Source organism: Diadema antillarum, unplaced genomic scaffold (genome assembly GCF_040938485.1).
Source record: "Diadema antillarum isolate AM-2024a unplaced genomic scaffold, OU_Dant_1.0 scf00000071, whole genome shotgun sequence".
Lineage (NCBI taxonomy): Eukaryota > Metazoa > Echinodermata > Echinoidea > Diadematoida > Diadematidae > Diadema > Diadema antillarum.
The window spans coordinates 8127200-8191681 of NW_027270960.1; the positions used below are offsets into that span (position 1 = coordinate 8127200).

The following is a 64482-nucleotide window of genomic DNA, read 5'->3' on the forward strand; positions in this document are numbered from 1 at the left end:
CCACGTGAACCTAGCCAGGGCGTTTGAGAAGACGGACAATGCGAGAAAAGAGCTGCTGCAGGACAACGACACCCGCAGCGAGTACCTACTCATTAACTGGATGAACAGGGTAATAGTACCGGGTATACAAAATATCGCTTTGAGGTGCAAGGTTATAAAACTATCACTGTCGAGAAATCACCGATGGCAAATAGTTTTAATTGTGACCCGTAACGAAGAAGTCGATATTTGTTTTATATACCACATCCCACTTAATTGAGATATCTATGCTAAATTAAGACAAAGAAATGAAGTTGTCGTCCCACTGGTCAGAGAAATAACAGAAAGTATGATTTCACAATGCGCAACAAATCTTACGCGCATATTGAAAAACCGCTATAGCTGACTGCCGGGCAGTATAGCGAAAACTATAACTGCACTTTTAGATTCTTTACCCAATCACAATCGGAGATTCATCAAATGAGACATATTTGATATACAAACAGTGAATCTCCATGAGTGCCGTCGTGGTGCATTTTACAAGATTTCGCACGAATCTAAGCGGCTCATGATAGTCGTTTGGCAGAGCTATGTCATGTGAATCTCAGTTTCTCATTAGTTGCTGGATGTGGCCAAATCTATTTCATTCCAGTACTGTACTGTGTGTGATGCATAAAATCTATTCACCTCGAAAAGATTCGTGATACAAATATCTAATAATATTGGTATAATAATATAAGTATGCTATACTATAGCTATTGTGTATATGTCATGCAACAGGTGAATGTACGGAGGCTACAGGATCGTGAGTACAGGTATGCAGTCCTTCTGGCTCATCTCTACCCTAAGGTCAACTTCTACGGATTTAGCTCAGACCAGATGCACTACGCAGAGAGAGTCTTTCGAAAGGAGACTGGTGTGAGCAGGTATATTATTCTCTTCGAAATTTCGTATCTCTCTATAGTATGCAGTGTTGCATAAAATTGAAACAGAATTTGACATCCATCCCCATAAGCAAATAATGTATGAAATGAAATGAAATGAAATGAAATATACCACACAACAGCACCGTTAAAAAAAAAATAAATCACAAAATAGTCAAAAGTAAAAGAAAATTATTGTTGGTAAAAAAAAAAAAAAAAAAAAGAGCCAGGGATAGCAACCAGGTTAGTCGAGGCTAGTCCTTTCACAATACAATCATGATACAGGGGAAACTCGGTATAACGAACACTGCTATAACGAGATATCGGTTATAACGAGGAAATTTTCTCGGTCCCAAATTTCCTTCCACACAAGTCTATGTAAAATGCTACTCTTATAGCGAGATCGGCTATAACGAAATAACTGCTATAACGAGAGAAATTTTTTGACTTCCAAACAAAGGAAAACATAGTAAATCAAACCTGCTATAGCGAGGTAAAGCAAAATGCCTTCGGTAAAGCTTTACTTCGCCTGTGCTATCATCTTCCGAGATTGTAAGGCTTGATGCGCCAAAAACTGTCTTGTACACACATAATCATTTTCTTCAGTGCACTCCAGCTAGCACTGCATGTTGTACGTGTGAAGTGTGTGTGTGCACGCACACTGATACATGCAGAAAATGTGGTGGGACGGCCATATGTATACATGACATCATCATGACGTTTAGCAGGTGTGAGGCAATCTGATGCTGTGATTGGTCTTCTACTTAGGGAATTCCCCGTTTTCACACACACGCAGTCGTAATGTACAGAATGTGTCACATACACACACAGCATTATGCAGACCATATTCAAGCTTTCCACACAACACACACCCATACGATAACCACATACCAATCCACAAACGATCTTGATACAATCGCAAGCTATATAAATTTACAAATTCAAACATCTACAATTAATAAGAAACATGTACATTCTTGATATTGAATTTCCTTGGCCAAAACATCTTCTTACTCATAAAGGTGAGTAATTCCCTCACATTCAATATCAAGTTATCAGTATTGATTGAAATATGATGGGTAGTCCCACATGTGCAAATTAATGTATTTATTTTATACCTTCTTTTATGCCTACTGATATAACGAGATATCGGCTATAACGAGGAAAATGACTCGGTCCCAACCATCTCGTTATATCGAGTTTCCACTGTATAATTACTTACAGTTTTGAAGCGTTGCAATATTTACAGAAGTAATGTTTCAACATAAATATTTACAAGTTTTGATGGGAAATCATTAAATCGTCATTCGCTAAAAATATTTTCGTGACGATTTGCGAAAGGTTTAGGTGAGTTTGTATATCAGCAAGTTCCACTAATGAATATTCACCCCTATTTATTAGCAATCATTCGCATAAATTTTGTGAAATCTTGAAAAAAAGATGTGTCGGGAACACCTTTCTCAAAGGAATCGTTCACCGATTATGATGACTGGCAATGTAACGTTATGGGATCATCCTATATTTGCACACGTACTAACCAAATGAAGGTGTCGAAAGCACGTTACAAACTGCCACCTCGGCACTGATAGTGGTCTCTCAAAGTCAGCCTGATTGACCTGTGACGTAACGTACTTTTTGCCGTTACATGAATCGCGTCACGACACTTTCGTGGGGGATGTCAACCACATACTTCTCAGCCATGATATCGATTTTGTTTCGCTACTCAATTCTTACCAGTGAGAATGATATTTTTTTCGTAATTAGTTTTTATTTAAACGATTACAGGGCCTTCCTCACTACTCTCATAGACTATAAAGTGAAAAAAAGTGAAGGGCTAGCATGTTAAACCAGGTGGAGACTTAAAGATTAAAATCATGACGCAGGGAGCATAATAATATCTGGAATGACACTAAAACTCAGAGGGAAATAGAGCAACGTTTGGTGACGGTGAACTTGGTGATTATATTAGTTACGTTTACACGGTGATCAGTAACCTAGAGGATAAACTAACTTCGACGATAAGGTCTATGGGGCGCCAGTGTCGCACGGTCGATTTCGTTACGAAATCAGTCATTTTGTCGACGAATAATTATTTACTCGTATTCGTAACGAAATCGACCATGCGACACTTGGCGCCCCATATAGCTTATCCTTGAGGTTAAGGATCACCATCTGAACGTAGCTATTAATAATTTGCATTTATATAACGCATCCCCCACAGTCATGTATTATACAATCTCTGTGCGCTTTACAAAACTTCCGTCCTATACATCAGAAAAAGGATAAGCTTTTTTTAAGACTTCACAAAGTGCTTCCAGACTCATTACAATGAATCTTCTTCTTCGTCATAGTCTGTATATCTTTCTATGGCTCGTTCTCCATTCACCACACGCTAAAAATTCACTTTATCTATCCCCACACAGACAACAGGCGAACACGTGGTTGTCCACGGGCTGGTTTACCATGCTAGCCGCCATCGACATTTGTGACGACATCATCGTCTACGGGATGGCATATGACGACTACTGCTCCGATATTAGGTTTGGACATGTTTGATTTGACCTGACTTGGTTTGATATAACTATGATATATTTCGAAGTACATGTATAGAAAAAAAGGCAGTTTGATCGGCGGAAAAAATTTCACTTACTCGTACCAGAGTCCAGCAGATTTTGATGACGACAGTGTTAACGTCAAAGTTGATGATGACGAGTCCTCCAATGATGATTTTAGTAATCATAATAACAATATAATTATATGCAGTGAGTAATACGTAAAGGCTTAACAAGCATTGGCAGCATTAACGTTAAGAAATTATCACGTGTTGTTAATAAATGACGACATAGGTCTTACGCATCGAACGGCGTCTTGATAACTGCATGATTCTTATTGGTTTGAATGACATGACATCACTATCTTTGTTATCGCTTCAGTTTACGATTCTTGCACCATACTCATAAATGTATATCTGGTAGGGTCTATCATACTTGTATATAGCAGGTATACTTGTAAAGCATTTTATCGTTTGTCTTCGGTTCTCCGATGGAACAGTGGCTACCACTACGCATGACATTTTCGCTACCACAAACGTACAAACTTCTACGGGATTTGTAGATGCGATGAACCATTAGGGCATATACCTGCTGTCAGGACAGAAAGTGAATCACACAGTCCATAAATTTTCCCACAATGTGGTTGTGAAAACATATTTAGTAATATTAAAACTCATCAGTATACGTTACGTACCACTATACTCAAAGAGTAAACTTGTTGAATTTAAATCTAGTTTCCGCGAAGATTGATGCAAACGGCTGCTATGATGTGTAACAGTGTTATAATTATAAGGTCCTATTTTAAGAAAAATTGTCGTAGATTACGTGATCGTGCGATTGCAGAGTATCTACATGGTTATCAGGAAGGAATTAAGAGTTTGTAAATCTTTTTAGCGATAATAATAAAATCTGGAGACAAAGGAGGCCTAAAGAGATTCAATAACCTTCCCGAAATAGCACGTTCAACTTTTGAGGTTATGCAGCGTACTGTGTATTCGTTGACAACAAAGGTCTCTGTCTGTGTGTCATGTTATGTGGGTTTAGTAGAAAAAAATACATTTGTACTTTAAGAACACATGCTGTCAACTTCAGCATCGCAACCAGCACAAAGCAGCTGTTGCACCTGGAGAGCATCCAACACCGCTTCCTGATTCGCATTTCACAGTGTGTTCACCTAAGTGAAGAGTTTGATCGCAAAACGACTTAACTTCATGCTTGTTTCTTTGAGATATTTGAGATTAAAGCTACTAAAAAGCAAAGACAATAATCAGAAACTGTAGGACTTTTTTTATCGTAACTTTAAGACTATTCTTTATTATGTCACAAGTTAGGTATCGGGTGGAAAGGTTTCAGTTTGCTCTGCCTAATGGACTTACTTTAAAGGGGATGGCTAGTAACTGATCAGTTGGAATCAGTGGGAATGCTGGGGATGATTGTTCCAATTCTTGTGGGATTCATTTAAGAGTACATTACATATCTATTGTTGTGTGAAAATTATTTGCTTCAGAACGGTCTCATATTCAAGTAATGTGCAGTTTAATGCCCCGTCACTGTACAGGCATGCTAGCCTGGAACCATCAAACTACACATTACTTGAATATGAGACCATTTTGAAGCAAATAATTTTCACACAATAGATATATAATGTACTCTTAAATAAATCCCACAAGGATTGGAACAATCATCCCCCAGCATTCCCACTGATCAGTTACTAGCCATCCCCTTTAAAATGATCAAAAGTGACACTTAATCCGTTTTACTACCAAACTCTGAATATATTGTCAGTCATTTGATTTTAAGGTCTGCATAGAATACTAAAACTTAATATTCCATTATTACTGCGTTGAAATAATTTCCTCGATTGACATGGTATTTTGGCATATGCTGTCACGAAAATGTTAAAAGAGCGTATAAAGTAATATGAGAATATGTTTTCCCATATTACGTGATCCGTATGCTTATGAATCGCTGAATTGTACAATATATTTTGACCAGCCCGTATAGTCCATGGGCCAGGCCAGATATTGGTACCATCTGAGGTGGCACAACCTTTTTGGTGGCATTTTGTTTGTCGGGCATAGATATGCTTATCAAGCTATGATAGCATTTCCAAATGAGTAGCTTAGTCATAGTAAATGAATTTTTAACCAATTTGGTCTCGTTGTTATATCCCTATTAGTCCATGGGCCAGGCCAGATATTGGTACCATCTGAGGTGGCAAAACCTTTTTGGTGTCATTTTGTTTATCGGGCATAGATATACTTATCAAGCTATGATAGCATTTCCAAATGAGTAGCTTAGTCATAGTAAATGAATTTTTAACCAATTTGGTCTCGTTATTATATCCCTATACTTCTGAATCGAAACTAACCGCCATACAAAGAAGAGCACTGTCTTCTGTATGTTCCATAGAGCTGTAAAATGCAGCTCTATGGTATGTTCACAGGTGTTCTGTTGTAAACGCGGTGCGCTTAGTCTTTATTCAAGGCAGCGAAGGGAATATCCAAAGGTTACGATGTCCACAGCGCTTAGTCTTTATTCTAGACGGCGAAGGGAATATCCAAAGCGTATGATACAGTGTATATCCTTTTATCTAAAAGCAACAACAACAACAAAAACAATTCTTAGTGAATTTTACCGTATTTTTCAATCATTTATCATTTTCCGGTGAAAACGCTACGGTGAAAACGCTGATACCACGCCAATGTCGCTTTATTTCCCTCCAACAATATAAGATAATGCAAAAACAATATACCGGTACACTACGATACATTATAATGAATGATATTGTAAATGAACAGAGTGATTTTTGTTTAAAACTGATGTATTTGTTGATAGGGTAGTATAAAACAGTATAGATAATCCCTTTTATGAGGAACTTTAGATATGATAACGGTACATTGGTCTAGATAAAGAACTAAGCGCACCGCGTGACAGCTGTGGACATCATAACCCTTTGGATATTCCCTTCGCTGCCTTGAATAAAGACTAAGCGCACCGCGTTTACAACAGAACACCTGTGGACATACAGAAGGCAGTGCTCTTCTTTGTATAGCGGTTTAGTTTCGATTCAGAAGTATAGGGATATAAATACGAGACCAAATTGGTTAAAAATTCATTTATTATGACTAAGCTACTCGTTTGGAAATGCTATCATAGCTTGATAAGCATATCTATGCCCGACAAACAAAATGACACCAAAAAGGTTGTGCCACCTCAGATGGTACCAACAACCTATTTTTCGGGTCTTGGCCCATGGACTATATACTTCTGAATCGAAACTAACCGCCATACAAAGAAGAGCACTGTCTTCTGTATGTTCCATAGAGCTGTAAAATGCAGCTCTATGGTATGTTCACAGGTGTTCTGTTGTAAACGCGGTGCGCTTAGTCTTTATTCAAGGCAGCGAAGGTAATATCCAAAGGTTATGATGTCCCCAGCGCTTAGTCTTTATTCTAGACGGCGAAGGGAATATCCAAAGCGTATGATACAGTGTATATCCTTTTATCTAAAAACAACAACAACAACAAAAGCAATTCCTCGTGAATTTTACCGTATCTTTCAATTATTTATCATTTTCCGGCGAAAACGCTACGGTGAAAACGCTGATACTACGCCAATGTCGCTTTATTTCCCTCCAATAATGAAAGATAATGCAAAAACAATGTACCGGTACACTACAATACATTATAATAAATAACATTGTAAATGAACAGAGTGATTTTTGTTTACTGATGTATTTGTTGAGAGGGTGGTATAAAAACAGTATAGATAATCCCTTTTATGAGGAACTTTAGATATGATAACGGTACATAGGTCTAGATAAAGAACTATGCGCACCGCGTGACAGCTGTGGACATCATAACCCTTTGGATATTCCCTTCGCTGCCTTGAATAAAGACTAAGCGCACCGCGTTTACAACAGAACACCTGTGGACATACAGAAGGCAGTGCTCTTCTTTGTATAGCGGTTTAGTTTCGATTCAGAAGTATAGGGATATAAATACGAGACCAAATTGGTTAAAAATTCATTTATTATGACTAAGCTACTCATTTGGAAATGCTATCATAGCTTGATAAGCATATCTATGCCCGACAAACAAAATGACACCAAAAAGGTTGTGCCACCTCAGATGGTACCAACAACCTATTTTTCGGGTCTTGGCCCATGGACTATATACTTCTGAATCGAAACTAACCACCATACAAAGAAGAGCACTGTCTTCTGTATGTTCCATAGAGCTGTAAAATGCAGCTCTATGGTATGTTCACAGGTGTTCTGTTGTAAACGCGGTGCGCTTAGTCTTTATTCAAGGCAGCGAAGGGAATATCCAAAGGTTATGATGTCCACAGCGCTTAGTCTTTATTCTAGACGGCGAAGGGAATATCCAAAGCGTATGATACAGTGTATATCCTTTTATCTAAAAACAACAACAACAACAAAAGCAATTCCTCGTGAATTTTACCGTATCTTTCAATTATTTATCATTTTCCGGCGAAAACGCTACGGTGAAAACGCTGATACCACGCCAATGTCGCTTTATTTCCCTCCAATAATGAAAGATAATGCAAAAACAATGTACCGGTACACTACAATACATTATAATAAATAACATTGTAAATGAACAGAGTGATTTTTGTTTACTGATGTATTTGTTGAGAGGGTGGTATAAAAACAGTATAGATAATCCCTTTTATGAGGAACTTTAGATATGATAACGGTACATAGGTCTAGATAAAGAACTATGCGCACCGCGTGACAGCTGTGGACATCATAACCCTTTGGATATTCCCTTCGCTGCCTTGAATAAAGACTAAGCGCACCGCGTTTACAACAGAACACCTGTGGACATACAGAAGGCAGTGCTCTTCTTTGTATAGCGGTTTAGTTTCGATTCAGAAGTATAGGGATATAAATACGAGACCAAATTGGTTAAAAATTCATTTATTATGACTAAGCTACTCATTTGGAAATGCTATCATAGCTTGATAAGCATATCTATGCCCGACAAACAAAATGACACCAAAAAGGTTGTGCCACCTCAGATGGTACCAACAACCTATTTTTCGGGTCTTGGCCCATGGACTATATACTTCTGAATCGAAACTAACCACCATACAAAGAAGAGCACTGTCTTCTGTATGTTCCATAGAGCTGTAAAATGCAGCTCTATGGTATGTTCACAGGTGTTCTGTTGTAAACGCGGTGCGCTTAGTCTTTATTCAAGGCAGCGAAGGGAATATCCAAAGGTTATGATGTCCACAGCGCTTAGTCTTTATTCTAGACGGCGAAGGGAATATCCAAAGCGTATGATACAGTGTATATCCTTTTATCTAAAAACAACAACAACAAGGAAAAGTAGAAATTACGCGGTGCGTAACATATGTCCCCGCCGGAAGTAGCATTTTGTAACAAAATGTGCAATATAGGTAAAAAATCAAGGTCAAAGGTCAAAGAAGTCAAAGGTCAAAATTCTGTGTAGAAGTTTTGAAGCCCTCACCTAGAGCCATCACATAAAGCAAATGGAATCGAAATTGGGTTAGAAATGGCGAAGGAGTAGCATTTTGTAGCCAATGTACAATATAGGTCAAAAATCAAGGTCAAAGGTCAAAGAAGACAAAGGTCAAAATTCTGTGTAGAAGTTTTGAAGCCCTCACCTAGTGCTATCACATAAAGCAAACGGAATCGAAATCGGGTTAGAAATGGCGCAGGAGTAGCATTCTGTAGCAAAATGCACAATATAGGTCAAAAATCAAGGTCAAAGGTCAAAGAAGTCAAAGGTCAAAATTCTGTGTAGAAGTTTTGAAGCCCTCAACTAGTGCCATCATATAAAGCAAACGGAATCGAAATCGGGTTAAAAATGGCGAAGGAGTAGCATTTCGTAGCAATTAAATGTACAATATAGGTCAAAAATCAAGGTCAAAGGTCAAAGAAGTCAAAGGTCAAAATTCTGTGTAGAAGTTTTGAAGCCCTCACCTAGTGCCATCACATAAAGCAAACGGAATCGAAATCGGGTTAGAAATGGCGAAGGAGTAGCATTTTGTAGCAAAATGTACAATATAGGTCAAAAAATCAAGGTCAAAGGTCAAAGAAGTCAAAGGTCAAAATTCTGTGTAGAAGTTTTGAAGCCCTCACCTAGTGCCATCACATAAAGCAAACGGAATCGAAATCGGGTTAGAAATGGCGAAGGAGTAGCATTTTGTAGCAAAATGTACAATATAGGTCAAAGGTCAAGGTCAAAGGTCACGACTGAAATTCTGTGTAGAAGTTTCAAAGCTCCCATGTAGTGCTATCATATAAAGCAAACAGAATCAAAATTGGCTCATAAATGACAGAGAAGTAGCAAATTGAAGATTTTGATCACACACGGACGCACACACGGACACACGGACACACGGACGGACGGACGGACACACGGACGGACGGACACACGGACACACACACGTACGGAGCCCGTTTCATAGTCCCCTGCTCGAACTCGTTCGGCGGGGACAACAACAAAAGCAATTCCTCGTGAATTTTACCGTATCTTTCAATTATTTATCATTTTCCGGCGAAAACGCTACGGTGAAAACGCTGATACCACGCCAATGTCGCTTTATTTCCCTCCAATAATGAAAGATAATGCAAAAACAATGTACCGGTACACTACAATACATTATAATAAATAACATTGTAAATGAACAGAGTGATTTTTGTTTACTGATGTATTTGTTGAGAGGGTGGTATAAAAACAGTATAGATAATCCCTTTTATGAGGAACTTTAGATATGATAACGGTACATAGGTCTAGATAAAGAACTATGCGCACCGCGTGACAGCTGTGGACATCATAACCCTTTGGATATTCCCTTCGCTGCCTTGAATAAAGACTAAGCGCACCGCGTTTACAACAGAACACCTGTGGACATACAGAAGGCAGTGCTCTTCTTTGTATAGCGGTTTAGTTTCGATTCAGAAGTATAGGGATATAAATACGAGACCAAATTGGTTAAAAATTCATTTATTATGACTAAGCTACTCATTTGGAAATGCTATCATAGCTTGATAAGCATATCTATGCCCGACAAACAAAATGACACCAAAAAGGTTGTGCCACCTCAGATGGTACCAACAACCCATTTTTCGGGTCTTGGCCCATGGACTAGTACCAATAATCACTCATATTTGTTGTTTCTATAGCAACGAGACGCGCAGCGTACCCTACCACTACTACGAGCCGCACGGGATGAAGGAGTGCGCGTACTACAACGTGAGTGAGACACGCCTGGACGGGGGCCACCTGTTCATCACGGAGAAAGCTATCTTCAAGCGATGGACGCTCAACCACTCCATCAGTTTCAAGTAACGTTTGCCACAATCCAAAGTGCATCCACGTTGATATGTCATTTGCTTTCCTGGAAGCTCAAAATGGTTTCTCTTATATTTTGTTTTGTCTTTGTTTTCGGCAGTGTTCGTAATGACTAATGACTTATCAGTCGGATATCAATCATCTCGAGCGAAGGGAGAGACAAATTATATCTGGGGTTCTCACACGTTTGTCCAACAGAGAGATAATCGTGTCACATTCATATATGCAAATTAGATGCTGTGGTGATGTGATGGCCTCTCCCGTTCATTATCATTTTTTTTTAATGCACCAAATCTGCTTCTCTTTTTTTTCATTATGATCGCTCTCATTGTTTCGCAGAGTCATGGTAACGCTCGAGAATTCCGTAACTTTCTTTTTTGGATCAGATTTAAATGAAATTCACCTTTACGTGTTTTTACATTACTTCTGTCACTACAGTTGGCTTGTACTAGTATATTGAGTCTACAAGTCTACAAGAGACTTCTTTTCTGAACATAATTGTTACAATGAAGATGCTTATACGTCTTGAAGGGTTTTCGCCTTAAAAGGATCTACCTTTTCTTCCTTTTGGAGGGTTGTGATTGTGATTGTGATTGCGATTGCGATTGCGTGTGTGTGTGTGTGAGCGCGCTGGTCGATAATTGGTCTTAAGTACTACAATCACGTGACTAATGAAGCTATATAGTGCAGATCTATCGCAATCGTTACATTGCGAGCAGTGACGTCATGTCAGGTAACGTATATTCAAGAATTTCACTGCCTGCCGACGGAACTAGAGGGGTGGTTAATGTATATTTATGTAGACCAGCTAATATGGTAAGTTTTACAGTAAAGGGTGTAACTTTGATGTGGCAAGGGTCAAAAATTAAAGTTGTGTTTCCATTTTTATCTTTGCTTTTATTTTATATAGGAATGTCTATATTTTCAATATTTTGTCATTCCAGAGCTTAATTCTTAGGCTAAATATGAAAAATGAAGTTACTATTATGGAATTTTAGATAAATTTAGGTAAAAACAACAAGAATGTTTTGGTCACCCACAGCAACCAAATGAAAATAAATGGTGGAGGTAATGCAACTTTTCATTTGCTGTGAACATATATTTGAAATATCAAAACACTTTTCCCCCAACAGATATTCGCTCTTGCAATTATTTGGATGTGAACTTCAAATTTCAAGGTAAAAATGGTACCTGACAAACTATTTTTAAGTTAAAAGAATGTTCTAGAAGCAAGAGTCACTCTAGACATAGCCCTAAATAATCTCTTGGTAACAAACATTTATCAACCCAAATCCCAAAGAAATTTGATTATTTTTGACAAAGTTGAAATTTTCAGACTTGTGAGTTTCGGAGGCTTCAGTTAACAAAGCAGTGTGTTTCGGAGGCTTCAAAACTGCTAACACAAAGTTCTAGTCCTGTATTCACTTAAAATAATAAAACTACAGTAAGCAACTATCACTACATGCTAGAATAAGAACAAGGCATCAATAAAATGTGAATAACAGTATACAGATGTACATTTTATGGCAGTGCATAATGTTTACCCTTCATACAAAATGTACTTATTATTATAAGGAAATTGGCTTCCACAAAAGCGAATAACAAACCGTGTACACTTTGAGCAATGCTCAGTTCGAATTTATGACATTACATGAGGCAATATGATTCTAAAGGAAGCTGCAACAGTAGCAATAAAAGTACACTGATTAGGAACATCTTTTTTTTTTTTTTTTTTTGCGGTTTAAAGTTAGCAGCAACGCATGTTTCGGAGGCTTCATCATGACTGTTAACATGCAAAAATGGCCCATTTTAAAGGTGATATGAAGTACATTAATGCAGCTGATTGTTTCCAAATAACTAACAATGTTGTAACATGTAAAATAGTATTTATTTGTATGCAGAAAAAAGACCTTCCAACATATATGTTAAGAGACAAAGAAAAATATTTTAAATCTTTATGCTCAGTTGTATACATACACTGTATTTGCATATCCATGACTTTGGCAATGCAGAACATGATTAGGCTACACACATGAACAGCTGTATGCATTTGTCAAACTTTTCATCATAATGCAGTAAGAATTACTTTCAATGAGTTAGAACTGTAGCTATAGACTTAATGCAAAGATTATGTTTGCTTGCTTTATAAGTGCAGTTTGTGGGATGTATATTGACATAAACCACCCATCATAATTGTTTTATATACATATGTACATGTGAAATCAATTTCAACTGTTGATGAGAAAGGGATAGAAAATAGACTATGTGATGGCATGACGGTCAGATTACAACATAGCATTGTAAAATATAGAAAGGGGAAAAAAGGTTTATAAACATTCTTTTGCATATATGACCATGCCTGATATCCCCTACTATAGCTATCAAATGCAGTGATCATGGTTATAGAACAGCAATCTTAAACACCGATCAGCCATTCCATGTAAGGGTCATCATCAAACTGTCATCATCAAAATGGAGTTGGAATAATCAATATATTGGTGATATTATCATGGAGCTCAATAGAAATTGAAATGGTCAAGATCCCAGTCATCTTTTTGAATCGCCTGTTGAAAAGATAAATGTACATACCCTACCCATGACTGTGTACGAATTTGAATTAAAAAAAAATGTTGACCAAATGTATAGTTCCCTATAATATTATATGATAGTTAGAATTTTACTTTCTTTTTCTGTGGTATACAAGTCACCCCTGTTTCATATCATTTTCTTTTTCTTTTTTTTTTAATTCTTCAAAGGCTTTTTTTTTATAGTTATGTTATAAAATTCCAGTTTGTGTGACTCCTGTGACAGCTAGGAGGCCTGTTTTTGAAGGTACGCATTGAGAAATTGCTAACAGAACTTTTACTGTTTCTAAAAATGACAACCTTTTTAGCAAAAAATTGAAAAGCAGCTAATGTGTTTAAATATCTAAGTTTTTTAGAAACCCACAAGTTTGTTTTAAATAGTATATGAACCCACAGACTACAGTTTTAATCCTTTGAATTTCAAAATAGTTAGGGGCTTGTAACTTTTTCCAGAAAAGCCAGGACTAAACAGATTATAAAGATTTCAATCATTTCAATATTGTTCGTCATGAACATAACTTCTCCAGTCACCCACCCATGTAAACTACATGTACCCCATGGCAACAGGCTATTTATAAGTAGAGGTCTATATGTCATTTACAAACAATCCTATCCCAACCATTACTGTCCATTTACTGCACTGAGAACTACATCCGCAAACATGTCATAGAGTCTCACACATGTATGCGAAGAGATGTTTCGTAACACAAGTTACATTTTGTTTAATCAAAAATAGTCAAGTGGTCACTGCCAGCATGATAAAGTATGGAAAATAGGGTATAGTATCAAGATTGTGTTGCACCTTGCATGCCTCAGATCTGACATACAGATTGATATGAAAACCTGTCTGAATGAAGTAATCAAATGTCAAACTTCCAAAACAGTACCCTGTGATCCAAGTCACACCACAGAAATGATAATCTGCAAGATGTTAGCTATTGTCAAATCCAATCACAAATTTATTGATTAATTATTTTCCTCCAAATAAGTATTGGAAATGAAAGCCAAAGAACTTGTTAAGAAATGGAAAGCTGAAAAAGTCAAGATTTTAGTACATGGCAAAAACAAATGCCATGTGAGTAACAATGGAATGGATTTGTCAATGGGTTATAAATGGACATGTAAAAGATTGTGTTTCGAAACTATTATACTCAGATGATAGTGAGTCGAAAGTGTAAAAATCCAAAAAGTATTTTCCACCATTTGCTCTGGATCATGCATAAAAGATACAACCTTAAATTCAAAAGTAATATATTTCTTAGTTAAGTGTATGCTTCCCTCTTGAATAACCATCTATTAAAGTCCTTGAATCTTCAGGACAGGAATAGTGTTCAGTTCTTTAAAAAAAAAGTGTATTTAACACTAAATAATCAATTGTTTGTTCTTCATTATCAAAGTCTAACCAGTCAAAAGAGTGATACAAATATGGTCACAACACTTCAACTTCTCTCAAGAGTAAAAATGAGTTATCCAACTTATGAACATTGATGTATCCACAACTACTTGCTTTGTTGCACTACTGTTGCATGATGTGGGCATGCACGCAAGCTGGAAGTCACTTTCATTACTCACAATATCTAGCCTGTTCCATTGTTTCAAAAGGAAACCTACAGAATAAATGCTTTTCATACATTTAAACAACTATCTACACCTTGCTTGAGGAATCATTAAGTCTCATTCAGTCCAAACAGTTATTTGATAGACTTAGAATTACAAAATTGTAATCAAAACATTCCATTTACATGCTGTTAACATAAAATGAAGCCTCCGAAACATCTGGAAAATTAATCTGGTATGCCTTATGTTTTTATGAAAATCATGTATGTTATGTAGAAAGTGATGGGTAAATTTGTCTTTTTTAGTTGATATACACTGTTTAAACATATTTGTGGGGCAACATCCTCATCTGCTAATATTTTATTGCTGAATGAAAAGGTGAGTTATGTGTGACACGTCTGCACTGTTTAAGAAAAATAGGTAAATCGTATAGTAAATCTATATTGGTGAGTAGACAAAGCAGCCAGAACACTGAATGTGATTAAATATCTTTAGATATGTCATAAGCGATCATTGGGTGGGTGAACAATAAATCTAATTTGATTTTGTCCAGAGAAAATCACAAAAATGCAGTGTTAACATCCTTTTGAAGCCTCCGAAACCACTTTTTCTCTATAAAGTGTATTAGCTCAAAAAATTATTGCAGTATCATAATGTTTGTTATTATTTTTGTTGTCTGTCCATGTCTGTTGATGATTTCATGGCATAATTTGGGGCAGACACTCAAAGAATTTATCAGAAATGTCAAATTAGATGTTTTTGCTGTTTCGGAGGCTTCATGCATCTCGGAGGCTTCACGTGTTAACGGAAAATTTGTATTGTCTCCTATTTTCAGAGAGTTTGGCGGATCTTAACTATTTTTGGTCTATTAGGTTAGGGCCCCATATCCTACATTTTGACATATAGATTAGGTCACTTCTCTTATCTATATTCATATTATTTGACTAAACACTTTGTTTCGGAGGCTTCAAAACTGCTAACGGAAATTTCACTTGATGGAATAAAATTATCACAAAATTTCAAATAGCCCTAGAATCAAGTAAACTTTGATGTAAGTCTAAAGTTTAGCTGTACCTTACTATTTTCAGCATAAAAGAAAGTAACCAAAACACATCCACTGATCATTACTGTCCATCAAAGTTTGTAAACAATTGTTAACGGAAAATGAAGCCTCCGAAACCTCAAATTTGAAGTCATAGTATTCTAAAATAAAGGGCCAGATACAAACCAAACTAATTTGGTCATTTCAATTGACCATACAACTATGCTTTTAACATAAAAAATTAGATCTCTGCAGTTGCTGTAGAAAATTATTAACATTTCAAAAATGTTATATAAATTTCAATGCAACAAAATAGTCATTTTTAGGTACATATGTGACTGTCAAAACAAAACGCATTAATACCTGGACCTGATTATGCTACCCAAGGTGGCTACTCATAAGGTGACTCACATGGGAAAAAATCTTTGAGATCTGTAAATCTATGTGTTCAGGGTGGGCAAAAGGCTAAAAATTGAAAGTTACACCCTTTACCGTAAAACTGACCATATAACAAATATTGCTCTGTCTATCATTATACCACTTGACAGTCCCTTTGGAGTATACACTTTACCCTCGAGACAATGTTTTCCCTCAGCGCTACGCGCATCGGGAAAATTAAGTTCTGCGGGCGGGGATGTCAAGTGGAATATTACACCTCTGAATGAGCGATAGCTATATTATATTCCTCATTTTCTTCTGATCGCCACAGATATCCATCGTGGCCAGTAGATCATGAAGTCGACCAGCCCCTGGACTCGCCGTTCCTTCGGCGGTACCGGGAGCTGATGAACCAGACCAACTATGCTGTTCACAGCGTGCGGGACTACCTGCAGCTGGAGCGGGAGGCTAAGCGACGCGCACTGGCGGAGGAACGGACGATCGAACTCAAGCACGGCAATCGCACGTTCGTGATCGAGCGGCGACAGCTGATCCAGAAGGTTCTAGAACTCGTGCCCGAGGCGGAACCGATAGCAAAGGGCGGCGCCATCGGGCAAGTCTCAGACAAACAATATGCAAGGAATAGGGAGGAGAGACGCATTCGCCGAGCGCAGCGCGCACGAGAGGCGCCAAAAGAGCAGACTATGCGAAGGATAGAGAAATAATTGCGCGTGAAGGCGGAAAATGTCAACAGATAATACATGGCACTGAGCTGGGACTCATTAAGGTCATATCATACCGATAATATACTGCCGCAAATCAAGGTTTTGCATCTTAATGTGAAATGTGCTGAATGTGTGGATCCAAGCCAAGGATGGTAGGGTATACTTTATTTCTTTCTTTCTCTCTTTCTCTCTTTCTTTTTTTTCGCATAATGAGCAACATATGAAATGGATGGGGGGGGGGGGGTCTTGGAACAAGGAAACAATAAGCAGATTTTATGATCGTTAAAAAATCTATTGGGGAATATTAATGTACCTTGCATCACGATTCTTTTAAAAGAATAGAATTTCATTACTGGGGCTTTCTTTATATACTATATTCAATATGAAACCTTTGACAGGAAACTTGTAGCAGTTGATCACTGATTTTTTTATTATTATTATTTTTTTGTTTTGTTGTAATAACAGCTTAAAAATAGCGTCCAAATACAGGCAATTTTTACAGTTAAAAAGAATGATAAAAATCACATTTTAGAGGATCTTCTATGACCCATATCATTCAAGTGTCATTTGAAGATGGCTTCATAATATTATGTATGTCATCGTGCCTGACACACCGCCAATCATATTTGCGTAAAATTTTTGCAATTGAGTGGTATCAATCATGTTTGGTTCAGTTTTCTGTTGACCATGACTCATCACAACCCGTTGCTAAATACTCGTCATCCTGAACACTGGCTCAGAGATTAGATTGCATCATCTATTTGTCACATTTGTACCAAGAATGTAATTTGGAGATCTCAGATATATTAAGGGTGTACGTAGGGCTTGACACTAACTCTTTCTTTTTTCTAGTGGCCCATTCAGGTGAGGCATCTAAAATCTTTAAATCTAAAATGCAATGGCTTGGAATAAACGGAAACATAATAATACATTTTGAATCATACGTGCCCGATCCTGCCACCAAAAGACAGGGGCGGCGCAGCCGTGGGGGCCGTGGGGGCTCGGGCCCCCACACTTTTTGTGCACCATACAAAGGAATACATAAGAAGTGGACGGGTAGAGATGAGCCAAGGACCTTTTTTTTTTGGCTTGTCAGCTGAAGAAACCCGGAAGTGGACGGGTAGAGATGAGCTGAGGACCCTTTTTTTTTTTTTTTTTTTTTTTTTTTTTTTTTAATTTTTTTGCTTGTTAGCTCATGAAACCCGGAGCCCCCACACTTTTGAAAACAGTGCGCCGGCTCTGAAAGATAGCTTTTTTAAAAGAAATTTGGTGGACCTGACATTAACTCTAAGTGGCCCGAAGCTACTGGGCCACCGCTAATAATGTCGAGCCCTGGTGTACATATCAATAACAAATGCTTTCCATTTTTGAAACGAACTACAGTGTATGAATAGTAGTAACGTGCATAAGAGAAATTACCAAATATTTCTACATGTAAGTTGTTACTCTGTTACCACAGTTTGTTGTCTTGACAAAATGCAGTGTAAAGCTAACAAGAAAGAAAAAAAAAGATATGGCAGGTACTGTTAAAGCCATTGCACAGTTATAGCCTGAGCATGCGCAGATGAAGGTCACTGCAGACTTCTTGAAATTGGCTTGTAACTTCGGTACAGTAAAACCACAAAAGTCTGCGTGCATTTTAATTTAGAGAATTTCGTGAGCCAAGACTCACAAAATGAAAATGCACGAAAAAGTTTTTTTTTTTGTCTACACTATAATATGCATTGAATGCCAGTGGCAATTCGCGAAAATGTCATGCCACAAACAAAGCGGGTTGGCTCCAATTTGCCAACATTGCATGCCGCAAAAATATCTCGCTTTACAGTTTTTCAAAAACTGGATTAGTCTTTGTGAAAACCATGCTATTAATATTTACATATGAACTAGGCGCATATCTGAATGTACTTGTGAATGTGTATTTTTTTTTTAAACCAAATCATCAAAAGTCAATAATGCAGCACTCTCCTACATGTAAATAGCCACTTTCTGCTTGGCTGTTTACAACTGCCATTTTAATGAAGAGATTATTTAATAGTAATCCTTGATGAATAAGTCTTTGATCTAGAGGTCACTGCAGATCATGGTTATCTGTGAACTGGCTTTATTCCTGGCTACTGAGTGAAAAGCTACGGAAAGTGCCATCTCTGCTAGAATCCCATCCCTTTGTGTACGGCAGGCCTTGTCAGTCTGAAAGACCCCAAGACTCTGTGAAGGATGTATGACTTTGCTTTTGTCCTTACCACTTATAGTGCTTGACAGTAAATCCTTTAGGGAGTAGAAAAACTAGGATAGACAAAAGTTTTGGACACTTGAGACTGATAAGATAAAGAGCACAAATAGCATTATTTTTTTCTTTACGTACTCTCGCTGCTGCCAAACAGCTTTCATCTCATATGCGCCACAGCACAAGTAGTAACTTTCTTCTTTATTAATTCATTGCATCATGCAAACAATGAATGCTATAAGATAGACAACAGTATTGATGACGTATTCAACCTATACATGTATACCCCTTTCATAAACTCAATTATGAGAATAATTGCCATAACTTGGTCGTCAAATTAGGGCGGGACTAGAGTAATCTACACCTTTTTTATGCTACTATTAACAGCATAACATCAGCATTTTTTTGTTTTAAAATGGCACTCATAAAAAAAAGATAAAAAATAGTGCGAATTACTTTCAGAGTTTCTGAATGCAACTTCCATGGAATTGCCCACATTATTCTTATGTAGATAATTGGGGTTCAATTTTTGAAAGGGGTATAAGGCTGTAATGTTATTTCAACTGTGCCAAAAGAGGGGAGCAAGCATGAGTGTGGGGTTGTGACAGCTGGAAAAAAAAAATGTGTGTGACAGGGCAAAAGACATGTGTTTACTATTAGATTTGATGGCAATAAACCCCAGAATCAATATCTTCTTGGATTATAATCCTGTCGCTTGACTTCTAATCGTCTATCAGTTTGAAGCTACTTGTGGTGTTCTGCGATATTTTGATATGCATTAAACAGGTCTTTGACAATAGCTTATGTGTGTATGCCTTTTTCTGAAGTTGCTTGGAAATGTACAGTATTCATTTTATCATTTGCTTTGAGAACAGATGATACATGGCATATCTATGCAAGAATAGATATGAAAGTAGCTAAAATCTAGGGAAGCTTAGCAAATGATCATGCTTGAACAATACATGTATATTTGTATGTGATTTTTCTGTAATAGTGGACTGTTGATTAAATTCATGCAGCAACAGTATACATTGTATATGCAGACATAACATTAGTTAACACAATTGTCACCATACATTCTTTTCTTTTTTTTTTACACTTCATGAATTTTGATCAGGTCAGTGATCCATTGGTGAGTGTAGTAATAAGATTGGTGGTAAATACACCAACTACTGTATATGCCGAATATTTCGCGAGGTTTTTATTTTCGCGAATTTCGCGAGTCAGGTGCTATTCGCAAAATCAAAGATACACAAAACTATTGACTCTGATCCCAATGTGAACGTGAAGTACGTGTGTACACTTCTCCGTTCAGTACAGGACTCCACAATCGCGAACTTAACCACTCGAGAAATTGTCGGGAATGCCCAATTCGCGAAAATTTAGACTCGCAAAATATATGGCGTATACAGTACATTTTGGCAGCATGAAGGAAAATATCTGTGCTTGATACTCCACGAGCACACCTTGACACAGGAATGCAAGACAGACACACAGGAAGACTGGAGTATGATAAACAAAAATGGTAATTCCTATGCTTTCTTTCTACATCAATCAATATATGGCATGTAGGCAGACATCCGTGACAGAAGTAAACAATCATACAATTGGTTTCCACATAATGGGGTAACAGTAAGTTATGCCAATTAATTGGGTAGGATCTGAATACACACTTACTCATGCAGTGCACTCCCTTTATCACGAACACAGTTATAATGAAATTCTTGTTACAACGAAATCAAAATTCAGGGTTCTAAAATTATCATCAACATGTCTCTGTACAATCTAATATTCGATAACAACCAATTTCATTATAAAGAGAGAAAACCGCCGATCCCGAGGATTTGCTAAAGCGGGAGTGCACTGTAGTACGATAGAATACTGTACTTCATCTTTTTTTTGTGGATACATGTACTCTGTTTTAATCAATCCTATGCAATCAAATGGGCAGTAATGTACCTTGGGGCAGAGTCTACCAAACAGCACAAAAGACACTAAGGACAGAAAAAAAAAATATGAGCATGGAAGAAAATACTTAGTTCTACTTATTACAAGAGCAGAAAAAGCTGAGTTACGGGAGAAAATGTGGAATAACACAGGCCGGAAGGCAGACAGACAAGCATACATGAATACAAGGAAAAGTAGAAATTACGCGGTGCGTAATATATGTCCCCACCAGAAGTAGCATTTAGTAGCAAAATGTACAATATAGGTAAAAAATCAAGGTCAAAGGTCAAAGAAGTCAAAGGTCAAAATTCTGTGTAGAAGTTTTGAAGCCCTTACCTAGTGCCATCACATAAAGCAAACAGAATCGAAATCGGGTTAGAAATGGCAAAGGAGTAGCATTTTGAAGCAAAATATACAATAAAGATCAAAGGTCAAGGTCAAAGGTCACAACTGAAATTCTGTGTAGAAGTTTCAAAGCTCCCATGTAGTGCTATCATATATTATAAAATGGGTTCAAGAATGTAGCCAATTGGAAGCACTGAAATGAGTCACGTGTGAGTGCATTAATTTCTTAGTAAATGCACGGCCGGGGCCTGACGTACGTCACAATGTTTACACTAGCAGTGCGCACTCAATCAGTTGTTACAAGTGCGTCACGCGCTACTATACGCGCTGTCAATCCTGTAAACAACTTCTAGTTCGGGCTGCCACAACAGCCGGCGGCCTTTCTTGTGCATAACACGTGGCGTACGTATACTCTTATACGTACGTACAGTACTTATGTGCGGGATTTCCGAGTGCGACGTGCGTAAATGTTTGGGACGAACATCTTCGGACATCTTGACTTTTGAGCGAGTGCTACATGTAGCTGACTGGTATTGACCCACAAAGGTACGTGAATAATGCTGTTAGTTTTCGACCCATTTTATAAAACAAATGATGCACAGGATTATTTCGAGGCGTTAGTGAAGGTGCGGCCCACTCTCGAGTATTGACAACGGTTGCAAACATGCACTCGGCTGCGCCTCGTGCATGTCGCACCATTGTCAATACTCTCGAGCGCGCCGCACCTTCACTAACACACTCTATCCTGTGCATCATTTGTATTTATAAAATGGGTTCAAGAATGTAGCCAATAGGAAGCGCTGAAATGAGACACACCTCCTTCCTTTACTTCAGTACAACTGCACTGCATGTAATCCTATGGTAGATTGCCGATCGTCTGTGCGCGCGGCGGCTCCTTTGATGAATTGCATGCATACGCGTACGCGCTGTCAATCCTGTAAACAACTTCTAGTTCGGGCTGCCGGCCGGCCGGCCTGTCTTCCCTTGTGCATAACATATGTGGCGTACGTACGTATACTGTACACATACGTACACTTTGTACAGTACAGTAGACCAAGCGTTATGGGACCGGACGCGTACATGGAGTCACTTTGAAGAGCAAATCCAACGATTTAGCAGGTTAATTCTTAGGCCGTTTTCAGAGTATGTTGTCTAGTAGGCCTATGAGGAGTCTATAACAAGTCTTTAAGGTAAAGGGTGCATATTCTATGTAAAATAAGTAAGTTTTCATGCGGGTGTCCGGAAACCCAACCCCCCATTATACTTATACACACTGTACTGTATGTGCAGGACTTCCGCGAGTGCGACGTGCGTAAAAGTTTGGGACGAACATCTTCGGACGTCTTGACCCACAAAGGTACGTGAAAAACGCTGAAAAATGATGTTAGTTTTCGAATTTTCGACCCATTTTATAAAACAAATGATGCACAGGATTATTTCGTGGCGTTAGTGTAGGCGTAGCTCACTCTCGGGTATTTACAATGTAGTGCAACATGCACTCGGCTTCGCCTCGTGCATGTTTCACAATTGTAAATACCCTCGAGTGCACTACGCCTACACTAACGCACTCTATCCTGTGCATCATTTGTATAAAAGCAAACAGAATCAAAATTGGCTCATAAATGACAGAGAAGTAGCAAATTGAACATTTTGATCACACACGGACGCACAGACGGACGGACGGACAGACACACGGACACACACACGTACGGAGCCCGTTTCATAGTCCCCTGCTCGAACTCGTTCGGCGGGGACAATAAGTACATTACATTCATGAAACTTGGACTTCTGACAGAACAATTTAGTGTACCTAATTCTCTGTACTTTTCAAGGTAATAATTAATGGCACTTTGGCTTACAATAACATGTAGTCACGAGTAGATACCCATCACATATTGCACCTTCATGAAACTTTGACAATTTTTCCTTGTAGGTACTTATTTTCAATGCCCATTACTTGAGTCTTGAGGTATTTTTTCAGAGATCTATCAATGAAAACCATTTTCAACCAATGAGTCTTTCTTTTACAGATCTACTTTTTGAAACATGATAGCATGTATGCCTTCATTTTCTATAATCTGTAATTTGAAAATGTCCAATGTGAATATAATACAAAAATATGTTGTACAAAGACCATTATTTCACAAAATTTCAAAGCACATGTAACATCACTTTACTTTGGCATATGTCAATACACCGGTTTAGAGAAATGAAAGATCTGTTTGTTCTTCTCAAAGATTTGAGTAGATTTGAGAATTTCTAATCCATTCACAAACTTTGTATCTGGAGGGATAAGTCATCCTGGACGACTTGCAGTGTTTGCTGGCATACAGTGAGAATCCATTCATCATCTCAGGTGAAGTCCTGTGTCTGCTGGTAGATAGCTGATGTGATGAGATGGTTAAGGATTCATTATGTCAGTATGAAGTTAGACCTGTCTATCTTCATAGACTCGTCAAAACTGCAAATCTAGATCACGCCGATTCTGTTCTTTCAGTTTCACTTTAATACTGCAAGTCACGTTTGAAAGAAGAGATACAAATATACTGTAAATGCTGCTATTTTCACATACAAATATTTCAGCATATGACAGTTGACAGACATTTCTGGTTCCATGACATTTGCTCCTGCAACAATTGCTCCCATGAAATATCTGCACATTAGGCAAAACATAAATTCTACCCTAAAACATAGCCCTCACCCTAATCCTGATCCTCATATCAAACTGAACCTAAAACCCTATCACAACCCTAACCCCAACCCAAAGTCCTCCGAGAAAATAAGACCCAAGCAATTGTTGCAGGAGCAAATGTCTTGCCATCCCTTTAAGGCTGTATTTCTCACTAAATCACAATGATTTTTTTATTCTTTTTTTCCCAAGGAAACTGACAGATGCTTCAAATAAATCATGTCTGAGCTTTACTACTGGACGGTCATATCAATCATGTGAATTACCGGTAACTTTCTTGTTAACCATCAGCTGTCATGTTACATGATTTCTCCACATCAAGATGACTAAAACATTCTAATCTTTAACCTAATCAAATTTACTAGAAATATATGTTACCAAAGGACAGGAATGCATCCCCAGGTCATTAAACTAATGGGATTAACGCATATGCCATGATAGACCTGCAAATCAAAGAAAAAGGAACAAAACAAAAATGCAAAAAACAAAAACAACAAAAGACAGTCCAAAAATTTGCCAGTACTGTATTTACAAGGAAGCAACCTGTGACCTTGGACTCTGCAAAAGACGGAATACTGAGGGCAGCATCAGCAAAACTAACAGGAGTCTAAATTTGACCACCTTCACCTCAGTATAAAATTTCAACAATACCCAGAAGCTAAGTTTTTCATAATATAATATTTTAGTAATATGCACATACACTGTACTGTTAAACTTCAACTGTGGTCAAGAATTCGTGCAAAAAGGATATCAGGTTGTTTTGGTGCAAGAAGGTGATAAGTCTCTCGAGGGGCTGGAACTGCTTGAGGACCCGTAGACTGCCGATGAGGAGGAGTTTGTGCTTGGCTCGCGTGATGGCCACGTTCAGCCGTCGTATATCACTCAAGATGGAACCCCCCTGAAAGTGGAGGAGAAAGAATTATATCCAATGCAGATCAATTACCACAACTGCAACAAGAAAATGATCCATTAGAAGCAATAATGAGCTACCTTGAACTTTACAAGCTCAAGTGTTATGCAAACCTTAACAGAAAGGTTGTCTGAAGCCTCCCCAAACAGAAACAAGTAATGCATACAAAGTGGAATCCAAGTATTAAGATGTATTCAGTATACACGTGAGTGGAGACAGCTTATCACTTGGTTTTCAAAGGAACTATATTCATGAATTTGACTACTTTACTAAAACGGTCAATTAGGCAGCAAATGGAAAATCAGTGATTCTTGCATAAACTTTGATTGATATTATCCCTTTGATCACAGGACGTTACAAATATCCATAAGGGGGAAATCCACCCTGATCATATCGGGGCAATTCCCCCCCCCCTCCTCCCCACCCCCCCCCCCCCCCCCCCCTCTATTTTGTCACCATGGTCTTCCTGTTAGACTGAGGCACATTGCCACACCTGAGTGAGCTTGGCTGCTTTACAGCTAGATTAAGTCTGGCAGTATTACTGAATGCTAATGAAGATGTTTGGTAGGTTATGCTACTGCATATGCCATTATATTTTGTAAGTATAATTTTCCACAAATCAAGACTACATTTTCACAAGTGATTAAAGGCATAATTTACCATTTGCAGATGAAACAAAAGCCCAGCATTAGTGCTTTAAAATAGTTCTAAAGTGTGAGTTAGGGATAGAAACAACCGCTGTGAAATTTGAATCAGCAAAATTGATTCTAAGTATTGTTAAATATACAAAATGTGAACAATAGTTATAATAAAAATGTTTTCAAACTAAACCGTATACTGCTACAGTTTATTGAGAAAAATGCTGACATCTCCTTATAGCTTAGGCTTTATTGCAAAACTTTCACATGGAAGGGTGTTTTGTGGTACAACAGACCTACACATATGCATGAAAGGCAATATCCTGAACATTTTGCAAATGACTGCTCCCAAAGGTAAACTGGACCTTTCAAGTCACAATCATGGGGTACAGTAATGAAAGGAGAAATGTACACATGCACGTCACATTTGTGTCAGGATCAGACGTAATATATTTGTGCATTCTTTGCCTCTTGAATAGTGTCCCAATCGCGAAATTTGAGAAAAAAACCCCACGAAACATATGGCGTGTACCTGAAGTGATAGGGTACATAAAGGGTAAAGAATGCTTTCGGCCTCCATTACCTGGGAGTCAAGGGCGCTGTGGGAGAATGACACCACTATGACCTTCTTGTCACGTCCCTGGTACTTGTCCACTGTGTTGACCTCCACAGCCTTGACCCCTGACCCAAGGTCAGCCAGAGTGGAGGTCAGAAGCTTGCACTGTCTGCGATAGGGTGATATGACCCCGATGTCACCAGCATCACAGCCACACTGGTGTATGGAGTAAAGGATAAGCAATTGAGATATTAAATAAAGTAATGCAGAAAATATAAAACATGAAAATGATAAAGATATTACCCAAGTCTGCATCTAAAACCTTACACATTTCTTTCATTTTGGTTACATTGGTTCATACTCACAGGGCCTTTTCCTAATATTAGGATTAACATAGGCCACTTAATATACTAAGAATGACATATTAACCCGCTGAAGACAAGTCCCAAGAATATTCAGGCAGGTGTCATGGGAAATGCGTGTAATAGCAAAATCGGTCTGTCCTCAAAGGGGTAATATCAAACTTTTTGCAGGTTACATTCGTGTTGATGATCAATGCACAATGTCTATATGACCATGACACATACAGTGACATTTACAAGAGGAAATTACCCTTAACACATGTGGATTCAGTGAATTGAGGAAGTATTAATAAAAAAAGTTCCCCAAGTTTGAGGAAACTTTAATAGACAATCTATACAAAAGTTATGAATTCTTTTTGGAAAAATTCATGAGTCATCATTGCTGGATGAGAAGACAACTTTTCTTCGTGATGTCTGCAATTTAAAGGGGATGGCTAGTTACTGATCAGTGAGAATCAGTGGGAATGCTGGGGGATGATTGTTCCAATTCTTGTGGGATTCATTTAAGAGTACTTTATAAATCCATTGTTGTGTGAAAATTATTTGCTTCAGAATGGTCTCATATTCAAGTAATGTGCAGTTCAATGTTTCCAGGTTAGCATGCCTGTACAGTGACAGGGCGATCATTAACAGCCCGTTAACGTACACTGTAGTACATCATGTTTCATACCTCAATGAGGCTATGAATAATCTGTTTCACTAGTCTTGCTTCAAGCACATTTGTGTTTGCATCGGTTGTGTCTGTGCGGGAGGCAACCTGGTCAGTGTTGAGGAATGACACCACTGTCGAAGGACGAAGGGCCTCGACTAGCCACGCCTCAGCAGATGGAGTCTGTAGAGGACATAAAATGGAGGACAAAGATTGCATTTAAAGGGGAATGATACCCAAATAATATTATCTATTTTAATTGAATGAATACTGCAATAATTCTAAAACGTGTCAGTGAAGTTTTAGAAAAAAGCAGACAACCGGTTCAAAAATTATCAACCCTGGTACCGCCATCACTGGATGAGAAGACTACAACAGTGTGTATATCACTGCAGGACAAACATACTGTATAAAGAAAATATAAAGACAATTCAACAAAATTTCATTCTTTATGAAAAGTGCATATTCCTACAAGCTGTTACTGACTAGCACTGAACTTAAAATCACCGAATGTTTGTTTTGGTTTCAACAATGTGTATGGAATGTTCTAAAGTTTGTATTGTCATAAAAAAAAAAATATCATATGTATATACATTTGAGTTTATATATATGTATATGCCTATGTACAAATATCAACATATGTACATATGGGTATGCATGTATATATGTACTTCAACAATTTAACCATTGAGATTGAAGAAACCATTGCAATTGAAGTAATATTTTGTTTTTATGCTCAATCTATCATTTGCAATATTATGAAGTTGTGATTTAGACAAATGTTTCACTCATGGGAGGCCAACCTATGCAAGGCTCTCTATTCCTTATTCTCACCCCCCCCCCCCCCCACACACACACACAGACACACATCTAGCATCAGTTGATACCCCATACCTGGCACCAGTCATCAAACGATGGCATCCCGACTGTTGCCGTGGAGACCGTCTCATTGCCACACCTCATGGCTCCATCATAGACGAGGTGGTTAGACAGGGACATGATCTCAGCATTCATCCTGAACTGGAAGCTGAGCTTCACGGCGCATGAGTTGTGAGCAGACACCAGTCTCTGGAACAGACTCTCATCCATTCCCAGGTTCCTACCACACAAGAGATTATAAATTCACAAAAATCATGACTTACAGGTAAAAAGTCAAGAGTAGCATCCAATGCCTGCTTATGAAAATGACAAATATTCAAATGGTAAAGCATGCAATCACAAACATTACCTTAGCATCTCTCGTTGTGTTGATCTTCTTTCTTGTGTGCCAACTCTAACCTTGTACTAAACATGCATAAATTCTTGTTGGGGTCCTTGGGCAAGAACAGTTTCGATCCACAGGACTACAAAATTTATCACACTTTTTGAGAAGCGGATAACATCTGAGCATTGTGAGTGGTCCACGATTGTTATATGAACAACAGCCACTTGTTTACTTTTGCAGAAGTCCATAGAAAGAAACCCAAGTAAACAATTGAGGAAATGCATCGATATTAGTAGAACACACCAGCAAAGTTTGAAGAAAATCAGACAATCTGTTCAAAGGTTATGAATTTTCAAAGTATTGGTGCAGCCGTAGTTGGGTGAGAAGACTACAACACTTTGTGACATCATGTATGGAAAACGACATAAAGAAAATGTACAGATAATTTAACATGTTTTCACTTTCCTAGCATAATGAAAAAGCACTAGACTTACCTCTTCCTGAAAGCAGGGGTAATGATATTACCCTTCACATATGTCAGTAACCAATCAAGAGAATGTGCACTTTTCATTAAAAAAATGAAATTTGTGGAATTATCTTTGTACTTTTGTTATATTGTTTTCCAGTGTAACACATGAATATGTTTACACAGACATGTGAATGTATGTGATACACATGAAATGTTAGAGAACCTCTCTATAGCAGCCACCCGTCTATAATGGTTACTCTTTTAGTCTCCCTTGAGTTAGCCGCTTCAGACAGGTTTGACTGTAATATATCACATCCAAACAGTACCTAGCTCTGGAGCTCTGCACAAGTGGAGGAAGCTGGCACTGGTCGCCCACCAGGACAAACTTGGACGCCGAGAAGAGTGGTCCGAGGCACACCAGCTGGCTGATCTGCGACGCCTCGTCCACGATGCAAACGTCAAATGTGTGCCGCGTGAAGAGGGCGTGCTTCATCCCAAGAGCAGTGGAGGCAACAACTTGCTGTAGGGGGGTCAGCCAAAAATCAAAGAGGTATCGTGCAAATCATTGTCATGGAACATGTGATCTGCATTCTTTCAATTGAATCAACATCAGCACTGTTTGCCATTCTACACCACTGTTCCTATGCAATCCCTCATCCTACAAACCCAGTACTTTTTTTTAACACCCTTTGCTTTTCTATCTTTATCTTTATTGCACCTTGAAGTTGCAGCATGTCAATAGTATATGTGCCAACAATTCTTTCTCAATTGAAGTTCAAATAAAAGCTCAGTAAAAAAGATACTAATTCATGCACTGAACACAGCCAAGAAGAGCTAACTGTATAGAATAAAAAGCTTTGGGAATGACAGATGCAAAGATCAAACTTACGAGCTAGACTGAACCCTTAAAACAGCTTACAAGGTCTCTTGAACAATGCCAAGACAAATTAGATGAGGACTCCCTCCTCTCTCCCCCCCCCCCCTCAAGAATTTCTCATTATATAACACTACATGAGTGAACATGTGGCAAAAATATAACCATAACATAAAGATATCTAGATGTTGCTACAACACAATATATAAGTACTGTGAAACCAGAAACATTCGTGGCATGAAACTTTTGCAAAGTAGAGCTGACGGCCTTTTTCACGGAATCAAACTTTCACGACTCACCTCTGACATTCAATGCATTGTGTAGAAAAAACACTTTTCTGAATCTTGGCTCCTGGTGAAATTCGCAAAAGTTTCATGCAAGTGCAAATTTCTGGTCTTCCATACTTTTTATCCCTTTGTTTGTCACTGCCACATCCCATGACTATTTCTCCTTCACTATATATTTTCTGCTCATGAGAAAACACTTCATCACCTTCCCCTCCATCTCCACGGCAAGCTGAGCCACGCCCGACGTCTTTCTTCATCAACCTGGAGTCCAGATGACGTCTTACTTTTGGGTGGACGTTGTGCTCTGCTCCAGACGAAGGAAGTCTATGTCATACTATAAGAATTAAAACAAATAATAGTAAACGCAATGGATTTTTTATCAAAATGTAAGGTACAAAGAGGGGCAGAGCAAGACACTGAAGATAGAATATGTCCATTTTAATTCTATATGAAAGTGTGAAAACTTTGGCATTTTCTCGGGAGCATGGTCTGATTTTAAGAGATTCTAGCAGATACCAGCTATTTAATGTATGAGCAGATATAGTACCACTTGCCGTCAGGCAAAATTGCAGTGAGTGAAGCCTTAGATGCACTTTCAAGTGTTGCTTAAAGTTTACTGATGCCTCTTTTTTTTTTCTTCTTCTTCTTTCTTATGAGCACTTCTGTGGAGACAATCATTATTACGAGCTCCCTTGTGGAGACATTTCATTAGCATAGGCTTAAATATTATTGTTTGATCTGTTTATATCATTTTATTTCGTATCAATACTGGCTGGGCAAGTATTTTCAGTAAGGACCCATTCCCCCCCCCCCCCCCATAAAAAACAATAACTTTACAATTTTACAAATGAGACACACCATACAAACCAAACTCATCTGACTGTGGATAGATAGATCAGTGCCATGCATTGCACATAAATCAATACAAAATGCTGTCTTACCTCGGCTAGCTTGAGAAGAACGTTGTCCACAGCAGAGTGGGTGTAAGCTGGTCAGGAGGACGGACATATCGCAGCCACAAGGATTCGCACAGAGCTACAATAAGTGGTCGTTTTTCTGGAAAGCAAAGAAGATTGCCAACATTAACTCGTTGTCCTCCAGTAAAACATAAGCTGCTCTGACAGAGTACAAGATTAAAGACTGAATGTTATAAAATTGATGTTTAACAAACTAATAAAAGCCTTGATGGACTTACAAAGACACCACACAGACCTAAACTGGCAGAGTTAACATCCTTTGAGAAGCCATTAAAACCTTAAAATAAATCTAAAAAATCCTTCTACCCGGAATATTATGTTGGCTGTCAATTGAATGTTGAATAGGGGGGGGGGGGGGGTTCAAGAAGCATGAACGCTTGCTAAAAAAAATGTCCGTGCAAACTTCTCTTCTTGGACCAGAGCTCATAAGAGTGGTATATTAGTCATTTCCATTACAAGACATTCTGGCTTTCATCTGTTTTGACATGTCATTATTAACGATCCCATCATACCTCCAACTCTATATGTAGGCCATACAGTGGCTTTTGAAGGCATCGATTCTATGGGCTCATCAAACAAAGAACATTTTAAACACAACATCAGATATTGAAAGAGAGAGGGAGGCACTTTACCTGTGCCTGGCATTCCAATGATCAGTGTGTAGTCTTGGCTACGAAGAACTGCCTTGACCGCTGCACGCCTGGTCCTCATTTAGTTCCTTGAACACTGCTGCCACCTTCCCCCTTGCCTTGGATGGCAGGTTGGGCTTCTGGATTGAGGTGGGGGCGTGTGTGTCCACAACAAGGTTCCGCAATCTACATGGGACAGCACATATACAAAAACATTAGACCTCCCAACAACTTTCAGTTAAAAGTGTCTTGAGAAAATGATTCTGTATGCACTGTAGATGTGAAATACAAACCACTTTAAATCACGCGTGAAATCCCTGATTCAGCGGAGACAAGTTGCCTTCCATAAGAACAAGAACGAGTGGAGAAAATTACGCAACAAAGTCCAACGGGAAATCGTGAGCGCCAAAGTGATGTTTTATCGCGATCGCGTCCAGAACCTAAAACGCGAGAACCCATCTGACTGGTACAAATTTCTGAAAGTTATGACCTCCCAAGAGAAGAAGAGCCTACCATAACGGTGCCGGGCATCTCATCCTCAGACAAAGCCGGGATAGCCGATGCCGTCAACTGCCACTTTGCAAATATCGCTGACGATATCCCCGAACTTGATCTCTCCAGTCTTCCTGCGTTTCTTCCCTCACCTGTGCCGATCCCTCACGTTCAACCCTGGGATGTTGAAAGGGAATTGAGGCGAATCAAACCTGGCAAATCCGGTGGGCCAGACGATATCCCTGCTCGGATTATTCGGACTTTTTCCGTTGAACTAGCTGAACCATTGTGCGAAGTGCTAAACTCGTCATACGAAAGCTGCTACGTACCACACCAATGGAAGGATGCAATTGTGTGCCCAGTTCCTAAAGAACAATCACCAGCACCTGTGGACAAACTACGCCCTATTTCTCTGACTAACCACTTTGCAAAAATCCTTGAGCTGTTCGTCTACAGACGCGTTATGTCAGAGTTAGCTCCTCAACTTGACCCAAAGCAATACAGAGCACGTGCTGGACATTCCACTACGCATTGCCTGGTTGACCTGATGGACTTCCTCTACAGGAACATGGAGACCGCCGGCCAAGAGATTACTGTTTTGTCAACTGATTTCAGCCGCGCATTTGATCGGGTCGACCACACAATCTTGGTGAGGAAACTCGTGGACTTACAGCTTTCCCCATCGATAATCAGATGGATCTGTGAGTTCCTCACTAGACGTAGATGTCGTGTCCGATACCAAGGAGCGTTGTCACCATGGCAACCTGTCACAGCCGGCGTCCCACAGGGTACTCGTCTTGGTCCTGCATTGTTCCTCGCTCTGATCAATGACGCGTTGTGTGGTGATCTTGACAGCAGATGGAAGTACGTGGATGACATGTCGCTCGCACTGTGCCCTGATCGCTGTTGCAACCCATACAACCGCATGCAGGATGTCCTCACCTCGTTGGAAGATTGGTGTGACAACAATCGTGTGAGGCTCAACCCCAAAAAGTGCAGTGTCATGAGGCTTTCCTTCGGGAAACGAAGCCTCCCAGATTTCGATTTTACACTTTGCAACGAAGTGATGAACGAAGTCACGTCAGTGAAGCTCCTAGGCGTCATGATACAAAGTGATCTCAAGTGGGAGTGCCATGTCCGTACCATGGTATCGCGGGCAAACCGTCGCATGCACATGCTCCGAATGTTGAAATCATTTAACATGCCTAGTGATGATCTTGTGTCTGTGTATATTGGGTTCATTCGACCGCTTCTGGAATACGCGTGCCCAGTGTGGCACTCAGGTCTCACGGTCGCACAGGCAGGTGTACTAGAACGGGTCCAGAAGAGGGCACTGAGGACCATTCTACCGCACTGCAACTACGATGTAGCACTGGAAACAGCCCAAATCTCCAGCCTAGAAGTGAGACGCGAGGAGTTGTCTCTGAAATTTGCGCAGAAATCGGCAAACTCTGTACACTTCCAGAAATGGTTTGTGTTGAACGCGTCCTCTCGAAAACTCAGACACACAAAGCGCTACATGGAAAAAAGATGTCGCACTAAACGCTTTGAGAATAGTGCAATTCCTTACCTCACAAGGCTGTTGAATTCTAAATTAATGTAAATTATTTTGAATTGTTATCCCGGGTTAAGATTACTGATAAGTCTCTGTGTGGTGAATGATGACACGCCCCTCATACTCATTCCTTACACTTTTTTTCTCTCTCTCTCCTTCAGCCTTTTCCTTCTTTCTTGTTCATAAAATGTCATCAAGGTCATAATTTTTACATCATTACCCGATTACATAATACAAATGAGTTCTATCATGCTATTTTCTTAATGGATAACTTTCCCGATCACGTCACTATTGGACTTCTGAGTAAGGTTGTACATGCATCTATGGCTGTGTTCGCATATGCATACCTATTTGTGTATACACACATTCACATATTCCTTTCTTTATCTCTCCTTCTCCTACTCTATCTTTACTAGACCCCTCATTTACCCATTCTACCCTGGTCTTTCCATCTGTTTTACCATCAGGTGAAAGCCTTCATTCACTCTGTTATCATTTTGATGGGGCCACCTTCCCTTTCACGTTGTTGTATCTCTTTATTTTTGCAATTTTTAAAGTGTGCGGTCCATGATAATATGTATGTATGCATTTATTACTGTGAAAGCTAAATAGGATATAATGTGTCATTTTTCATTCTGCATCCCCATACAAACGTCTCCATTTATGTACATGCATATGACTGTGTACGTATGTACAGTATGATTATACCTATATATGCATGTATTACATAAACATCAAAATATTGGTTAGACCCTTTTTTATCCAGTTTGCCCTGTCCTTCCCATCTGCTCCGGCAGGCGAAATTTTTCACTGATGTTATTATTTTGATGGGGCTATTTTTCTGATTATGTTGCTGTTCATTACCGATTATTTTTCTATTTTTTCAACATATATTAAAATCAGATGTGGTTTATGATATCTGTTTTACTGAGAAAGCTATGTAGAACATAAATATGTTATTTTTTTAACTCTGCCCCCCCCCCCTAGAAAGGTTCGTTGTGTGTACATGCAAATGACTGTGTATTTGTGTGTATTGTGTACACCTGTATATGTATTGTATACACATATCTACTTATTCCTATCTTTATCTCTCCTTCTCCCCCTATTCCTCTTGTATCTCTACTCCACATCTCTTCCGTATTGATACTTACGTTGAGAATCACTCTCACAACGTTATCGTTTCCCCATATTTCTGCAAATTCTGAATGGAGAAATATGAAATTTGTATCCATACTTTTGTACAGTTAGACGAATTTTTCTGTGAATTTGATGTTATTTTGATGATGTTTAAAGAAGAATGTGGGTTACGGGGCTTTGGAAGGGTCGGTTGAGAGTGCTATATGTAGGGTATATAAGTCATATGTGATAACTCAGCCATCAGAATGAAATTTTGTTATGAAATGTAAAAACAGTGATTTAATTATATTTGGGGTTGTGCAATCACATTTCGAAATACCTTTTATTTATCAGTCATGTAAACCTGATGTTTTGAGTATGATGTTTTGTAGTTTTAATGGAGTAGAGGCAAATCAGTCGTCACAGTATTTTTTGTGTAATTCTGTTTGTTTTGACAAATGCGGAATATGTTCTTATCTTGCATAATGCTCAACTTATTGATTTCTGTAATTATGATATTTTCCCACTTATTTCTATCACACGTGTAAATGCTTTATTCTGTAATTGTCTGAATGTTTGAATTTGTATGTACATATTTTATGTTATATTACACGCAATTTAGCCCTTGGGCTACGAGATGTGATATGAATAAATAAACCTTTCAATTTCAAAAAAAAAAAATTTGTCTTTTTTTTTCAATGATAAGACCATCTTTGAAATGACAAATGACTATCAGTGCTTTTTCTTGTTAACATAGCTCAATGGCAACAGAATTACCACCATGATGAAAATGAAACACAATAATTATTGGGGGCTACTATTAGCATACTCTCTATCTCAATCTCATGCCTGTGATGCCTTAAAGACCCCTGTTTCATTTAAGCTGTTTGTAAAGTTACGCATGACTTTACGAACGACTGGAATATGAAGTGCTGAATTGTGTGCCCATTTTTTTTTCTTACGTTTTAACAAAGTATGACTGCATGTCAATATTTCATCTACTGTACATTGGGGCAAAAACACACTTTGGCTTGCCATATTTAAGTCATTTGTAAAGTCATGCATAACTTTATGAACTACTTTATGAAACAGGGCCCTGTAGTGCGGGAAGAAAAGGATGGCCCAATTGCACTGATCTCCATTTGCAGCCCACCAGGGTACAGCGTACGTTCGAAAAACCACAACTATCGCAGGCCTGCTATAACAGAATTGCCTGTCAGCGAATTAGTGCATCAAAGCGTACGTTGATCTGTAAATCAGTAATGTTTGACTCTCGTCGAGATTTTTCTGCCACGTATGTACTTACATAGAAATCAGTGACGCAGCTGCGCACAATTCATTAGGTGGATTTTCTAATGTATCTGACTCCGGCCAGCCTTCCTATTGCATGACATCCCCACGCTCCCAGGAATTTTCAAGTATTGTGGTAGCTACCTTCAGAGCAGAGCTCTGATTTGCCAGAGTCTAGCGGGACTTACCTGGTGTACTCCGGCATCATGAGCTTGGCTAGATTCACCAGACTCGCTGCCATGCTGTTGTAGCTGGCATCCTTGTCAATGCGGTACATGGTGTGGCTGCCATTACATGGCTTTAAGTTGCTGCAACACAATAGAAATGTTGTGGATGACTTTTTATATTAAAGTCTTCTTGATTGTCAACCTGCCCTTTTTGCTTATTCTGAAGTTGCATTATGATAAAGATTTGTACATAATACTTATGATATTTGATACTTGATGGGGTAATCCCTCTTGCAGCTCTATGAAGCTATACTGGGATGAACTACACATGTGTGTCACTGGGGGTGTCATGGTCACAGCATCTTTATTTCACAACAAGAGTGTGCACTGTGTGAGTAAAATCTGAATATACCTTTCTCGAGAGAATAAGAGATCCAAAAGAAGGCTGCAAAGTTGCAATAAGTAGGTCATGGGCGTCACCAGGGGGGGTGCGTTGGGTGCGAACGCACCCCCCTTTAAAAAAAAAAGCGACCTCAACGCCGGACGCTAACTAATTATTCTTTTTTATTTTTTTTTTATATTTTGCACCAGGGACATGACACACACACACACAAAAATCGTCGGCAAAAACAATTCGCACCCCTGGTTCTGGCAGCACTGATTTTTTTATACATATCTATTAGCATTCTACAGTGTTTACTATTTATCGACCTTACTGTACATCCGTACGATACGGAGCACTTATACACGTTTGCATGTACATGTGCTACTTACAAGTATGAGGGTCTATGTACGTTACTTCTGACCAATCCATATTGCCAGCCCAAGAGCGAGCCTTAGCCTCATTAAAAAAAAAGAAAAAAAATGGAGGGGCAAGCATATTTTAGTTTTGCCCCCCCCCCCCAATAATTAATAATTCCCAAAATTAGAAGATTTTCTTGAAGTTGACAGAAAACAAAAATGTTGCCCCCATAAAAATATTGGAAGGCAAGCGCACCATTTGGACATTGTTCAAAAAGCCTGGACCCGACAAAAGATTGTGATTCCTGATTGGCATTCTGCATATAAGCAGGATGTGCGCAGTGTACTCAGAACATCCGAACAGCAAAAAGAGTCGTTACAATATTGCGCAATGTGATGTAGATTTTACACCTTTGTACCTTACGCTTCGTTATATCGAAGCTAGATAATTGATTTTGCAGTGTTGCTTTACATACTAGTCTATATAAAAATGTCTTGCATTGCCAATAAAAATACTTGACCTGGGCTAATTCCTAACTTTTCCATGTATATAATACACACACACAAACAAACACGCACAATAGTTTATAGGGGATGCTCTAAAGTGCAGATTTTGGACATCCTTTCCCCGCTTGGTCACTTCGACGCCACCTCGCTGGTCATACCTCCCCCAGTCATAAACATAAACCCACACCCTTGACTACCAGTGGCGGATCCAGGGGAGGGGCGCACCGGGCGTCCCCCCTTTAATTTCCAAAGCGAAAAAAAAATAGCTGCAAACGGCAGTTTTTGGACAGTAAAATGTAAAAATTTTCAAGCTCGCTCGCTCCTCTCGTTCGCATTTATTCGTAATGCCATTCTCCTGAAGTTGCTGCCACTAATTGCCGGCAGTTGCGCCTGGTGCGCCCCCCCCCCCCCCCTTAATTTCCAAAGCGAAAAAATATAGCTACAAACGGCAGTACGGGGACTGTAAAACGTCAAAATTTTCAAGCTCGCTCGCTCCGTTCACTCGCATTTAATCTTTATGCCATTCTTCTGATGTTGCTGCCAGTAATTGCCTGCAGTTGCGCCCGGTTCGCCCCCCTTAATTTCCAAAGCGAAAAAATATGGCTAAGAACGGCAGTTTTTGGACTGTAAAATGTAAAATTTTCAAGCTCGCTCTCTTCGCTCGCTCGCATTTAATTGTTATGCAATTCACCTGATGTTGCTGCCAGTAATTGCCAGCAGTTCAGCCCGGTGACCCTCCCCTTTAATTTCCAAAGCGAAAAAATATGGCTAAGAACGGCAGTTTTTGGACTGTAAAATGTAAAATTTTCAAGCTCGCTCATTCCGCTCGCTCGAATGTAATCATTATGCTCTCCTGATATTGCTGCCAGTAAGTAAGAAATATAGCTACAAACGGCAGTTTCTTTGTTTTTTACTGTAAAATGTCAAAATTTTCAAGCTCGCTCGCAGTTAATTGTTACGCAATTCTCCTGATGTTGCTGCCAGTAATTGCCGGCAGTTGCGCCCGGTGCGCCCCCCCCCCCCTCCTTTATTTCCGAAGCGATAAAATATGGCTCCAAATGGCAGTTTTTGGACTGTAAAATGTCAAAATTTTCAAGCTCGCTCGCTCACTCGCTCGCATTTACTTGTTATGCAGTTCTCCTGATGTTGTTGCCAGTAATTACCGGCATTTGCGCCTGTTGCGCCCCCACCCCTCCTTTATTTCCAAAGCGAAAAAATATGGTTCCAAATGGCAGTTTTTGGACTGTAAAATGTCAAAATTTTCAAGCTTGCTCTCTTCGCTCATTCGCATTTAATTGCTATGCCATTCACCTGATGTTGCTGCCAGTACTTGCCAGCAGTTGCGCCCGGTGCGCCCCCTTAATTTCCAAAGCAAATAAATATGGCTACAAACGGCAGTTTGAGGACTTTAAAATGTCAAAATTTTCAAGCTCGATCGCTCGCTCGCATTTAATTGTAATGCAATTCACCTGATGTTGCTGCTAGTAATTGCCAGCAGTTGCGCCCGGTGCGCCCCCCCCCCCCTTAATTTCCAAAGCAAAAAAATATGGCTACAAATGGCAGTTTTTGGACTGTAAAATGTCAAAATTTTCAGGCTCGCTCGCTCGCTCGCTCACTCGCATTTAATTGTTATGCAATTCTCCTGATGTTGCTGCCAGTAATTACCTGCAGTTGCGCCCGTTGCGCCCCCACCCCTCCTTTATTTCCAAAGCGAAAAAATATGGCTGTAAATGGCAGTTTTTGGACTGTAAAATGTCAAAATTTTCAAGCTTGCTCTCTTCGCTCATTCGCATTTAATTGCTATGCCATTCACCTGATGTTGCTGCCAGTACTTGCCAGCAGTTGCGCCCGGTGCGCCCCCTTAATTTCCAAAGCAAATAAATATGGCTACAAACGGCAGTTTGGGGACTTTAAAATGTCAAAACTTTCAAACTCGCTCTCTTTGCTCGCTCGCATTTAATTATTATGCCATTCACCTGATGTTGCTGCCAGTAATTGCCAGCAGTTGCGCCCGGTGCGTCCCCCCTCCCTTAATTTACAAAGCAAAAAAATATGGCTACAAACGGCAGTTTTTGGACTGTAAAATGTTAAAATTTTCAAGCTCGCTCGCTCCCCTCGCTCGCATGTAGTCGTTATGCCATTCTCCTGATATCGCTGCCAGTAATTTGTCATTTCACACCGTCATTACATAATCCATTTATAGGGGGTACAACCCCCTCCGGCACTTCCACACCCTCCCCCCACCCTTGCTCGCTCCCTCGCATACTAACGCCCCCCCCCCCCTTAAAATCCTAGCTACGCCGGTGCCCTTTCCCCACTTGGTTTCCCTCAAAAAACAGTAAAAGTCTAGGGAGTGAGAGCTTCCTATATTCCAAATGTCTTTCCAAAAAAATCACGTAAACATTTAGTGTCAAAGCGCACCCCCCTTGAAAAAAAGCTGGTGACGCCCCTGTAGGTGGATGAATAAAATATATGATACAATAAATCAATGTATTATCCCTTTGATACATAAATAATACATTTAACCCGTTGAAGATGAGTCCAGAGTATACACAGGCAAGTGTCAATGGCAAATGCGTGTTGTAGCAAAATCAGCCTGTCCTCAACGAGTAAAACAAAGAAATACACCAATAACATAAATCCCAACATTCCTGATAACCTAATGATTGTACAAAGGAAACTGTAATCAGTAAAACCCAGAACGTTTGCACGCATTTTAATTTCGCAAATTTTGCGTGAGAACAGATTGGCAAAATTAAAATGCACGCAAAAGTTTTTGTAAACACTGTATGCATTTAATTCCAGTGACAATTTACAAAAATTTCACACTGCGAAAAAGGCTGTCAGCTCCAATTCGCAAAAATTTCATACCGTGAAAATATATTTCTTTTACAGTACATGGTATGATGGTAAAAAATGTAGAGTTAAAATATTTTGTCATGAGCTTATTGAATCAATCCAAAATGATTGCCAGAAACTCACCTGTCAGTTGTAATCTTCACAGAGGAGTCTGACACTTCCTCAATGAACCCAACACAGATGGCCACTCTTCTGGTACCCTCTTCACTGACCACTACTCGATCTCCTTTGGTCAGCAGGCAGCGGTCAATGCCAGTTTCCTTCACACTGTGTTTGATATCACACAAGAGATTGAGAAACAGTTTGTGCTTCCTCTTCTTCATACATTACACTATAATGTCAGGCCCAGATGACTTTTCAAAACTTATGTGACTTGGTCGCCTGATACTTTGTGCAAGAAATAGGACAAATACTTGAGATTTTGTCGGTAAATTTCATAGTTACTTATCTTTTGTTTTATAATGTATAAGGACTTCTCTAACAAGACATAATTACACAACAATATGTTATAGATGTACCTGAGGTAAGGACACAGATATAACATAGGTCTCAAGAAAAGATGACATCTCTCAATAAATAATGACAAAAAACAAATAAATTAGGGAAAAAAACAGAAAATTTAACTGCTGTAGAAAGCGGTCCATTTTGGTTGATGGTTTCTATTCTGTTTCTGAAGTAAAGTTTTCGTAATGAATTGCATTCACTGCTAATATGTCAGACAAGACTCAAGACCAATTCAAGGAAATTTTTGGCAGCAGTGATAAAGCCTAACTTACGAAGCAAACATGCACAAAATTTGACTATATCAGAAAAAAAGTATGGGCCCTGTTGCATAAAAGTTCAGATCAATCATAAGTCAGAAATTCAAACATGATTCTCTGAATACTCAATTCTGATTGGCTGATACCCCACTTATGTTTGATTGCATGTTTTCATGCAACATGGGCCCTGCTCATGTGTAATGAGATGGGAAAGTTCATTTTACCCTGATGTGCCTTGCTGTCTACTGAAGGCCAGCAAGAAGCCACCATGTTGCTGGTCCTTGGGCGTGGTGCTCCTTAGCATCATACCACTCCAACACTCTCCATCCTTCTCTCTGCAAATGGAGCAACATCACAAACATAGAATTCAGATCTGCTTATCCACCTTAGATTTACCTGGTAACAACAAATCAACAGCTCAATCAAATTCAGATACCAACATTCGAAGGTCAACATCTGCTCTATAATCACAGCATTTACAAGTGCATGAGAAACAGTATGTGTTCTCCTGTGAATAGTTGACAATTTGAGGATAGGACAAAAAACATGTTGGCAATCTTCAAACTAAAAGCATTATGATCTAATGATAAATGTGACCCACTACAACAAAAAGGTCCTAAAGTCGCGCATGGTCGAAGCCGTGAAAATCGAGTTTGAAGTCAGAGCATTAAAATTGGTCAAAACTTAAGATTTTCTGATTTTGATATATTTTTGGAGTCTAACATGTCTTCTATTATCTGTCGAAATTTTGAAGCAAAATGATGAAAGGAAAGATTAAAAAATAGCGTTTTTCTGAGCCATGTTTTTTGGCATTTCAACGAAGCAGAAACTGGTTTGAAAATTTTGATTGAGCGCCACAGATAGGTTCCGCCCCTAACAACGACCAGAGTGATCTCATTGGTCAGTTTGTTGGTTGCTGCTAACCGAAGCGTGAAGCTCGCACACTGTCGACTGGTGCGTGCGGGCGGGGTGCGCTATGCTCAGCCGCTTCTCACATCCTGGTCACTGATTGGTTGGTGAGGAGACCGCCGACGCTGATGTGCTTGAATGAACTCTTCGGGGGTTGCTAGGGCTTACCTTCTATTGTCCAGAGGTGAAAACTGACTTGCGTGTCCCTTGATTGCGATTGCGTCGAAAGGAAGACTTTTAGGGCGCTTTTCTCGAAACAGTGATTTTCCAGACGTCTTGACATGCTCTCTTTTAAACATCGATATCTCAGCAGCCGATTATTTTTATAAAATGTGTTATATATCAATTTAAAGCAGAAAGATTAGGGGATTATATCATGCCATTTTCAAATAATCGACCTCACCCGACTTTAGGATCATTTTGTTGTAGCGGGTCACAAATTCATTTCACTAAGCTATCACTGAGCATGTGCACATCTTTTTCACAGGACCTCTGACAGTAACTACTCCCCCCCCCCCCCATTATCATTTCCCTGTATGGTCTTTTGGTATAGACTTGATCATGCACACAAATTTTTGTGAATATACAAATAATACAAATCAAATCAGATAATTTCAAGAGATTGAGCAGATTATTTGATCTGCTCTTGGATATGGCATACATTAAAATTGGGTGTTGACCCTATCTTGCTTTTAGAGTCAGGAACCACATAACATTCAGCAAATAATCTATAGGGATTTTTGTTACCTTACCTGTCACTAGCCTCCTTGCACCAGATGTTTCTGGTGGTATTCTGCTTCTGTGCTGCTTCGTGTTCCAGTGAGCACAGCAGGTACCAGTGAGCGAAGTACTGGAGGTGTGAGTCTAACAGGTGGTTGGTCTTTTCACTGAAGAGTTCTTGCATGGAGGAAGACAGCTGAGAAGCATATCCAGAGATCCTGCAGACAGAGGTGTGCATCAAAAGAGGTAAACTAAAAATTTCTGCAATACAATGATGGTGTATGCTGTGGCCTATAAGACAACATAAAAAGGACAGAAATATCAAAATTAATCAGTTTTATTATTTTTGTTTTCCAAGGGTGATGAGAAATTTTGCAATGTGGCACTTTCATGTTGACTGTATGTACCATCTACCTACAACATCTGGCAAAGATATGATGGTTGTGGAAATAAAGGTTGATGCACATTGTTAGTATGCTGTAACACAAAAACAAAACAAAGAAGAAACGGTTACAATGCAAGAGGGGCCTGAATATCATCCACCCAAGAGCTGTTTGAATACAAAAGGACCTAAACTCCAGATCGACATGACCTGAATTTAGGCTTTTGCCGTAACTCGTGGAGGACGAGTCCCGAGTATACTCGGGTAGGTGTGTATGGGAAATATGTGTTGTTGTAAAATCAGCCCATCCTCAGCAGGTTAAAAAACTGGCATCCTGGAACTAAGATTTTGAGAAACACTTGTCTTGCCCATCAGCTCTTTCAAGTCCTGGTTGCCATGGATCATCTTTTACTACCGACATCCACAAACAGGCACAAGTATCTCACTCACTTGCTCAGCATGCCACAAGAGACAGCATGCGCACAGCGACTGCAGGTGAAGTCGTCCTGGATTGGTTCCGGCAGAATGGGCGGGGCAAAGGTGGGCGGGGTATCTGGACTCTGGCCAGCCAATGGGCGGGCAGTTCTTGACAGGTGGAATGCAAGCTGGTTTCTGAGGTGAATCAACTCTGCAAACATATAAAAATCTCAATATATTATCTTTGAAAAATAAATGTGTCCATAAGCTTATATGAGCTTACAATCGTTCTAATTTTTAAACATCTGTTTTATACAGCTGCAGAGAAGCATGAAAAATAGACGATATGACAATCATTTCAGGATTTCAAGCATACCATTTTTTGACAAGCTTGCAAGGGACTGTTGAAGACTCACTAATAAAAGTTTCAGCAAAGACATAGAAATTGAGAATAACACTGTAATATAAGAGATGACAATAAGCCAGCTCGAAGTAAGCTCATGTACACATAGGTACAAATGACCTTTCTTTTTCTCAGTTGGTTCGCCACACACCTCTCTTGTCCAAGTGATTGGCAGGAACAGCTTTCATGGCAGCAGTCTTGAGGTAGAGCAGAAAGCCTAGGTCTGGGGATGGCTTTAGGTCCCCTAGCATCAGGCTGTACAGAATCAGCTGTGGGTCAGATACCAACGGTCAAGAAGTGAAACCTTCACTGCAGGGTCATTGTTCGTCATGAAAGACAAAGTCTACAATTGCAACTGATTCGATTGACAAATTGCCCCTTTATCAACATAAAGACACACCGATTGTTCAGTATTTTTCAGTAATAGCCATGATAAATATCATGGGCATACATATTTGGGTGGGATTCGAACCCATGACCTCCTGATCGCTGGATACGCGTCATATCCACTAGATTACTGAGCCTCGCCCAATAGCCTGTGATGATTCTTATCCCTTAGTGCAGCAGGTACTACATAGTTCTTCAAATTACTGATTCTTCCATTGAGTTGCTTTTTTGGTTGCAGCTGATTGACAAATTGACAATAGCCCCTGCTATGGGACCAGAACCATCAATGGCTATTGGGCATAAGCTCAGTAGTCTATTGATATGACACCAGTCTAGCGATCAGGATATCATGGGTTCAAATCCCACTCGAGGGTGTACATACATGATTTTATCATGGCCACTACTAAAACACAATGAACAATTGGTGTGAATTTATGTTGATGAAGGGTACTTTGTCAATCAGTTGCAATAAAAAGCAACTTGATGCACGAATCATTAATTTCAAAAGTTCTAAAATGTTTCAGATAAGACATAATTTATCAGATATCAGAATGGGCACAACAGACACTTTTATAAGTATTTCTAATTCAGTATTAGACATACAAGATTTGAATAAGACTTGTGTGCATTATGCTCAGGAAATATAAGTCAATCCAGTGCTTGCAGACCTGGCTGACTTACATTGTGCTTGGTTCATTACTGCTATGATTCAGTCTTGAATATTTACACAAGTGGAATGGTTTTGTGTTAGTGCATATCAAAGCACTTCAAAATTTTAGACCTTCCCAGAGGTACAGTTCAGAGTCAAGGTAATTATTTTGTGACTATACCTCACAGGACATACTAAACATACAAACCAGACAGTCACATAAAATACCATAACACAATGAGCTGTTGGGTAGTCTTGATCAAAAACCTAGTTGTACTTCAGTCTCACCTGACTGCGATGCTCAATGGAATTAGTATCCCTCCCAGTCTTCAGTTCCAGTGGTACAGTGTGTATCACAGGTTCTGCTTTGGCATTAGGTTTGTGAATCTGAGGAAAGTTGTACAAAGACTACACTTACATATAGACCAGAGTAACGCATATAAAGAAGCTGGCTGTGGGTAATGGGGGTAACTCCGTAGGCCATGTTGACATTAGTTGGACAAAAGGCTGAGGTGCCTTAGTTAGGCTACAGTTTACCTTTGTGGGTGGTTTTAGGTGGTATTGCCAAGGCAGTCATAGTCAAAATTGTGAAATTTTAACATATTCACTTAACTTGACCTTTGACCACATGGCCAAAATCTTTCTCTAAAGAATCACTGTGCAGTAATGCATTGAGCAATCTCCTAGGTATGGAGAAAGAGGGTGATTTCAGCATTAAATCATAGAATTGTAGCTTTTTAACCCGACCCTTGACCTTTGACCCCATGACCCCAAAGTTCCCAAGAGAATCATTGTCAGGCAGTAAGTGCATACATGTCTTTATACTAAGTTTCATGAAGATACCTTGAGCCATTTCCCCGACATGGAGAAAAAAAGTGAAACTTTTAACATTTTTACTTGAGCATTGACCTTTGACTCCATGGTCGAAAACCTTCTATAGAGAATCTTTAGCTGATATGCATGTATACACAGAGTTTCAAAGAAGACACCTTCAGGCATTGCATAGATATGGGGAAAATAGTGCAATTTTAAGAATTTAACCTTGACCTTTGACCTTGAGCATGTGCCCCAACCATGCAACCCAGCCACAACTTTGTCCACTCATACACAAATATGATAAGTTTGATCGAGACACCTCAAACGGTTTTTAAGTTACGCTGTCCACAAACTTGATTATGAACAGAAAGATGTACACAACAACAGAGGGACAGAAAGACAGACAGACAGACAACCCGAAAACATGATGCCTGCGGTGACACTTCATGGCAGAGGCATAAAAATAAAGTTATGGTGTAGTTTGATGCCATGATAATGACTTAAAAGTTACCTTGACGTCCACTGTGAGATCAACTTTGCCCTTCAACCCGAATCTTGGTGACCACACCGTCTCCTCAATGTCTCGGACATCAGACACGTTCACACCACATTTCTCAGACTTGACCGAACCGGGCCTGCAAACAAGAAAGCAGTGTTATAAAGACAGGTATTCACAAAGGCATTTAGACATGAAGACGCACATCAGTCTTGCTTCAATGGATTGTATGAAATAATACAGAAAATTTCTTTCTTCCTTTTGCACTACGCAACAACATATGATCATCAATTTCAAAGCTTCTCTTGAAATCAATTTTCTCCATATGGAATAACAAGCAGGGAAAGGGCCCAAGCTACCTAAATTTCTCAAATTGAGTTGGATTGAATGTATTGGTCATAAGAAACAAAGACAACCCCCAAAAAATCTCTTACAACCAAAGAGAGAAAATAGATTATTGCCAAATCAAAACTTTGCATAAGTTGGTAAGGAATTCTTTCACATAAAAACAACAGTCACACAGTTTGCACCCAGTTTTCTGCCACAATGAATTTCTCCCTTTTTTGTGCACAGGAGTTCACAAGTTCCTACCATTTGATGTCCACCTTCCCTCGCTGTGTCAACCCCAGGAACATGTCGCTCCATCGCTTGATGGATTCTGCGTAGGCCTCAACATCCTCCAACAAATTCTGCTCATCAATCTTCAGCGAGTACCTGGAGAGTGTGTCAGCGGTCAAACAAAAGTCAACACTGAAGGAATCCACTAGCTGGTAGAATGCAGGCTTATTTTATTTTGATTCTGATTTTAGTTTTCTTGTGCTGCAGGTGTCCCAGGTTCTGGGGTTGGCAGCAGGCAGCTAGAGTGTCTAACGCATGTCTAGAGACAAAAATAATGCCAGCAGCACCTTTAATGGCTGAGATAAAAAACAAACAAACAAACAAACAAACAAACAAACAAACAAACAGAAAACACTTGCAACCTTTGACCTATCAATGTCTGCATTTTATATGAAATTAATCAATTACTGACACAAGAAGATTTCATGTAAGGTTCAGAGGGATGCCTGTAATAAGCCAGTTCGGGGTTCCAGTTTGAACATGAGCAGAAAGAGGTCATTTGTACCGAGAGACAGGTTGGTTTTTAATTTCACTGAGATAAGCATCTGTCATGCTATGATTATTCATGGAATCCTTATAAATGGTGCCTGCCAGTACATCCACCTGACAGCAAGCCTGGTATTTGGCATTGTTAATAGAAAAAGCTTGCTAATGTATTCAAACCAGCACAATGAAATAGATGCTTCCAAAGGTGTTGATTGACGAACCATTCTGGTCACTTCATCTACACAGGTTCATTCTTTGTTAGAATATGAGTTCCATAAATTGCTATGTTGGGCAAGCTGTTGCATTATGTCGCTTTGAATTAAGTGAAGCGCCTAACCAACTGAGAAAAATGAAAGGTCATTTGTACCCATGTGCACATTAGCTATCCCGAACTGGCTTATTGCAATCCCTTCTGCCGGTTAAAGGGAAATTGCATCTTGATGTAATATTATTTTGAGAGAAAACAGAAAAATCAGAGAAGTAAATCAGTGAAAATTATATTTTAGAGGCAAAAAAATCTGAAAAACAAAAAGTTTTAAGAATTGTTAAAGCTTAGAATGCATGACAAATTGGCAACTCTGTGTGATGTAGGGGTTGATCAGCTCTCCACTCATTTTGAATACAAAATTTCACTACTTCTCATTTTTGCATGAGATTTAAAAAAAAAAATTCAGACCTCTTTTATAATATAATAAATGTAATATGTTTTTGCATTTCCTGCTCAGTGGACAAATTCTGTCTGTGCCCAAATACTTGAGGAAAATGGAAGTATGGAAAATTTCACTGATTTACTTCTCTGATTTTCTTACAAAAAGCACCATAAAATCAGGATTCAATTCCCATTAAGACATAATGACAAACTTAGCACTTTCAAATTGCTCTTTTAAGCATAGAAATTATTTTAGTTGCTAACAAGACCTGAAGAAGATTAGTATTTATGCCTGAAACACTTAGCTACAATACACACATTTACACTCATGATACCTACTTTGAGAATATCTTATCTATGTTTATCTGTTGATGTACGTACAACTATTAAGGGCATGTAATCATGACTGTTCCGAGATTAATTGTCTTATCTGTACTTCCTCACATTCATAGCTCTCTCTTTAATAGCAGTTTGAGTTTCTTGTACAGTGCAACACAGCAAACACTGGCCAGTTCATAAAGTAAGAAGTTGAAAGAATATGGGAGAAATGAACAATATGTACTATGTATACACAAACACAAACAAAAAGAATTACATTCAGCATGCTGTGTATGTCACTTGACCAAATTTGTTATTTTTCATATCAAGACAAGAACGTCACACACATAATTATCACCAGACTACACCGGATTCTGACTCACATGTCCAGGAGGAAAGAGGGCTGCTTGAGAACATCTCTGGCAAGCTGCATCAGCTGAGCTTTTTGGAACTGGCTCTTCTGCAGTGCCTAGAGTACGACCAATACAGCGCTCATTTCAACTCACATTGAATTCACCATGTTACACAGATTTGAGATCATGATACTGTACCACTTGAAGTAAGTTTGCTACAACACACATTTCCCATGGACACTAGTCCGAGTACAATACTCAGGAGTGGTCTTCAATGGGTTAATAGATTCCTGCTACCCTCTGGTAGGACTCTCTCACAATTGAAGAAGAAGGGAAAAAATAAAAGTACTGCAATTACTGTAAAAGTGGATAATTTTTCGCGCTTTGCCGGGTCAGAAGAGTTTCGCGTGTTTTTAATTCCGCGGAATCAAGACGTCATGCACAGGAACATATGGCAAGCAAAAATATTCGCGGGCTTTTATTTTCACGCTAGTTTCTGGTTGCGTGAAATGCGCGAAAATTTCCACTTTTCCAGTACCCTAAATCTCTCACATCAATAGTAATATCTGGTTTCCTATGCTTTTAACTCAAGGGAGAATTTTAGTCAAAATGCCAATGCTTAGTTCACTACATATTTCAAATGCTGACTTCATTCCCATCTAAATACTCAAGTTTCATGTATAGGAACTGTTCCCTCTGTGTTAGATTTTCTCTCTTTTTGAGCTCACCTGATCGAAGACTTCATGAAGCAGCGACCCAAGGAGCATATTCCCATCTAAATACTCAAGTTTCATGTATAGGAACTGTTCCCTCTGTGTTAGATTTTCTCTCTTTTTGAGCTCACCTGATCGAAGACTTCATGAAGCAGCGACCCAAGGAGCATAGCTCGGTTCCCTCGCTCCAAACCCTGCTCAACAAAACATGAAGATTGCAAATGTACATGGAATCAAGAATTTTGTCTGTGAATGTATTTCAAGTACTCACTTAATCAAGTCTACTGGAAATGAAGGCTGTGGAATGTTCCATTATGAAAATGGCACAGCTATACGGAGTGGTACACATTTCACAGAGAACTGCAAACGTTTTATGTATTCATGTTCTCGTTTTTTAGGGGCAGCTGTATTTACTTTTGCATAAGAGTCAAATGCTTGTCTTTGCTTGTTAAAATATACAAATGTACTGGTGTGCATACAAACATACAGTTAACAACAAAATTATTCATACCCCTGAAAAATTATTAGTTTTGAGCAGATTTCTTACAGGCGAAGGATGGAGTGATAGTGATTGGGTGTTAGTTTTATACTTTTAGTTGTCCTCTACTAATTGACATTACTTCCAGTTTCACCTCATTTGCATAACAATAGAAATGTTGAGATATTTGGATTTGGGCCTTTACAGAATTATTCATACCCTTATGAAAACACTGTCATTGTCATTGATTTATTCATTAGTGCAACTTTGAAGAGCCTTTTTGCTTTGCCATTGGGTTTGTGCAGGTCTTCAAAAGACATTGGTCCATGTTCTGTCAAAGGGGACCTCCAGTATTCCAGTAACTTGAGGTTTCAGAGTGTCCATGCCGACATGTGATCTTTATAGCTACAATGCACATTAGATATTCATTTAATACCTTGGAAATAGTTTGTCTACCCCAAAACATCAACAGCAATGTCCTGAGACCATTACTTGTAAATACCATACCAGACTATTTTGTGTCTCTGCTGGTAGAGAGGTTCTTTTCTGGTTATTGTCCATGGAATCCTGGACAGTGAAATGCTTCAAGGAGTTTGTCTCAGTATAAGTTGGATCTATTCCTGCCCAAGATGCATTTGGAATGTCTCTGATATGATATTCAGGTCATTGTCACTCATTAGCAATCTCTCTATGGTAAAGAAGGTGACAAATTTGATGTCCGGACACACCTTGAAGGATTCTGCTCTGTACTGAACAAAACGCACACCTTGGATGTATGCTGTTTAAAACGTTCGTGACTCTTGACCACCTCATATCACTACAGACATGTCTTTAAAGGTCTTTCATCTTTGCTGGAAGATGCAGTGTACTACTGCTAACCAGTTAGCCTGTTCAATGAGAAAGGAATGTGAATACTCTTTGTCATAAATGTCTGTAGTTTCAATATCAACTACTGTTTCAAGAATGGACAGTTTCACATTGTGACTAATCTCTTTGGATATGTCTGGAACTCAAGGGTAAAGTTTTTTATGGCAACATTGGAACAATGCCATCCCAAAGATCACAATCAAAGCTATCCAGAACAATATCAAGGATAATAGAGTCAGACTATTGGGAGAAGACTTCCACGAGGATGTCATTAGAGCAATGCCTTCAAGAAGAACAGCCAGTTCAGAGTCACTTGGCCTAACCCAGGTGCAAAATATGTGGGTTTGATGTTGAAAGTAATGTTTATGGGGCATTTACAGCAAATGTACTCCAATGTATAATTAATTTCTACATTCTTGAAGCGATCTTTAATCTGAGTTGGGAACAAGATATCACATGTTGCCATGGACATTCTAAAATCTTTAGCTAGTGGAGGTCCTCTTGGCAGAAAGAGCAACAAATGCACTGGTGGAGACCTATACAAACTCAGTGACCAAGCACAAGAACACTTCTATGTCTGTCCTCTGAAAAAAAAAAAAAATCAAAGACATTGACAGTGTGTTCATAAGGGTATGAATAATTCTGTAAAGGCCAAAATCTAAATATCTCAACATTTCTATTGTTATGCAAATAAGGTGAAACTGGAATTAATGTCAATTTATAGAGGACAAATAAGAGTAAAAAGTTAACACCCAATCACCATCACTCCATCCTTCATTTGTAAGAAATCTGCTCAAAACTAAAAATTTCCGAGGGGTATGAATAATTTTTCTGTTAACTGTATGTACATTTACATATATATACACATTTCCTTCTGTTTTTCTTTTCCTTTCATATTCTGTGTACTGGTACCATCCTCTCTTAATTCATATTCTTAGCTCTAATCTAACAGCTATTAAAACGGAGTTCATTTTCACATGGTTGGAATATTTCCCCATGGTTTGTCATTTTAAAGCTAGAATAAGCATATCCCTTTCATACAAATGATAATAAATTCATTGAGAGCTAATATCTCAAAATTTCATGGATCAGTTAAAATAAAAATCTTTGAGAAATACCGGTAACTGTTTATCGCTGAAGATATTTCTGTCAATGAGAGAAGCTATTTTGTTGAACTGTCGATGTCATAACATGCTTAACATCAGCATAGATAAATACATTGTATATTGACATGAGTTTAGATGGACTAAATGTTAAGCCTTGATCAAGACTAATGGTGTAAATGAAATGTTAATGATTAAACTTGCACATACCTTAAAATGTTCACTCAAAACAGACCTGCAGTGTGGAAAAAATGCACAAGAAAAGGCATCACAAAAATGAACAAGAAATGGCATCACAATAATGAATGACAAATACAAGTTATTCAATCATGCCTCATTTTTTGTCTTGTAGAACTCTCACAAGCACAGGATGTTGGATTCAAATCCTGCCTGGGAGTTTCCTATCTGGAAATGATGTCTTACCCATTGCACTCCTGTTAAAATCTGTACAGTTACAACATATATAACCAACATTTCTGTACAAAGAAGGAAAAAAAATTAAAGTCCTAAAATTATCATTTATATGTCTTTATATACTTATTGTTCAACTATAACGAAATTTCCAAATAGCAATAGAAAATTGCCAGTCCTGGGGACTTTGCTAAAATGGGAGTCGCTTGTAGACTAAAGGGCATGCCTGTAACAAAGGCTATCACAAGATCCGCCTTGGAATGTGAACTAACCTTCTCATACATCTAATACTGTTAGACACCGCCGTTCCCGTCAGCAGATGGTCTGGATTTACGACCAAGAATCCCCCCTGTCCATCCAGCCGACAGACTCCACCCGCATCAAAGGATCCATGGATAGCTACCACCATGCCTTCCTCCACTGCACTCTCTTGCCTGTTGGGAACAACATCAAATATTTCAGTCATAACAAGGGGAGGCGGGAGAAACTTGCTCAAAGCCACATTAAGCCATTACTAGAAACTGATATAATATCAGCTTGTTTCTTCTGTGTGGACTACAAATAAGATGAACTCATGCACGTATAATACATCAGGTTTCAACAAACTTGTTACAAGTATCATATTAGTACATGTATTTAAAATGAATACAGCACAGGTATCGGGTATGTGTAGTGAGCTGAAGATCACTCATTTGTATTGTAAGCACTGTAAAGGTGGATATTTTTGCATGAGTAATATTTCACGCTCAGTCAGATAAGATTGAGTTTCACATGTTTTTAATTACATGGAAAGAAGACATGAACAACTGGAACATATCGCAAGCAACAATATTCACATGCTTTTGTTTTTGCGCTGGTTCTGGTTGCACAGAATGAAGAAAAATTTCAACACAGCAAAATTTTCCTTTATTTCTCTATTTCTCTGGAGACAAAATCTTGCCAAAATTCATCAGGGCTACATTGTACTTATAAACTGCAGTGTTTTATTGGCCTCGTTTGTGTTGTGTGGAAAGATTAATTCACTAAGCCAAAACCTGACCTATCACATCTGACCCATGTCCCAATCCCAGTCATAGATGTGCCTAAATAACCACATATCTAGTTTACCATGCCTTACCATGTGTCTCTCAGGATACACTTTAGCTTGGACTCGTCACTCAGGCTTGTTACTTCCAGAATCTTCTCACTAGTACAAACACACATGAAATAGAAGTTGGAAAACAATTACCATTGACTTGCACATGTGAAGAAACACTGCCTTTGGCAATGTTATAGCACTGATGTTAATCAAGTTCCACTACTGGCTTTCACTCATACACAGGCAAAGTCAAACAATAATTTACACTAAATATTTGCATTTGTTAGTTGGCTCTCACTTCTACTTTCTGGCCACACCTTTGTAAACTACTTTTAGGGCTCTCGCCTTGAACCCACCATCAACCCCTATATTCATGCTGTTGTTATTTCACCCTTTCTTACCCTTCACCTTCCCGTTGTTCCTTATCTTGTCTGATGCTTCCTCCCTATTCATCTTTATCCTTCACAGGTTGCCCTCAATGATCCTTGTGATCATCACTGGCCCACCTCTGCTTTTTGTCTGCTCACCCCCTTGCTATAATCCCCTCCTTACCTGTTTGGCTCCTTGTCTTTGACACCTAACCTACCCCTTTTGTTTTCTTTGTTCGGTGTCCCTAGGGCCTTCCATACTATGCAAGTTGTGTGTAGTCCATATATGTGTCTCCTTACCCTATGTATATATATATATATATTTGTAATTTTGCCTCTGACGAAGATTCTCCTAGGATTGAAAGCTCAGGCTTCTTTTGAATCCATTTTTCCCCTTTTTTACACCACTGGGTCTCCACTAATGGATAAGCAGTTTTCAGCAGCCATTTTTGCTACTAAATATTCTCTTATTTAGCACAGCTAGTCTATCAGGTGAGAAATTGTGCCTTCTCAGTCTCACCTGAAAATCTATATGAAGGAATATAGAACTACATTGTACCGCATAAGTGAAGAATATTAAAGAAAAAAAAAATCTATCTGATCAGCACCAGAATAAAACAGTATTTTGCAATGTTCCTTCAGATATTTTGAGGGGATACGAGAATCCTCAGACATGAGTTCAGCCCGCAGCAAACTCAGATAACAAAATGAACAGATATTACATTGCATGCATGGGCATTCATCAATCCCTACCTGAATGAATATCTGTATGAGACCTAGTGATACCAAGAAACGTATACACTTCATGATTTTGCATCTGTATATTCCATGTAGTCAGACAAAGAAAGAGTTCGAACCTGTCAGTTTCCGTGATGCTGTTCACAAGGTATCGGCAAAGATCCGCTGGACGCTGGTCAAGCCGGGCGAGTTTGGCCCTCTTTGCTGTCTTGGACTTAAAGGGAGACATTCCTGCAAACTTTTGACCAAAACTGGCCACAGAGTTTCCTTTGATCTGAGGAAAGAGTAAGACAATGAAATAAACACCAAGTATGTAACAAGAACACCTCATCAGATTTTGTATTCATCACATGTAGCAGTCTTCAATCAGTGCTTTTTGCTGTCCATGATGTAATGCTCTTGGGACCCAAGCATCTCACCACCTAAGAATTGTTCAGATGGAAAGGCCCCGCCAACTTAGGTGGAAAACAAACGCTCCAAGTTATTGTTTTCGGTCTTTGTTTTGTAAAATGTGACCGTGCATCACAAAACGAACAAAAAGTCGCACACACTGATTTTGCGTGAGGACTGAAAATAAGTGAAATGGGTCAACCTAGCCAACCTTGACTTTTTCATATTTTCTGAAAGAGCAAGTCTTCTTTTACATTATGCTGAAATCTGGGATCATAAAACAGGCGGGAAAGTGTGTTTTTTAGCAGTTTATCTCGAATATTTTTGGTAGAATAGTATGATTAGGTGTGTCTTTAGAGTCTCTTTAACATATCTGAAAAAAACCTTGTACACACTCTTCATTTTCAACTCTAATAACTTTTGAAAGGACAGTGCTACTGCTTTGGAAGTTGGCATTTATTATGGAGAGAATGCGTTAATGAGGCATGCTTAATTTCACTTTAATCTGATAATCCCTTCATTGTTGTTACTCAGGTGGTTTACTTAATGTTTTCTGTCCCATTCATCGCACAGCCAGCACAGCTTGGTAAAGATTAAGCGCTTGAATAGACACTGTACTTCAGAGCCTCTTTTCTCAGTTCACACTTGCCCTGAGTTTGTGCTTTCTTTCCAATATTTAGATAGGTTAGGAGAGTCCATTTGATTTGAGTTATACATCATTTTAAAGCTTAAAGTCTGCTCTTTCAGAATATGGTCTTAACTAAAAATTCATGTCTGGCGACTTTTTGTTTGTTTTGTGGTGCAGGGTCACAAATGATCTCTTTTGAAGCAGAGACTTACAAGCAAGGTGATCAATGCCAGTGTTTCTGACACATCTCATATGAATAATTATCAGCATGGAAATTGAATGGGGTATTGTACAAATCTACGACACAGTTGGAAGACTATCTTTAAAACAAACAAACAAACAAACATACAAACATACAAACAGGAAGAAAATATGAGCATCCTTAGTTACATCTAAGGAGTATCATGCACACAAATATTTGTACGCTAACACATGTGTGAAACTATTATGGAGAGGATGTCAGCATTTGTACATCATCAATACATGGACTGATGAGTGAGGTTTTTTCCTACCGGTTTGTGCTCCTGCATGCCATCCAACTCCTCAAAATCAAGATCTTCCAGGAAGGAGTCATCTATGCCATCCCACAGGGCAGCTGTGCCGGGGCTGCTGCTGCTACCATGCAGGGTAACACCTTCCCCTTGTCTCGCTCTCACCAAAGCACCAGTTCCTGGACTCTTGGGCTCACAAGTTGCACCATGCAGTGAGTTTCTTGGAGAGTTTGGGCTTTCTTTTATCACATCCAGTGGGTGTTGGGTTTCATCACCTACTGCATTTGTTTCCAAATCCTCCAGGGAAGTTCTGCATATATGACCTTCTTCCATGGCTCCATGTGTAGCCTCCATATGTCTCTCCGCATACACAGCATTCTGAATGGAAGGAGATATTGGATGGGTCACTGGACTTTCTGGAACATCCTCCATCTTACCGGGCTGCAAATCTGTTCCTGTTGAAGTGGCTGGTTCCTCTTCGTGTCTGTACATTGGCTCAGCTGGAACGTCCGCACTTGAGAGTAAACGTTTCTCTACTCTTATTGCAGCATCCTCAGCATTGGTTACTACCCGTTTAGCATCAGGACATGATTTAATTTGCATTCTACCAGCTACAGGTAAGTTATCTGGGATGAAGCTGTTGTTAATACAGGGCTGGCTGTCTGGTATGACTTGAGTCTCAGTCATAGAAAGATTCAGGCCAGGGCATGAGTCTGGGATGATGGAGATAAAATTAGACTTATCTGCTTCATCCACAATAACTTGATTTGTCTTTTCCTCAAATCCCTGAATTCTAGCATCATCCTTTGCTGAGATGCATGTTTCATTCTTTGAAAATGATACCTTGTTATCTCTGTGTACTCCATTTGGTGGGGAAGAACTTTCACAGGTTTTAGGGTCAAAATCATCAATTGATTCAATTTGAGGAGTATGAATTCTTGATTGAGACTTTGATGTAGAAAGATCCCTCTCCTGGCTGTCACTTTGACCATACTGTTCCATCAAAGATTTTCTGACTTTTTGCACACCGTTGGTGATCACCTCTGGCGGAGGACCACTTTCACGGCTCTCCAACCCCTGGAATCGCTTGCTATAGGGTGAATTCCCTCTCAGTGGGGATCGCTTGACTGATCCCACGCCCGTCTTCGGTGAACTCTTGTGGATCTTCCGCGACAAGCTCAGCTTGGACTCCTTCCTCTTGAAAGGGTTTCTGACCCTGACCAGCGCTGGTTTTAAGTCCACTGTCTCCTCACTTACAACCTCTCTGCTCTCCACCTTGGCGTCTTTGATCAGATGCTGGGACTGACCAAGACTTCCAGCGTTTTGCTGCTCCCCTGTTGCGCTACCACGAGGTGTGTGAGAATCTATTGCACTGGCCGACTTACTGCACTTTCTCGAGAGTTTGCTGACTCTCCTGCCTGGTTTCACTCCAATACCCGCTTCACTCGGTCTGTTCTCATCTTGGAATGGATGCTTTGTGGTTTTCCCCGAGACTTTGAAGCTTGCCTGACCTACCATCCTTTTGTCCTTCTCTGTCTGCAGCTCCCTTTCCTGGTTCAGCCGAGTGGAACCTTCCCGCAGATTTGCCTCTGACAAGGGTTCCTTCCTCTCTCTCTGCACACACCCTCCTCCCCGTGCCATTTCCTTGGAGTCAATTCTTGCGGCTGTCAGTAAGCTGGTAAACTGTCTCCGTGGCACTGTGTTCTCTGGTGTATCAGGGATGATGAACTGTGAGCTGGGAGAATCATCTAAGACCATTTTTGTCTGGGATGGTTCAGCAGACTGGACCTTGTCCAGCAGGCCACTGGCTGTGCCTGACTCAGGGGTACGAGGTGTCGCTGCAAGAAAGGTTTCCAAGAACTTTGTATCAACGTTGATTCATAATAGTACTGTAAATGTACTATTAGCTGACAAGGAAGAAAACTAAGCACAAAACATTTATTTGGTAATCTACCACTAACATTTCATCCTCACTGCCCAAGTTTTTCCCAGGGGACCTGGTTAAAGTTTGGGGGATTTACGGTGGCTTGCTCATCAGCACTTTAAGTGCTTGCTCAGTGACCATACTGTATGAATCTAAATAAAAAAGAAAACAATAATTTGGCAGTCCTACGAACAGTACTACAGTTGATAGTTCTTGTGACACAAGGGTTAACATGGTTGCACAAAAGAAAGACTGAATACATACATCTTTTTTTTTTCTGTTGGGAGGGAGAGAGCATGCTCCTTAGTATAGAATAAAAACAGGTTATTGAGCACTTTTTACAGGAACATGTCACATTCAAATATGTTTTTGTCATTGCTGGTTTTTGTTTTCTTCCACTGACTTCAGCTGTACTGCCACAGTTCATTGTTTGCATACAGAGTTAGTAAAAGAGATGTGTAGCTAACCTTTGACATTGCTTTGATCTGCTGACACATGACCTTCATGCTGGTTGCATAATGTGGATGATGGATTGCTACCGCTGGTTCGTTTTGGAAGGGATAATGTTGCCTTACTCTTTAATGTCACTCCTAGAATTAAGAAAGGGAACTTGTATCAATCATCAAAGCAATAAGAAATTTCTGCAAAAACAATGCTGCACATTGGCACTGGTCTGACGGTCCAGGACCAGTAAAAATAACTGTCGGACCAGTAATTTTTTCAGGAATGGACCAGTAAAAAATGGAAGAACTGGGTACCTACTGGCAAGTACAGGTCAGACCAGTAGAAAAAAATGGGTTAGTGTGCAGCCCTGGCATATATATTAGCCAAGGATTTAATACATATTCACAGGTCACAATCATCTCTGTAAAGAGTTAAGGAAGAAAAGATAGGAAATGCTGTGTAATTTATGTAAATAAAAGCTTCAAAATCGTATTGAATTGCACAATTTTTATGAGTCTACTTTTTAAGAGATCTTTCTGCAAACTGTAAGGATCTACTAGCAGTATATAAATCTTTATCTCTTGCTTACATTCCTGTAGAAATAAAAATTTTTTAAAATTCCATTATATCATTTATGGTGTAAAGATATCTTATGCCATCTAAAAACACACATGAAACATGAAGTGCAAAATGACATGATTTCTGCTTATCAAAATTCATACCTGTACCTTTCTGGGGAACAGGCATCACTTGTGTAAACAGTGCTGAAGGCATTTCAGATTTCTGGAAAAAGAAAACAAACAATGTGTCACCCAATGACATCCTGGAATACACATCTTGAATACCTGCTTGAATACCTGCAACTGATAACGCATAAAATGAAAAATTCAATGACAACACAAATGAGTACAGAGAAACAGTTGGCAGTCGAATAAGCAAACAACTGAGAACAAAAATAAACTTGTATAGTATCGGTGGATGCAAACCACTGTTGCTCTTATAGAAAAGCTGTGATCACGGATGCAATGAAGACCTCAACAGTCTCTCTAAATTCTGTTTGTGATGCTATACAAGTAGTGACAGAATTTTCACATGAATCAGTTTTCTCCTACCCATCTGCAGTTTTTACCTTTTTGAAGAAGTTCTCAATTGTTGACTGATGTCCATGCCTACCACTGGAGGTTTCCTGTGGGCAATTCAGAAAGAAAAAAGATTCTTTAGTATGCAGTTTTAGGTTAGTATTTAAACCCCATATCAGGTGCCAAGGCATTTACTGTAGCTTAACTTGCCAAGATTTTCAATCACCACTCACTAATTCAGATTGGCGAGCCCACTTAGGTGTAGCAATGTGCCCCAGTCCAACAGGAAGGCCATGGCAACACAACTACAATGTGTAGGGATTGGGGGGGGGGGGGGGGGGGGGAGGATTTAATAAAATCACACAATCCACACCAAAAATCAACAGCACAATGGTGTATTAAGCATCAATTGAAAATTGACATATTTTGCAGTGTCCAGCTGCGGACTTTGAGTATGCATGTGTGTGTGTGTGTATGTTTTTTTTTGGGGGGAGGGGCTCATCCTACAAGCACACATCATGAATGCCAACAGATATCCCATAATGAATGCTGTCAACAATATTTTACTTTGATCTGAAACATTCAATGAGATTTAGCTTTTGTCTCTAGGTTTAGAAAGTCACCACCAACACTATTCCAGGGATTAATTTATGAATTTCACTTACCAATCCTTTCCTCCTAGTGTTATATGGAGTCAGAATTTACTGGAGGGGCGTACATTTGATTCCATAGTTATAATCACTTGTCAATCTGATACATGATGACAAATATGTTCTCTGTCTCTTATTTTGCTACCTTACAAACTGTTACATTTATCTTTACATTACTGTCAAAAACATACTGTATCGATGAAGAATGGTTTGTTATCTGTGTGTGCCTGTATTGCTTTATGCACCAGTATATTTAGTTACCTTAGTCTTCACAGACTTCGAAGTCTTGGCCGGTTTCACCATTGTGTATCAAAAGTTGAAGCTCTGCCTGGCCAGAAGTCATGGGCTTGACGCTTTGAAAGAAAACATTTTTAACATTATTAGTGAACATAAAATAGCAAGGTTACACTGCAATATCTATATCTTGTAATGTGTGCTACTTTTTTAATGATTCTTTACATTGATTTGATTAGTAGAATCTCAAAGAGTTGATGATGATGATGATGATCCACAGCATTTGTATGGCGCCATATATCTGTCACAGAAACATTCAAAGGCGCAGACTCCTCCAAGACAGTTAGCAATTAAATGTCTGGTGAAAAATGTGAGTCTTGAGTGAGGCTTTGAAGTGATCCAGTTTGTCAATTTCACGGAGGAAAGATGGGAGGGAGTTCCATAGGCGAGGAGCAATAGAGGAAAACAATAGAGGAAAAGTTGACACACAAATTATGATCATGCTTCCCTTTACAAAAGGCCTTGATTTTTTTATATTTGTAGGTTGAACTCGGGTGGGGGGGGGGGGGGTGGTTCACGAAGATTACAGAAAGTTTGACCTAACTTCATCTAAGTTGGTTTCAGGTTGTGGGTGGCCACTCATAGAATCCGAATTGAATTTAGGGGCATATACATGTATTCCAATTTCATATGGGCAGAGACAGCCATCTGTAGCTGGAGTGCAATTTAAGTTGAGCTTAAATTTAAGGGCACTTATGTACAGTTGTACTTTCGTACCCATGTATCGGCACCCGCATCGTGGTTCGACCTCAAGTGCCAATAGGTTTGACCGTGCACAAAATCTTCTAGTCAAAAGCATTCAGGTTTCTTCTACATGCAGTAGAATTTTGGACGGCGTTGTGGTCAAATTATGGGCGGCTTGCATTAGATTTCTCAAATTCCATAGAACCAAATTGCACCAAAATCACCAAAAATAGCTTATACCGCGACTGGTACTATTATAGCTTATTTCCGATTAAAAATTTGAACCAAATTCAAATTGGTGTTGAGAAGCATTGATATGGACGTTAACTTTGAGATGTCGTCGTTCAAAAAAAAAAAACAACTCACTCTTCGCTTTTACTACTTAATTCAATGATACCGGTGCATAAATTCAACTTAGTTAATTTGTCAGTAATGGACGTGCCAGAAGTGTGCTTTAATTATCCTCTCTTCTAACAAGTAACATTACTACTATACTAGTTCCGTTCTAGCTCTACACAATTCACAACTCACAGTCACACACATTAGCAGTATCGCCTCGCCTCGACGGGGCCAGGCGCAGGCTCTCCTTGTAAACGCCTACAGGTTAATTTTACTGTAGTTTAGGGGCTACTTGTCTTCAGTAGACAGTGACATGTACTAGACCCCGTAATGCCGTAGCGTAGCGTTCCTTCCCACAGTGCAGTTATAACTTGCACTGTCATGACTGTGTGTGGGAATGCTTCGCATTCCAGTTCGGGAAACCCACTCACAAGGGGGGCCCCTCCTTATAAGTAACCCGTCCCCCTTATAAGTAACCCCGTCCCCCTTATAAGTAACCCCCGGGGCACCCCTTATAAGGAGTCTCCACGCTTTTTTGCAATGCAACGCGAAAATGAAAGGACTGCGGCAATCCGCTTGATTATGTCCATAAAGCTTCACAAGTTTCCTAGTTACTCACGAAATTTGAGCAAAATCGGTTTGAGGCATCATATCTAAAATCATGGATTTAAATGTGATGTCAAACGACCCATGCGAACGCTGAAATGCGAGCGATTACTGGCCGAGTGTCGCCAGGCGCGGCGGCGCGGCAATGCTTGAGTGCAGACGTAGCGAGTACACGCCACGTCTGCACTCAAGCATTGCCGCGCCGCCGCGCCTGGCGACACTCACGCCAGTATTCGCTCGCATTTCAGCGTTCGCATGGGTCGTTTGACATCGCATTTAAATCCATGATTTTAGATATGATGCCTCAAACCGATTTTGCTCAAATTTCGTGAGTAACTGGGAAACTTGTGAAGCTTTATGGACATAATCAAGCGAATTGCCGCAGTCCTTTCATTTTCGCGTTGCATTGCAAAAAAGCGTGGAGACTCCTTATAAGGGGTGCCCCGGGGGTTACTTATAAGGGGGACGGGGTTACTTATAAGGGGGACGGGTTACTTATAAGGAGGGGCCCCCCTTGTGAGTGGGTTTCCCGAACTGATTCGGGCTGGTCGCAGTTACTTGTAGATCGACTAGGGCCTACACAGTTATAAAAACTCACACCCCTGGGGATGTTTCACAAAGTCGAATTTGAATTTTTGACTAAAAATTATGGTATGCCACTGTAATGCCACTGGCACTAGTTTGTTTCCCTGTTCAATTTTTATTAGCCTCATCACCACCACCCACGGCCCACTTCCAGGTTCAAATTATCATTAATGTTTACAGAATAATTCCATTTTTATTTTATCTTGTATTATCAATGGCTACACGAAAAAAAGTCTCCAAAATTTTCATTTTCATTAGAAAGTTGAGCAACATTTGAGACACACACAGCATACCGTAATAAAATCATAATTTTCAGAATTTTAACGTTAGTCAATCTTGAGTTGAATTTTAAGTTCGACTAAATTCTTCGTGAAACACGCCCAGTTCAATTATTCTATTCTGTAGCTATTAACTACGGGGTCAATACATCTGAATTAGATTTAGTTGCTCTATTTCTGCCTCATCTAACAATAGATAACGTCAGTCATTAAAAACTTGTCGACGATCAGAATGTTATCGTCATTGCTTGCGATGATAATCCGCTAGTCCCGTGTACGAAAAACTGTGTTAGAACATCAATTGACACCGTGAACTGCAGTGCAGTGCAGTGCAGGAGCAACACAACACAACACTGGCTCGAAATATTTTTTAAAAGATGCATATCTGTCCATTACCTAAATCGCCCGTTAATCCTCGGAGTCATTAATCACTTGCCAGAACCATTTCCTCCATCAAAGGAGAGGAAGACGAATATCAACTTCAAACTGGATCCATGTTGTCGAAGCGAAGTCGAGATTAGAGCAGGAAAATTGTAAATAACCGCGCGCTACTTGTAACAGTTTGAACAACAGATGGCGTTTCGTTGCCTGAAGCTAGCTCGTGAAGCTTTGTACAATGTATCTTGTTTCACGAACTGAAAATATTGATAGGAATCTAAGCGGGCATGGTAACCTCTTTGACAGGAATACACAATATACCAGAGAAAGATAGTGTTGGTTGTGGGATAAGAAATTGATTCTGTCTCTTTCAAGACATAGCTGTGTATCACATACCTTGTATTTCTTTTTGTTAACAATGGAAATGCTACAATGCATTTTCCTTTTTATTTTCCTGCAGACATATCACTGAAAAGTTTTTATGATGTAGCCTAATTGATGTCCTATTGCATGTACCTTTTTTTTGTTTTACTTTTGATTGAAATAGCAAAGATTCTGTTTATAGACTCAAACACTACATTACGCATATGTCTTTTTTTAATATTTCTTTCTTTCTTTCTTTAAAAATCAGAAGAAAAAAATCAGAAGCTAATGAAATACAATGATTTACCAACAGAAATAAAATCCATGTACCCCGGTACCACAGATTGATAATATGGCATGCTCTTTAGTGGAAATAATCTACGCCACTACGCAGATAAATCATAATCAGCTAAGGAAAATATGGCTCAAATCATTCTTTAAACATTATCAAGACAGAGAAATGTGTAATTGGAATCAATCTAAAATTCTCAATGAATCGAAATGACAAGAAAAAAAAAATCTATTTGTGAAGGAATTTCAAAAATAGGAAATAAAGACTTCATGTGATTTTTCTGACATATCAGGCTAGAAACAAATGAAGAGTTTGTTCGCAAAAACCGATAAGTCCATTTTTGAAGATTTTGAAGTA

At 39.2% G+C, this 64482-nt stretch overlaps 1 protein-coding gene and 1 pseudogene across 1 annotated transcript in view; one reads left to right on the forward strand and one right to left on the reverse strand.

The window, feature by feature from the left end:
- LOC139717057 (alpha-N-acetyl-neuraminyl-2,3-beta-galactosyl-1,3-N-acetyl-galactosaminide alpha-2,6-sialyltransferase-like) overlaps positions 1-17093 on the forward strand; it is a 33284-nt gene extending 16191 nt beyond the window's left edge. The window contains exons 3-7 of the mRNA XM_071628567.1: positions 1-109; positions 760-905; positions 3326-3442; positions 10638-10799; positions 16700-17093. The exon at positions 1-109 is cut by the window's left edge and continues 173 nt beyond it. Of these exons, the coding sequence (XP_071484668.1) occupies positions 1-109; positions 760-905; positions 3326-3442; positions 10638-10799; positions 16700-17093 (928 nt within the window). The remainder of the gene's footprint in view (positions 110-759; positions 906-3325; positions 3443-10637; positions 10800-16699) is intronic.
- A 7914-nt stretch (positions 17094-25007) lies between these two features.
- Positions 25008-60609, reverse strand: LOC139717059 (DNA replication ATP-dependent helicase/nuclease DNA2-like; annotated as a pseudogene).
- Positions 60610-64482: the final 3873 nt, after the last annotated feature.